Raw genomic sequence first — 72,089 nt, forward strand, 5'->3', positions numbered from 1 at the left:
GTGCATTTTGACATTGTAAACGATCTAACAAGAGTGAAAAGCAGTTTGCAGCAACGCTACTATTTATTGGCTAAATGTTGGTTCCTATTCATCTTCAGCTAACTCCAGACAGTAAAATAAACTCTCAGGCTTGCGGTTTTAGCTTTTGCGGCTTCTGTTACGTGACATCAGATCCCCACAAAGGTAAACACTAGTGCGTTAATATTTTGTAACGGATTATGTAGACTATTTCAAAATGAATCGCGGCGATTAACACGTTAATTTTGATGGCCCTAAAGACACCTGGACTCGGTCGAGACCAAAAGCCATATTTGGCAAGACCAGTGGCCGAGACCGAGACAAGACCAAGTCCAAATACTAGCGAGTCCGAGACAAGTCCGAGACCATAGAAAAACGGACTCGAGTACTACAGCCCTGCTTGAACTGAAACTCAAGATGATTCTGTCTGTGTTAACCATCTTCCTAATCACAGGTAAAATTCATGTTTTTTTCCATCTCTACAACAGTATTTTCATCCGAAGGAAATGGTTTCTGAGATATACTGTAGTCTACAATACTTTATATAGTACTTGTGGACACTGAGGGTCAAATTTACTAATACATTTTCCCTCACAACATGTGCCTAAAGACATGCCATGTTTTGCACAAACAGAGCAAACTCAGGTGAAGACGCATTCTTAGATTGAGAGTAATGTGTGAGTGTAAAAGGTGTTATGTGTTGGCAGGCTAATGTGTGTAGTGTTGTAAGATAGGAGCACTATGGTGTTTTAAGCCCCCAACGTCGTCTTCAAGGCAGCACTGCATGAAAGTTTGAATGTTTAAGGTTAGGATTAGGTGCCTTGAAGTCGACGATAGGGGCTTAAAACACCATCGAGCACAATAGGCTGTGTTACCAGGGCCAATGTAAGAGTGGCACCCCTTTTTGGGGATGTGGGTGTATTTTGGGAGGAGAGTCTAGGAGAATAGTGCCTGTGTTTAAAGTTTAAATTATTTAAATGTATTTAGTTTAAATTATTACTTGCGTGTGTTTTGTGTTTTGTGAAAGAGGTTGTGAGGTTTGGTTGTGGCCAACAACAACCGCAATAAAACTACAATAGTAGCTTTTCCCTGCATATAGCGGTGAATGTAAATGTAAATCAGGTTTCTCGGCCAACTATACTTGTGTATACAAGGAATTTGGTCTCTGCATTTATTCCATCTGTGAATTAGTGAACACGCAAAGCACACAGTGAACATACAGTGAGGTGAAGCACACACTAACCCGGAGCAGTGAGCTGCCTTGCTACAGCGGCGCTCAGGGAGCAGTGAGGGGTTGGGTGCCTTGCTCAATGGCACTTCAGCCTTTCCTACTGGTCGGGGACACTGATCTATAAAGAACACACTGTTCTTTATAGATCAGTGGTCAGGGGATCAAACCGGCAACCCTCTGGTTACAAGCCCGAAGCCCTGACCAGTATAAATAAACTGAACTTATCAATTATTTTTAAATTAGTGACTCCTAATGACCATTTTTTGTTACTTTATAGTAGGTTGGTGTGAAGCAGTGATAAGGACTGGCTATCTGGGAGAAAGAACAAACATTTCCTGTCACTACCAACCGCTAATTAGCAGGGACTTCAAACACTTCTGCAGGCACACTAGAGGTATTTTTTTTAATTATGTGGCTTCCACAAACACAAAAATCAATACTCTGGATGGATTTTTCATAAATGATGACAAACTACGCAGAGTTGCAACTGTTACCATCAGTAGTGTGTCTGACAGTGACAGTGGAAAGTACTGGTGTGCAGTTTCTTATTTAAATGGAACAGTGACGTTTTGGGGTGAGTGTGAAAAATCGCAATTTCCTTCCAATAATGAATATTCCAGCCAAATGTATTATGCAACACATTTTACAGTGTGAACTGATTTTCAAATTATCTGTTTATAAGCCATATACCATTCATTTTTCTTTTCATTTTTTTTGCAACCAGAAGCAATCAATGCCTTTTGCTATATAAAGTCAATGAATGATCTATTTTCTTCAAACCATTTCCTCTCTCTGCTACAGCCATACCACTAACTGGCTACACAGGAGGTGAAGTACAGATTAAATGTCCATATGGAAGCAGTTTTCAGAAAAATGCAAAATACCTTCAAAAACTAGGATCCCCCACCAGTCTGATTCAAACTGAACATGACCAAGTCAGGGCTGACAATGGAAAGTTTTTCCTCTACGACAACACAAGCAACAATGAGATTACGGTGACCATCAGAGGACTAGAGGCAGACGATTCTGGGAAATACCGCTGTGGAATAAAGGATAATGATCCTTATCGTGAATGGCCACTGGCAGTTAAAAGTTGTACGTTATCTTTACATAATGCCAAACAATGCATTTGTCCACGTTTTTCTGATAGTGATCTGTCCTAATTTTATCTTGTAACATTTGTAGATCTGACTGTGTAGCATCTCATGGTTTATGTTCTCTCATTGCCAGTGATTAGTGTAAGCGGCTTTGAGGGGCACACCCTTAACATACCCTGCAAGAATCAGAACACCGGTGGGGCATATCGTAAACATTTCTGCCGGGGAAAAGATCCAAGGAAGTGTTTGGAGGAGGGAGTTTTGAGTGAGGACAGAGTCTCTTTGCGGGACATTGCTGCTGATCAAGTCTTCACTGTTACCATCTCTAACCTCACAGCCGAGGATGCTGGGATATACTGGTGTGTGGTGATTATTGACACCAGTGGACCAGAGTTATTTTCTGCTGTTCAGCTAACTGTCAGGAAAGGTGAGTGTGTTAAAGCAGAACTATGCAAGTTGTTTACCTCTCTGGAGATTGTTGTCCTCTGTTGATAGTCCTTTGGCTCCGAAACAAGTGCAATACCTTTAAAGGGACACCAGGCAACGTTTTTGTGTTAATTACTCATCTTTGTAAGTCGGTATATGGTTAAATGACTCATTACAGAGCGAATGAAGACTTTCTCACCCGCCCCTACTGCCTGTAGGAAGAATATCCCGCTTGCAAGTTCAGTGTATCGTACCCGGTGACCGAAGCAGTTTCAGTTTCTATCCTGCATCCACAGCACAGAGGGAGGCTAACAAAACGCTAGCGATTGTTGCAAACGTGTGTATAATGGCAGAGCCGGCAAATAAGCAGCGAAAACCCTTGACGGAAGATGCAAAGAAAAGGAAAAGAGCTTTAGACCGAGCGAGGGGGAGTTTCGTAGAGAAAAAGCATCAGGCTTGCCTGGTGTCCCTTTAACTCTATGTGCATAAACTAAATGTCTGGAATGCAACCAACCAAGAAACAGACAGACAGAGACTGAAGTTCTGCACTCACGCGAAACCCATTGTGACACAAAAGAGTGCGGCGCGGGACATGAAAGCTTGAAAGCTCTATGTGGGAGCAAGGGGAATGAGTGAGGTGCATTTAGATAGATAGATAGATAGATACTTTATTGATCCCCAAGGGAAAATTCAAGAAAAGGTGCAGATTTGCGTGTAGGTCTACGGGAGAAATAGATGACTCACTGCACTCCCGCAAATTAAATATAGGCTATGTGTAAAATAACATACTAGTATAGAAATGATTAAAGTAGTGTATAGAAATATAGCTGGCAGCATTAAAATCGGGGTTTAAGCAGCCTAACTGTTGTTTAGGATTACGTGGGTTCAATTATTGCCTGCTGCTCGAAATCAAGAGCATGACCGAGTAAGAGGACACCACTAGGCTACTTCAGATGTTTGTGGCTTTTTAAAGTACGGATTCCAGCTAGCTGTGTTACAGTAGGCTACATTCAGAATCAAGAAACTTTAAATTAGACATCTGGCAGTCTTTTTCAGTGGTGTGTGTCAAGTGCTCCTTTTGTCAGACAGAAGGCAAAACTTAATATCCTTCCTGCATATCCTGCGGGCGGAGGCAGGACCTAACGTTACAGATGCGAGCGGGCAGGAGTGGGACTGAAGAATCTGTCCCGCGCAGACCTTTAACAGAGACATGCAGAAACATGAGCTTTAATTTAGGAATTTAAATCTTCAGATTGATGAGTGATCAGTAATGTCCCATGTCCTTCTGGTAAACACGGCCCTTTGACCATTTGCATGCAAATTGTTATAAATGACTACTTATATACATGCCAGTAAAAGTAAGCTATAGGTATTTTTTAAGTATAAAAATATGTACCGTCAGTCATATTTTCTGGGGCCGGCCTCAATGTGGGAATTATTTATATGAAAAAGAAAGCAAGTCGCTCCATGACCTCAGAGAGATATGCAGTCATATGCAGTTTGGTCTAATGTATCCATGTCTTAAATAATAACCTTACATCTCCTCTGGGGAAGTCTCAAAGTGTTGTCAGTGTTAAACATGACTAGCTATGCTTATTCTTATTCTTAAGTGTAAATCATAGTTTTACACAACCTTTCTCCCAACATGTGACTAATTCCCTAATGGAACCTCTGTGTTGTATTAACAGATTTTTCAAATATCATGGTGTCTGTCGCTATGTCATTGGCCACGATTACACTACTAGGAATAGTAATCCTCGTCGTCTGCAGAAAAAGAAGAAGCAGCAAGAAACAAGGTTGGTAATCACTGATGCATGTATTTCTTCAGAATAATACACATACACACACACACACACACCATCCCCTTTTTGAGTTCCTGAAACACTCTGTTTCACCAGACAGGCACATAATTGATTACATACTGTATCTAATAGCCCATAACTATATACTGGCATTTAACTGTGGGAGAACCCAGACAAACCTGCTAGCAAATTTGAATTTGCTCTGGAGGTCAGTCTTGCAAGGAGCCATTGACTATGGTTTCCAATGTCACCATAGCGCGCTTCGGTTGTTCACAACAAAACGTCTGGTGCTGGAAAGCTAGACATTTAGATGTCGATACATCTGTTGGACACAATATTGACAGCACAATAACTTTTAAAAAAATAATAATCTGAAAACAGTGAAGCAGAGCAGAAGGATGTTTTGATCGTTTTTTTTTTTTTCTACAGTATTCACAGTAGGCTATTTTAGTACTCTGATTGGTTAAAGGAGAGTTCCAGTGTGATATTTACCTAAAGTGTGTTGAAACATGATACCGAGTGTGAACGTATGTCTCAGCTCATCTGGGCTTGTCCCGTGCACTCAGAAATCTGGCGCTAGTTAGCCGATGCTAGAAACAGTTTTTTGATGGGGGTGCCTTGGGCATCGGCCTAGTCATGCCTGGATTCCATGCATTTCCACTGAATTATTTTTGGAATCTGATCCCTTATCAGGTCTGTTTATTCATACTCATCGCTGTGTGTGTGTGTGTGTGTGTGTTCTGCAATTTTGTTTAATACATCTAATGATTCTAAAACTGTTGTGATTTTTGTTTGTGTTCAATCTGAAAATGGGAAGGGTGACAGGGCTTAATTTTATTGACATGGCTGTTCACCACCATTGTAACTTGCATTTTTTTGTGTCAGATGCCACCGTGAAAACAACCTCTCACACACACACACACACACACACACACTCATACACATGTGTACACGCATACACACAGACTATAACTTGCATGCTCTCACACACACAAAACACTGAATGACTAAAAAACATTCCTTTTAAAACAGCTCTGTTGATTGTGTTTTTTCCCCCAGATCACAGCTATGTCAACGTAGCAGTCACCAACGTCTCTGCCCGTCCAGAGGATCAGGCCGATGTCTACCAAAGTCTCCAGGCAAACTGTCTTCAGGAGGCTGTTTATCAAACCCTTCATAGGACAGCTGATTAAAGGACAGTTGATTTAGTCAATAAATTGTGACACAATACATACACAAACAAAACTTAAGATTCATATTGTTTTTTTGTAAGCCCTTTTTGAAATGTATAGGTTTGTGTAATACCTGTATGTAAGTGTTCTCTTAATTGAGTGACTAGTGGGGCTCTTAGACCCAATCATACCAGTTGACATCACATGGTAGGTCAGCTGATTGTAAGGCCTTCATATATCCCTTCATCAAATGTGTCCACCATTTGCCTGAAGAAGACCCAGCAGGGTCGAAACGTTGCCTGTTGTGCATTAAATAATTGGGAGTCAAAAGCAGTGTTGCGGACATTAGCCTATATTTTTTCAATTGTGTAAATTGTAAAATAACACATGCTGCAGTAGATCAGATATCGCCCCCTTATAATTACAAGGTTCTATCTGACATTTTTGTCAAAATTAAGTTATTCACATATTCCTATTATATTATCCAAATTAACATTATCCAAAGTGTTTTCCAACATTTTGCGCTTTTGGTTGTTTTATCTACAAAATAAAAAGGTTCTATCTGCACAGTCAACCTCAAACTTGTTGTTATAAGATTTTAACTGTGCTCCAATCATCACTTGGAATGCATACAGTACAAGAGGACCAATCACGTTCTTTGATGTTATGTTGTTGTCATTCACGCCTGCATGTAGTGCTACTACTGTCAAAAGCTTTCTACAGCATAAAATTGTTTTTTGAAGAAATATCTTTGTAGCCAATTACTTGAGTAGCATAACATTAATGCTATTTTAACTAGATGTACCGCAGATCGGTACAAAATATGACCGCCGCCCAGTCCAGCACATTTTTTCCACAAAAAGAAATCACGCTGAAAGGCCTATATGATTCTAACTGTCTCACTAAATTGCATTATCCACACTCAATTCTCACTGGTATCTGCTAGACAACAAGTACCAAAACATGATTAGTTCATAGATTTCAAATGTAAAATTCATTTTATACAACCCCACCTCCATCTTGCCTGTTCATAATTCTGAGAAATTCTTGATTGTTTGTGTTATGTTTATGTTATGTGTGTGGGTGTGTGTGTGTGTGAGTGTGTGTGTGTGCGTGCTTGTGTGTGTGCCTGCGTATGTGTCTGTGCATGGAAGCGTACATATGTCTACTGTATGAGTATGTGTCATACGTATGATTACTGTGTGTGTGTGTGTGTGTATCTGTTTGTGCACATGTGTGCACATGAAATGGGTTAACATGACCCCTGGATGCAAATATACGGGAAAAAATGGTCATCCTAGGCCCTACAGTTCTCAAGATATTCACAGAGAACTGTGTCTGGCCTACCCTCCTTTCGGGGGGTCCAGTCCAGCGGGGGGGCTACAGATCAAAACAAAAAATGACGGTTCCATGCTATCCATGTGGGGGTACATGCCCACCAAGTTTTGTGTACCCCGGTCTTTCAGTGTCCCGGGAATCCTTGTTGGTGTACGTCACTAAATGTACACATAAATTGTTTTATTGTAAGGCCCCCCATGAACGAAAGTACACAAAACTTGGCATGCATTCGGAGGGTGTCATAATGATCCTACACTTTCAATTTCGTGCAGTTTTGACCATGTCAGCCAGAGATATTGTGATGAAAACACCTAATTTTTTGCTTTTTAATTTTTAACTAGGTGGCGCTATACATGAAATAAGTGGTAATGGGATGGGTTGACATGGCCCCTTGAGATCAACATACAAAAAAAAGGTGGACCTCCTACGCCCTACGGTTCTCGAGATATTCACAGAAAACTGTCTCCGGCCACCTACAGGCCAGTTGGTGTATAGTAACATAAATTAATTTATTGTGTGGCCCCCCATGAACGGAATTCCACGAAACTTGGCGTGCATTCAGAGGGTGTCATAATGATCCTACACTTCCAATTTCGTGCAGTTTTGACTAAGTTAGGTCACAGATACCTGCAATTACAACACCTCATTTTTACTTTTTTGTGTTTAACTAGGTGGCGCTATACATGAAATGAGTGGTTATGGAATGGGTTGACATGGCCCCTTGAGATCAACAAACAAAAAAAAATGGTCCTCCTAAACCCTACGGTTTTCGAGATATTCCCAGAAAACTGCGTCTGCCCTACCCTCCTTTCGGGGGTCCAGTCCAGCGGGGGGGCTACAGATCAAAACGAAAAACGATGGTTCCATGCTATCCATGTGGGGTTACATGCCCACCAAGTTTCGTGTACCCCGGTCTTTCAGTGTCCCGGGACTCATTGACGGAAATTTGGGCATGCGAAAAAAAAAAAAAAAAAAAAAAATCTGACTAAACCTATATGACCGCCGCTTCGCTGCGCGGCGGTCATAATAAGCCTTTTGTTATAAATTATTGTTGTATTTTATGTCGTATTGTATGGAAGTAAGCACACGGAGCTGCGCGGCGGTCATAATAATGGTATTTTTTATAACCTAATCTGTGTAGCCAGTCATTGATAGAAGGCCACTACTTTCTTGTCTGTTTTAATGGTACCAGTTGTCTATAAAACTAGAAAACAGCAAGAACATACCAACAGGAGGAATAAAAATAAGAGGGCATCAGATAAAAGCACAGAGGCAAATGTAATGTTAGTACTGTGGAACAGAGAAGAAAAAGCACAGTAGAAAATATAACATTCAGGAATGAGATGATGAGGAGGAAGTGAAGAGACTGTTACTACTGGCTCAAATAGTAACAAAAGAGCAGGAGAGAGGGCGACAAACAAATGTCCAAGGGGTTTATTGCATAACGCAAAGGTTTACATAAACGATATTCAACTTAGAGAAACAAATCGAACACAAAGCAAGCCGCTCTCTCCCGCTCGCCGCGTTCAATTCCCGGCTTCCACTGTTGTGTCCTTGAGCAAGACACCCCAAGTTGCTCTGGGGACAATGTGATCTCTTGTAATATAGCTGACATATGTAAGTCACTTTGGTCAAGAAGTGTCTGCTAAATGTAATGTAAATGTAATGGGCCTTCGGCCACAACGGACAGTGGAGGGGCAGGGGACTAGTGGAGGTGCTGGGGACTAGTGGAGGGGCAGGCATCTACAGCGGCGCAGAAAAGAAAGACAAGAAAAAAAACTTTCAAATCCATCAGCATGGAAAGCAACTAGCCGCAAGACACATTATTAGATGTTTGATACATTGATATATTGTAAAATACGACTTCACTTCAGATAAAAAATGTAGATCCTGGCAATAGGTCGTTGATATTTAATCTCAATGTCCAATCAAATTGCTTGCGTCACTTCTGTTGCATCTGGGTTCGTCAGCTCGGCCCACTATACGCTCTCTGTTTTGCCCACTCTGTCTAGCGCTCGCTCTTTATCCCTTGATCAGTGACGTGAGAGAAAAGGGAACCTGTGGGGTGGTGAGGTTTATTTTTTTTAACGAATACACGTCTGAAACCAAGCATCTGAAACTGTTCTAAATAGATCATAACTGTTGACGTGGCATAGACACTTTAAGTTAAAAGAAAAATATAATGTATGTTAGTAGCACAAAATTATATTTCATAATTCATAAAATCACACAGCAGTAGACATGTTAGAGGAAGTTGTTTGACCATTTTGAGGCTTCAACATACAAATGTTTGACCAGCAGAGGACACTTTATGTCATGGACATCAATTTTAGTAGCTTTAGGAATGACATTAAGTATCAAACATTATGTGTAGAAGAAGTTGAAGCGTTTGACCAAAAACAAAATCATATTTAATATCACTACAGTGCTTATATTATACATATCAACATACACAGTACACACAGTATATATTCCAGTTGCTAATGGCTACTGTAAAATAACACATGCTGCAGTACTGCACTATGTGTACTCCAAATGGAAGGCACTGAACCCTCAGTCATTCAAACCTATCATCAGGCGGTTGATATCGTTACACAATCTTTCTTTTGCTCCTTCTCTACCCCTGACCACACTTAGCTCTTCGTTTCTCTGGATGTGTGATGTCTGACGTACAGAGGATGTGGCTGAACCACAAATATTGTGTGTCTGTGTGTGTGTGTGTGTTGATAGGATTTCGCCTTAGCCAACATCCCTTCTTTAACGTGCTACCGGTCCCCATGCCACTTCTTCGCAATTCATAAACATAGGTGCAGGTAGTTTCCACTTGGACCATACCCACACTACTTTGGACTCACAATAAATTAGCGACAGGTTTCCTGAAAACCTAAAGGACTCTGTGAACTGGATTCCATATAAAGACGCATACACAGGCCTTTTTGAATTGTATAGTTTATACTGACCTCTAGTGGACAAAATGAGAGCCCACTAAACAATCTGAAACATTCCCCTTCATAACCATAACCAAAGTCCTTTTAGGCAAGTCCCTCCACTCGGCGGCCATTTGACAACGCTTTTTGGGCACTCGTAGGGCATCCATTTCGGCAGAAATGCGCGTGTGCAAGGCTTCAAGACACCAATCTTGCTCCAGCGGCGAGATCATAACACATGATTGGCACGATGTCTTCACAACACACCACATGATTGGCTCAATGTATTCACATGTCGACGGTTTGACCGAGGAAGGGGTGGGATATGTGTAGACAACGGCGTTACAAACTAACCCCATGCATTTCAATGAGGATTTTTTGAGTGCTGTGTCTCCACATTAGAAAGTCTCTGCCATAACCTTCTATTCATCCTTTTCATTCTCCTCCCTGCTGTAAACTGCCCCAGCCATATTGCAATACATAACTTGCCACTATTTCACTATAGAGATGTGTTCTCTGCTCAGAGAATGAATACTGGGTTTGTTGTTTTTTTCACTCTGGATTCACAGGTACAGTAGGCTGCTGGATGGATTTGTGTTCTGGTGTTTACTGTGACTGCTCAGTAATTTGAGATAGGTGGTGTGAAAATACCGTCTCAGTTTTGAGACTTGTCTTGTCAAGTCCAATATGCTGCAGTCAGTTACAGCGGGGAAAATAAGTATTGAACACGTCAACATTTTTTTTAGTATACTTCCAGTGAGGCTATTCGCATGAAATTTTCACTGGACATTAGTATTAATTTAGGTAATCCACACATATATAAAAATCCAAACATTAATGTCTAAAAGTAGAGTTATGAGTAAAAAAGTGGAATGGCACAGGGAAAAAGTATTGAACACGCTAAGAAAAATCAGTACACAATGGAAAGGAACAAACTGGAATCTATAAGTAGTTAGAAAAACTATCCCTCTCTGTGCAAATTGATATAAGCTGGCTTAGTACAAACTGGTGGGCTATAAAAAGGTTTTTTGTTATCAAGGTGTCACACAAGAAACATTTCATGATTGGTAAAAGCAAAGACCTCTCCAAAGACCTTTGCAACCTTATTGTTGCAAAATATATCAATGGAACTGGTTACAGATGCACTTCAAAACTTCAGAATCATCCAGCAAGCAGTATTGGAGCCATTATCTGCAAGTGGAAGGAACATCACTGCATCATCAACTGGCCATGCACAGGATCTCCTTGCAAGATTTCTGACCAGGAAGTCAGAAGGATAGTCAGAAGAGTAGCCTAAGAGCCAAGGACCACTCGGAGAAAGCTCCAGAAAGACTCGGAGGCAGCAGGTACAATAGAGAGTAAATCATAGGTAATGCACTCCACCGCCATGGCCTCTATGCACGCTCATCCCACATGACTCAAAGCTCGTTGAAGGTTTGCTACGCAACATTTGGACAGTCCTATGAAATACTGAGAGAATGTTTTCTGGTCAGGGGAGAGCAAAATTGAACTTTTCAGATGTCATACTACACATCATATTTGGAGGAGAAATGGCGCTGTGCATCACCCTAAAAATACCCTACCAACAGTGAGGTTTGGAGGTGGTGGCATCATGGTATGGGTTGTTTTTCATGTCATGGTACTGGCAGACTTCATACAGTTGAAGGAATGGTGAATCGAGTCATTTTGTTCCAGGAGAATCTTTACATCCACCAGGATGATGAGGATGAGACATGGCTAGACCTTCCAGCAGGACAATGATCCAAATCATTAAGCAAAGAAAACTCTCAATTGGTTTCAGAGAAAGGAAATCAAGGCCCTGACTTCAATCCAATTGAACAGTTATGGAAGTTAATTAAAGATCAGGATTCACAAAGGGGGACCCCTGGAATCTTCAATATTAAAGGACTATTTGTTTAAAATAATGGGCCAAAATCACCCCAGAATACTGTGACTGATTAGTTTCGTCATACAGGAAATGCCTTGAAGCTGTCATTACGAATAAAGGCTTTTCCACAAAGTATTTAAGAAATTTCAGCAGGCGTGTTCAATATTTTTTTCCTGTGTCATTCCACTTTATTACACATAACTCTACCTATGGACTTTAATGTTTGGATTTTTATATATATATGGGTGGATTATCTGAGTTAATATTAATGTCTGGTGAAAATTTCATGCAAGTAGCCTCATTGGAAGTATACTTACTGAAAAAAATGTTGACATGTTCAAAACTTATTTTCCCCGCTGTATGATACGGGTCTAACTCAATAGCTGCACCTTGAGGTTTTATCACTGATAGAGGAAGTTAGACAACATAGAGGAGTCTGGGCAACTCTGAAATGTGGAGGATAAAATGATTTATCAACAAGGATACAAGGAAATTTATTGTCACATGCATATAGTTACTGGAAGTAAGAAATGCAGTGAAATTATGTCTGGTGTCAGCCTATTTGTGCATTAATGGGGGGGGGGGTAAAAAGTGCAGTAGAAGAGGGGTTCAGTAGATTAAGTGGCAAGGGCTGCATAAGAAAGGTGGGGGAGGATTGGGATTGGGGGGGGGGGGGGGGGCACCAACAAGGAGCACCCAAGAGCAACAGGGGCAAGGAAAAACTCCCTTACCAGGGAAGAAACCTTGGGCAGATCCACGGCTCTAGGGGCTAACCCAACTGCCAGGGGTCTTGGTGTGTGTGTTGGGGGGATGACAGGGGAGATGGGATAGTGTGTTGTGTATGTGGGGAGAGGGCAGTGTGCAATATGTGTGTTGGAGAAGCTTCCTCATGAGATAATGTGCTGTGTATGGGGGGGGGGGGGGGGGGGGCAGTGTACTGCAAGTATGGTGAAGGGACTTACTATTGCAAGCAGAGTACTGTATGTATGATGTATGTGAGTGATGACAGTGAAGAAGTGTGTGTGGGCGGTAGGGGAGTGGAGCAGTGACTGTGTGTGTGTGTGTAGTGTGTGTGTGGGTAGGTGGGGGCAGTGTGCTGTAAGTATGTAGAGGATGTGTGTTGGAGAAGATCCTGAAGACAATGTGCTGTGTATGTAGGGAGGTGGGCAGTGTGCAGCAAGTATGTAGAGGAGGCTTACTGTAGCAAGCAGTGTGCTGTTACTGTATGTATGTGAGGTGATGACAGTGATGATGTAAGTGTGTGTGTTTTTTGTGTGTGTGTTGGGGGGGGGGGGGGGCAGAAAGGCTAGGCAATCAAGGACATGGGTAGATGGAGGAGAAATCAAAATAATAAATAAAAAGTTCTATGAAGATGTGCAAAAGTTGGAGAAAGTCAGATGTGTGTGTGTGTGTGTGTGTGTGTTTTGACGTGTGATGAAATAAGAAAATAAATAAAATATCAATCAATCAATCAATATATCTGTCTATCTATGTATCTGTACTATAGGATGTTGGTTCCAAAACATGATAGAAATCCTATAGGATTGTTTCCGTTGGAGTCCTGTACTGTAGGATAATCCTAGTACGGCTCCTATAGGATTGTGGTTCCCAAATATGATGGGGATCCGACAGGATTGTTTTCATTGGAACCCTATGTGATAATCCTAACAGTACTCCTGTAGGAGTACGCCTAAAGGATTTTGGTTCCAAAATATGATAGGGGTCATATGGGATTGTTTCTGTTGGAATCCTATATTAATCATATCCTCCTAATTTAAAACCAATAAAACAAATCCAATAGATTTGTTTAATAGGATTGTATTTCCTATTGAATTCATTCCCACTGCTATCCAAAAAAAGATGTGCAAAAAACATTTCACATTTTAATAGAGATATTCATGCAATGTAATCATGGGTTTCATTTGGAGCATTAGAAGCCCCCTTACGGTCACCCACGAGCCAATGTGACACCAAGTTGACCTTAATACTAACACTGCGCTTAGCAGTTATGCCCAAGGCAGTGAGATTAGGCATTGCATCCTACAGTCACTCTGTTTGGAACATTGCAGTTCGGGTTTCAAGATTGAAAATATTCAGTTAATGTGTAGAGTATGGATTGTCTCAAAGTTTGGGACAACCAAACAGCAGTGTAAGCAAATCCTTATTGTTAGGTTACTATAGATGTCTTTTCTCTAGGCCTAGGCCTATCGCAAATCGCGACATAAGCTCACTGGTTTCCTTTCCCTTGTTCGCGTGTTGGGTAGTGAAGCGATAATGCATTTAAAGCAATGTTCACGTCATGTGAGCCAGAGCCGATATGGCAAGAGCTGCTTGCTCTGTAAATGTATTTCTGTCCCACCCAAATTGCGTTAAAATGGTGTGTTTAACAGACAGAATTTTAAAAAAATTCCCGGGAGGGAAATCTCCCTCATCCTACAACTTTTAAAAAGCTTTTTAACACCTCTATGTGTAGCGTAGCCACCATAATTAGCACCCTGGGCCATCGTGCGTACTATGGAATACAACCCTAGCAGCGCCCCTTCTGTGACCTCTGATAGAAAGTTAATTTACAGCTAATTTGCCAAAAAAATTACATTAGCTACAATGCTAACGTTATCCTTGTTTGAGCAGAACTCTTTACCTACATGTCATACCCAGACGGCACACATAAATTTTACCGTGTCATCCATTATCCCTTACTTCACCTCTAAAACAGCTTTCTGTCTTTCAGACTTTCTCTCTCTGCACACATGCACGCACACACACTCAAACACACACTACCCTTCTCCCCCCCCCCCCATCTCTCTCTCTCTTGATTGTAGTTTCCTTGCTATCACATTTTCAATAGGCTACAACCGGTTAAACTATTTCTCTCTCTCTCTCTCTATCTCTCTTGGTAGACCATCATGGAGTTGCGAATGGGCGGGGAGTGAAAGGGGAAGGATGTTAGTCAGAGTTAGGGAACTTACGAGAGACGCCAGCCACATGGGTGCACACCCTTGACGGGACATTGAGATTTCCACGTCTTTGTCAACACTACTAAGTCTGTTGTATTAAAAGCTCAGACAGGCAAATACATACTATATACGCTTCTTTTGAAATGAAATGACTTGAACTGAAACTCAAGATGATTCTGTCTGTGTCAACCATCTTCCTAATCACAGGTAAAATTCATGTTTTTTTCCATCTCTACAACAGTATTTTCATCCGAAGGAAATGGTTTCTGAGATGTTGTTGTGACACCACAGGATATGTTTATATATTATTACTTGTGGACACTGAGGGTCAAATTTACTAACACATTTTCCCTCACAACATGTGCCTAAAGACATGGCATGTTTTGCATAAACAGAGCAAACTCAGGTGAAGAGAGTAATATGTGAGTGTAAAGGGTGTTATGTGTTGGCAGGCTAATGTGTGTAGTGTTGTAAGATAGGAGCACTATGGTGTTTTAAACCCCCAACGTCGTCTTCCAGGCAGTGCTGCATGAAAGTTAGGCAAGGGTTAGGTTTAAGGTTAGGATTAGGTGCTTTGAAGTCGATGATAGGGGCTTAAAACACCATTGAGTACGATAGGCTGTGTTACCAGGGCCAATGTAAGAGTGGGGTGTGTTTTGGGAGGAGAGTCTAGGAGAATAGAGCCTGTGTGAACCAAGATTAATACTTGCGTGTGTTTTGTGAAAGAGGTTGTGAGGTGTGGTTGTGGCCGACAACAACCGCAATAAAACTACAATGCAATAGTAGCTTTTTCCTGCATATAGCGGTAAAGGTTTCTCGGCCAACTATGCTTGTGTATACAAGGAATTTGCTCTCTGCATTTATCCCATCTGTGAATTAGTGAACACACAGAGCACACAGTGAGGTGAAGCACACACTAACCCGGAGCAGTGAGCTGCCTTGCTACAGCGGCGCTCAGGGAGCAGTGAGGGGTTGGGTGCCTTGCTCAAGGGTATTTTAGCCGTTTCCTACTGGTCGGGGATCAAACCGGCAACCCTCCGGTTACAAGCCCGAAGCCCTGACCAGTAGGCCACGATTGCCCACAATACAGTTCAGTTGTGGGCACTGCAAATTACGGTTAGAGGGTAGAGACATGCTGCTAGTATAATAGACAATGATTTTCTAAACTCTAAACGTAACTATTTTTAAAGTAGTTACTCCTAATGACCATTTTTTGTTACTTTATAGTTGGTTGGTGTGAAGCAGTGACAAGGACTGGCTATCTGGGAGAAAGAACAAACATTTACTGTCGCTACCAACCGATTATTAGGGGAGCCTTCAAACACGTCTGCAAGTACACTAGTGGTATAAACTGTAATTATGTGGCTTCCACAAACACAAAAATCAATAATCAGGATGGATTTTTCATAAATGATGACAAACTACGCAGAGTTGCAACTGTTACCATCAGTAGTGTGTCTGACAGTGACATTGGAGAGTACTGGTGTGCAGTTTCTAATTTAAATGGGAAGCTCATCACCTTTGAAACAGTGAAGTTTTGGGGTGAGTGTGAAAAATCTCAACTTCGTTCCAATAATGAATATTCCAGCCAAATATATTATGCAACCCGTTTACAGTGTGAACTGATTTTCAAATTATCTGTTTTATAAGCCATACAATTCATTTTTATTTTCATTTTTTTGCGACCAGAAGCAATGAATGCATTTTGTTATACTGTATAAAGTCAATGAATGATCTATTTTCTCCAAACCATTCTCTCTCTTACAGCCATACCACTAACGGGCTACACAGGAGGTGAAGTACAGATGAAATGTCCATATGGAAGCAGATTTGCGAAAAAAGCAAAATACCTCCAAAAACTAGGATCCCCCACCAGTCTGATTCAAACTGAACATGACCAAGTCAGGGCTGACAATGGAAAGTTTTTCCTCTACGACAACACAAGCGACAATGAGGTTACGGTGACCATCAGAGGACTAGAGGCTGACGATTCTGGGAAATACCGCTGTGGAATAAAGGATAATGATCCTTATCGTGAATGGCCACTGGCAGTTAAAAGTTGTACGTTATCTTAACATAATGCCAAACAATGCATTTGTCCATGTAATTTGTGATAGTAATCTGTCCTAATTTTATCTTGTAACATTTGTAGATCTGACAGTGTAGCATCTCATGGTTCATGTTCTCTCATTGCCAGTGATTAGTGTGAGCGGCTTTGAGGGGCACACCCTTAACATACCCTGCAAGAATCAGAACACCAGTGGGGCATATCGTAAACATTTCTGCCGGGGAGAAGATCCAAAGAAGTGTTTGGAGCAGGGGTTTTTGAGTAAGGACAGATTCTCTGTACGGGACATTGTTGCTGATCAAGTCTACACCGTGACCATCTCTAACTTCACAGCCGAGGATGCTGGGATATACTGGTGTGTGGTGATTATTGACACCAGTGGACCAGAGTTCACTTCAGCTGTTCAGCTAACTGTCAAGAAAGGTGAGTGTATTAAAGCATAACTATACAAGTTGTTTAACAATATATATAGATATAACCTTTGAAGCCGTGTGGGTCTCAAACTAAGACTCAGACAGATAGACAGGCAGACAGAAAGATGTCAAAATGTGAGCTTCAATTTAAAAAAGTCTTCAGATTAGTCAGTGGTCAGATCGTCAGTAAAGTGCCACACTTTTTGGTAAACAAAGTCCATTAACCGTTTGCCTGCATATCATTCCAAATGATTGTGCTTAAACACACACCAGCAAAAGCAAGCTAGGTATTTAAGGTCTTTAAAGTATAACATTTTGTATTATACTGCATAATGTTTGTATAATATTTCTACTGTCAGTCATATTTTCTGGCTGATCTGAATGTGGGAAGTATTCATATGAAAAAATAGGAATCAAGTCAACCCATGACCTCAGAGTGATCTGCAGTCATGCTTGGGTAATATGATAAAAGCAGAACATTGCACCAATTTTTCCATGTCTCAAATAACCCAAAACATCCCCTATGGGGAAGTCTCTCAGAGTGGTGTCAGTGTTAAAGATGGCTGGCTATGCTTGTACCACACATATGTAATGTGTCATAGCATTATTTGCAAACTTGAATATAATGAATTTGTGCTGAATAAGTGTTTTCCAAAGTCACTGTAAATCTTATTTTTTGTACACAGGCTGTCTCTCACACACTCTCACATGTTACTAATTCCCTATCGGAATTCTGTGATGTATTAACAGATCTTTCACATGTCATGGTGTCTGTTGCTGTGTCGTTGGCTGTGGTTGCACTGCTGATAGGGATGGTAATCTTTATCGTCTGCAGAAAAAGAAGAAGCAAGACAGGTGGTAGAGGTTGGTAAACACTGATGCACGCATTTCTTCAGAATTACAAACACATGCTTACGTATACACAGTCACGTATACAAACACACACATACGCACACACCATACTTCCTTACTTCCTCTTTTTGTCCCTATTTGACTTCCTGAAACATTATCTGACTCAGGCCGGCACAAAACTGAACATGTATTTAATGGCACATAACTGAACACCTCTCTAAAAGCATATAATTGAACACCTATCTAAGCACACATGATTATACGTGCAGCGATGCCTCGTATTTAAAAAAAAAGATAAAATAATAATAATAAAAAGATTTAAGTGGCACTGAAATAAGGCACCAAAATCCATGTAGTTATTCAATGTCGTAACTACATTTGCATCAGCACCGGTGCTTTTATTCCTGTAATCTAATGTAATCTGTAAGGTAGTGGGAGAGAGATAGATGTGTTAACGTCTTTTCAATACTGCAGCCTTGTGCGCAGCCCCCTGAATGCTCTTTATCATGGTTGTAGTTACTAGTTTGAAATTATTGATTTATTCACTCTCCAGGGACGAACATCGACCAGGACACATCAATAAGGACAATGGTACAAACCAAACAAGATGGCAAAGAGGTGAGTGAAACTGTGAAACTGTAAAGCCTTTGATGTCTGTTAAAACCCTATATACCCTTTCAATGCTATGCATCGTCATTGCACAACTGTGTGTGCAGTTTTACTCTTGGTAATGTTTTATCAGCCAGTGATATTAAAAATTGTATTGTGTGTGTGTGTGTGTGTGTGTGTGTGTGTGTGTGTGTGTGTGTGTGTGTGTGTGTGTGTGTGTGTGTTTGTCTTACTGCTGAAGGTTTTCATATGAGGTAAATGTCATTGCAAGTGAAAGGTAAAATAAATCTTCAGATTAAAAACTAAACGTGTGTCTGTTTCTCTTTCTCTCAGGTGGCTCAAACCACTAACAAATATGATGTAATTAAGAACACAACAGATGCGTCCACAAGCGACGAAAACCTAAAGACCCCCCTCAACACTGCGTCTGCCACTGCCTATCTGTCCACCAGCCCCTCGGACATGGTCACTTACTCCTCCGTCAGCTTCCAGAACAGCCCCACGGACACGGTCACTGACTCATCCGTCAGCTTCCAGAACAGCCCCTCGGAGACGGTCACTTACTCCTCCGTCAGCTTCCAGAAGAGTGCCGCTGGACGCAGTGTTGAGGGAGGTGATTATCTCAAAGCCATCGGAGACCCCGCGTGTGAATATGCCCACATCAAATATTCAGCCGATTTGAAATAGCTGTTTGTCTCAATGCAAAGAGATAGTCAGCCTTTTGTAGTCAGATTGACAGTCATGGATTAGGATTGCTGTTTTATTTATTTTGTGCTCATGTAAAGATTTTGACATTGGAGGTCTCTGATGGCAGCTCAGTGTTGACATTCTCAATGATGTTTCGTTGTGTTTCGTTATGTCACTGGATGTACTAATCACAATGCAGGTTAATGTTCAGAGCAATATAGGCGTGTTTCTATAGGTGTGTGTGTGTGTGTGTGTGTGTGTTTGTGTATGTGTGTGTAATCATGAGTGTGTGTAAATTTACTGAGCTGTTTTACATTTTGAGAAGTTCCTGCAGTATAGAAGTGTCCAGATTCAATATTGAGACCAAAGGTAATATATCCATGAAGGAAGATGTCTGTCCGGAGGTTACAGGATATAACACCTACATGTTAATGGTAGGGCAATCAAAATAACTGATTAATTTCGATTAATTAATTTGAGAAAAAAAAACTGATTAAAAAAAAATAACGCAGATTAATCGATTCTGTATGACCTTTGACCCCAAGCCGTTCTAGTTAGTAACCATTACTGTAAAATGAAGGAGAGAGAAGAAAATGCGCTGCCTAGATCATTGATTGGAACATTTACTTTTAAAAAACGGCCTGATGGTGTTGACAAAAATAAAGTGTTGATTAAAATAAAGTCCTCTGCAATGTCTGCAGCAAGGAATTTGCATATCACCGGAGTTTGTCAACTCTAAAGTCGCACACATCAATGGAAAGAAATAGTGTTGACATTGAGGGGAGTGTTTATTTATTTTCATTGTGTCCCCTAGGTTATATCTGTGGACTGAAATGCCTTGTATGTGAAAAAAACTTCTTCCCGAAGCACTTTTGAATTTATTTCCTCAGCATATTAGGTCATATCATAGATTATTATGGCCATTATTTGAACAGTGAAAATAATAATAAAAGAGTTTTTGAACTTTAATGTCACTAATGCTGATTATTCAATGATTCATTTGAATTTAAATATTTAAAATACTTTCTCAGCAAAAATTATATATGCGATTAATTTAGATTAATTAATCAGAGAGTATGTAATTAATTAGATAAAAAATTTTAATCGATTGACAGCCTTAGTAAATGGATGTATTTTAACAATGATGTATTTCGGCAAATGTGTGCTTTAAACATACCGTTATATCATATCCTATATATCTTCTATCTTCTTCAAGTATGTACACTTTAGTACCTAAACTGCTCTCTCATCCTCTGATCGTTGAAGAAAACCTCCAGAGTAAAAACAATCTTGGGTCTATTTTTGGTTGACAATGAGTTTTTAACTATTGTTTCGAACGCACCCACTGATTTGATGCTACGGGAAAAGAAGTAAGGCAGTGTGTACTGCCTTCAGAAACCCTCCTTGTTTTAGCCCATAGTTAGCAACTTTGGTTAATCTGTAGGATACCCAAGGACACTACAACTGAAGTGTAAGACTATTTTGAGTGGTTTAAAAAAAGCAATTTATTTTGACATGGATGTGTACCCGCTGCAACATGCTAAGCATTCTAATCGTCTTCTTCAAAATTGCTCCAATCCAATTTATGCAATTTTGCTCCCATTTGAACCCATTATCAACCATAAATAGACTTGTTTTTGTACTCCATTATTTTTATGTTGTTGTATTTGCTGTCACCTAATGAACTTTAAATGTTATTCCGCATTTTGTAAGTTACTTCGGATAAATGTACATATCAAAAAGTATTTCAATCCAAAAAATCATGCTTCCATAATGTCTGTAATTGCACGCTAATCTGGTTAATATGAAAATGCTAAGCATACATTCATTTACACCATGTCATGAGAATACCTACACCCTATTCCATGAGCTCTGAATGCACTTTTTTGGGCGAGACTGTCTACAAAGAAAAGCATTTACTTGCTTTGAACACTAGAGGGCAAATCAGGTGTGAATCTCATACGGCACAGTACAGTAGAGAAGGCAACACTAAATGTCAGATCTGCTCCAGAATATTATGGCTTCATCCATTCACACCTCACAAAATGTTGTGCTCTGCAAAACCAGCTTATCTCATTAATCTTTTATCTAGTTATTCAGACTTAGTTAGCACAGTGCTTTCTTGTAAAATCATAATCATTAATTCTTGTAAAATCATAATCATTAATTTACGACGTCTCACGGTAAAAAACAAAAAACAAATTTGACTGCGTGTGTAATTGTCAAACTCTTATAAAATTAAGTCAAAATTATCTTTTGAGAGAGAGAGTCTCTTTATACTAAAAACAATACCAAATAGATGTTTTGATCTTAATATTACATTAATAACACTTGGTTAAATTAATTTAAAGAGAGGAAGAGAGAGACACAAGGTTTTGTTACTCAGCCACAACCATTCCACATCTACACCACTAGTGCAGTGCAGTGCTAGATCAAAACATGCTCGTTCTACAGTTCCCAAAAAAAGAGAAGCCAAAACTAGACAAGACATATTTTAATGAGAATGAATTCCACTCTGGTAATAACAAAAGACATTTCTGATAATTAATTATTAGGTGTGAATGTCACATAACGCAACAGTAGTAAAGGCAAAACTAAATTGCAGTTGACGTGAGAGTCTAAATAATATGGTGTCATCCTTATATTATGCTAGACCCCTGACTAAGTTCTGAGGAAAATCACACCTGATGGTAATGATAACTAAATGGTATCCAATCATAACCGAAAAGCTCCCCAGCAATAAAAAAGCCGCCAAGACTAGACGACACATGAGATTCTGCTTATAACTCACAAAAGACTCTTATGATAACGAATGTACATTTTATACAATACAATATATATCTAGAGACAACACTATCAAATGAATTAATACTTGACATCAATAACCCCCAACTTCTGCTACACAGTGAAATAGTAGTATGTAATAATTCCTGAACAATAAACGTATAGCCCTAAAGATTTTTGCCCTCAAAATGTATTATTTCCTATCTCATTTTTATGGCACATAAACTCTTTGGCTCTTCTGCTGCACTTTGAGCAGGTTGAATCTCTTGCGAAATAGTCATTATGTGGCCTGTAATAAATCCTGTAATACTTCCTTAATTCATTCTTTCAAACCAGTTACTCCTGATCCCTAGGTACTCCCCCATCATGCCAATCACGCCTCCAGTTAAACCACCAACAACTCCTCCCGTCATGAAGCCAAAAAACGCCCCAATGTTCCCCCCTATAGCGCCACCTACTGCCCCTGCTGGCCGTTTGTCCGTTTGTCCGCGCCTGTCCAGGATGTCGGTGGTGAAGGCTTTGCCGATTGTCCAACCAACAATTGCCCCTAGTACACCGCCAACTGCCTGCCCGAAGATTGGATGTATCACTCTCAAGAATGTGAGTGCTGCCCCACCACTAGCTCCGCCCACAGCTCCACCTATTGCTCCGCCCATGGTGCAAGCATCTCCTTCATTCTCAGGGAACACTATTGCAGCTACTTTCTTTCCTACAATTTGCTTCAAAAGTCCAGCCAGTTTTCCACATCCTGTCACAACAGCTCCCACAATGCCCTTGGCTGCTGTTACGACTCCTGACAAACTCTTGGATTCATATCCCCCACTGAATAGTTCAAGCACCGCTGCGATCACTGCTAAGCTTCCGAGTGTTAACGCTGCCATTAGACCTGTTAACATTATTGTGGTAAGCCCCACAGCTGAAAGCATCAATTCAGAATATTGCCAAACAAATCTCTGGTTGTCTACGTGTATCCCCTTCTCATTCTCTTCTTGATTGCTGCCTTCTCCTTTTACGTCCTTATTGGTGTTGTCCTCTGCCTTTACTTCTTTCTTCTTGTTAAAGGTGTTTGTAGCTGCAATTACACAGAGGCAACACTTGCTAAAGTATGAAATGTAATGTACTGTATGTAATGTGTATGGGTATGCTAAACAGTTTAAGGTAGTTACTATAACGCAAAACATTTAGGATATGTAAAACTATCCAGAAGTATATAATTAATATTTTCAATTACTGACAAACCTTTGGTTTTATGTTGTTTGTTGGCTAGGGGCATGGCCAGGATTGCCGCCAAACTTCCAAGCAGGCCTATGACTCCAAATAGTGTGGTGATATGTCTTATGGATGTGATAAGACCTATGGCTACGCTTGAAAACACTGAAATTAAACGATGCATTCCTCCAAGGGATGTCTCCTTCAACCAAGTGCCTAAATATGTAACTCCCACATGCCCTAAAAGCGCACCCATGAAGCCTCCAATAATCCCTCCTGCCATGAAGCCAAACAATGCCCCGAAGCCGCCCGCTAAAGCTCCCCCTAGTGCTCCTGCAATCCCTTTGTCTGTTGCGTTCATTTTCAAGATTTCGTCGGTGAATGCCTGGCCGAATATCCTACCAAAAACTACACCCAGTGCGACCCCAACTGCCTGTCCGAAGACCGGGAGAACATCTCCCAAGACTGTGTGCACCGCCCCACCAACAGCTCCACCAACTGCTCCACCTAATGCTGCTCCTATGGCACCATACTCAGAGACCACCAGGGATGCAGGTGTCTTTCCTCCAACTGGATCCAAATGTCTGGCCAGATTTATACATCCTGTGACCACAGTCCTGACCATGGCTTGAGCAATATTTGGTCTGAAAATCTCTTTCACTATCCCTGTGACAATGACTAAGATCCCAAGTTGCCAGCTGAGCAAACCTTCAGCCATGATTGAGATGAGCCCCACAGCTGCAAGAATTATTTGGAAGCGCTGCCTCATCCCTCCAAGGAACCTCTTGTGGTTATCTGCTTTTACCATCTTCCCCTTCTCCTCTCCTGTGTTGAATGGAAATGGTGCATGGAAAGTGTCAGATGTGTCAAACACACTCACACACTCTCTCTTTCATACACACACAAAATACACACTTTAGAAGACAGCAATTTCTAACAAAGCAACCAACATGTTCAAGTATCTCCAATGCAATATTATCCTTGTCAACATTTAGTTTCACTTTGGATTCATTATTATTATTATTATTATTATTGTTGTTGTTGTTATTATTAAATAATAATAATAATACATTTTATTTGTTACACAGTGAATTTCAAAGCACCCATGGTCGATTTACAGAGTAAAACACAGTAAAAAACAAACAAAAACCAATACGTAATTATGTATGCTGATATGCTGATATATACTGTATATCAGTATACATAATTGTGGTATATCTTACCAACCTGTAGGGGTCGCTATGATATGGGGAAGGACAAGTGTGCAGGAGAGAGTGAGAAGAAGTGAAGTAAAGAATAATTTCATGTGTACAACTGCTCCGTGTGCTTACTTCCATACAATACGACATAAAATACAACAATAATTTATAACAAAAGGCTTATTAAATTGTTGTTAATTGTTGAATTTCAGATAATTGCTTGTCATCCATGTCTGTATGTCATGGAGAAAAGCAATGAGAATGGTGAAGGATGGTGCTTTCTGACCGGTGCTCCTGGATCTGGACAAAATATGTTCTGTCTGCTAAATAGTGAGCAAACCATGCATGCACTGAGCTACTCTATGTCCCAAATAGATTTGTTTTATCTTATATATCTTGGTTAGATTTTATTTTTTGCAGTGTATTTGAGGACATTGTGCACTATGGCTCCAGTCATCCCAGAGTATGTGGAGGAGAATGCTTGGCTTGCACTGCAAAAAAAAAAAAATCTAACCAAGTGTTATTAATCTCATATTATGATCAAAAAATCTATTGTCTTTAGTATGTAGAGACGTACGTAGTACTCTCTCGAAAGATCATTCTGACTTAATTTCAAAATACTTTAATTTAAGGAGACTTATCAAGACAAATTTACCTAACGCACTGGCAGATAAATTTGCTTGTTTTTAGGACAAATTTGCTTTACACTGGCAGTACAAATTTTGAATTCAAATGGTTTCTTCACAATTAATGTGTTGAAATCGCATCATTTTGTCATGTAAGGACCCTGTTCATGTTGCACAGAACTTTTAATGACATTTTGAGTCTGTTAAGATGCAAAAAGGTACCTTTAGATGATGCCCCCAGACCTAGCATTGTAGTTCACTGGGAGTACTGGCCATTAGCTGAAGCTACTCCAATTCAAGATTCATGTAAAAATCGGCCAGATTTCTCCTTTAATTATTATTATTATTTCTATTATATTTCTATAATGACTATTTATTAAACTACATTGTCACTTTGAAATGTGTCTAGATGACCCATCATTACATATATACACATACATATAACAATACTATGAAAGTGCTTTAGAAAATGTTTTAACATGGTCATCCAACCTTTCAAATGGTTGTCAATGTATTAAGAGAACAAATTCACTTAAAGACAAAAAGATTGATTACCTGCTGTACCAGTTTGTTCCACAAGTGTGAGGTGTGTGTGTTTGTGTGAGGTATAAGACTGATCACATGAGAGCTCTTCTGCATTCGTTTAGGGGGTGTGTCTGAGATTTAATTTTGCTTCAGGGGTTTAGGGGCTGTGTCTGAGATTTCATTTTGCTTCAGGATATGTGTTTGTGTGTGTTTGTCTGTGTATGTGTGTATGTGTGTGTGTGTGTTTTTTACACAATAATATAAGGATTAGAAGATGTATGAATGGACGGTCATGTATTAATGTAGGTGTGTGTCCATGCGCACACTGTTGTATACTGAATGCATGTGAGTAGCCTGTATGTACTTGACCAGGCCATTTTTGAAGCTCTCGGGGCCGAGAGGCTGGTTCTCATAGAAACAATAATTAAAAAAAACAAAAACAGGATACCTCAAGTTAATGTCTGACTGCTCTCAGTGTGATCATACAGTTACTGTAGAAAGGGGCTGGTGGCAGTAACCAGAAAAGTTGTGGGATCAATTCTTGGCTGCCACTGCTGTGCCACAGAGCAAGACACTTAACCCCAAGCTGTTCTGGGGAGACTGGCCCTTGTAAGATGTGTTGGATAAAACATATGAACACATAAACATATGTAAAACGTTGGATAAAACATATGTAAGTTGTGTTGGATAAAATAAATGCACCTCTGTAACAACCCTGATTGCAAGCTGCAAACACAAAAAAATCACACATTCGAAAATGTGTCTGGATGTGTATGTGTTTGATTAAGGTTTCATTGTGAACATTATCTGTGTGTGGGTGTGTGGACATGTTAAAGGTATATCGGTGAGAGAATTCCCTTTCACAGCTGGGCACCTGTAAGGTAAAATCTGGTTCCTCCTTCCTGGAGGATAGCTGATGCTGAATTTGAATAGTGCATTTTGTAAGTCTGTTGCATGTGTGTTTGTTTGAGTTAGTCTACATTGTGTACATTCTGTATGCATGTGTGTGTGTGTTTGTGTGAGAGAGACAGACAAAGAACGAGAGACAGAGGTCATGTTATGCAGCGCCTTTCTAGTTTCCTTGTTCCTGATGTGAGCTGAAGACTGACATATTTACTCTATATAATTTATTCATATAATTCTTCCACAAAAAAGTACGCACCCTTCTTGTTTTGCACAAACTGATTACGTCAGCAGGTGACTCCTGGATGGTCATGTGTTCATGTGTGTGTGTGTACAAACTACAGCGCACTGTGTGTGTGTGTGTGTGTGTGTGTGTGTGTGTGTGTGTGTCTGTAGAAGGTGTATCGTATTAGAATCAAAGAATTTGCCAAAATACTTTGCTAACCAAAAATTCCTTAAGACAGCTGATCACCTGTTGGCATGTCCCTCATCAAGCGCCCCAGGCATTACACAGTTCCTTGTTCCTGGAGGAGAGAGCTGAGGTTGAATTAGAGTATTGCATTTTTTTATGGGTAAGGCTATTTGCACCCCTGGTACAATTAGCAGTGTATGCTATTCGTACCCTGGTGCAATAAGAAGTGAATTCTATTCGTACCCCGGTGCACACAGCAATGTGTCCTATTAGTACCCTGTCTGGTACAAATATCAATGTATGCTATTCATACCCCGGTGCACACAGCAATGTGTTCTATTAGTACCTCGTCTGGTACAAATATCAGTGTATGCTATTCGTACCCCGGTGCACACAGCAAAGTGTTCTATTAGTACCTTGTCTGGTACAAATAGCAGTGTATGCTATTTGCACCCCTGTGCATTTAATCTGGCATATTGATCACACAATGTAATAATATTTTTTTTAATAAACAAGCAACATGTTTTTTTTTGTTGTTACATAACAGAGTGTGAATAGCTCAGCTGTGTAATAGGCACTCTGAATAAGGTATGCTGTTTGCATCAATGTACAGTTAGAAGTGGATGCTATTCGTACCCAGGTGTTTATAGTACTGCATGCTATTTACACCCTGGTGCATGAACTAGCTAATTGTTGCAATCAAAACTTCTGTTTGGGAACCAATTTCTTGTTCAAATTGCGCGCCTTCTCTCCAGAGACGTTGGTACACATACACACTCACTCCGCCAAAACGCATCACACGGGAATCGAACCTCGGTCTCCCACATGCCAGCCCTTGCCTGTGACCACTGCACTATCTGCTTTGACAAGAAGTTGAAGTTTGCAGGTAAACTTATAGTTTATAGGCCTGAACGTCATATTCACAAAATTTCTGTTAGCTAACAAACTGACGGTTGTATGTGTTCACTGAACAAAGATTATGAAAATAAAACACAACTTTTCCATCTAAACTTTAATTTGAACAGATATTAGTGCTGAAACCGTTCAGAATTCTTCACTTTCTGCTGACGAAAAAACGAATGTCGGCCATGTTTTTTGGGCACGCGAGCAACATGTTTTTGTTGTTATGTAACAGGGTGTGAATAGCCTAGTTGTGTGGCCAGGGGTACGAATAGACACTCCGTTTTTTTATCTGTTGATGTGGGTGTATGGTTGGTTTGTGTGTGTATGCAAATGTGTGTGTGTGTGAGAGAGAGGGAGAGAGCAAGCATCTGCCTAGTTTTATTGTTCCTTATATAAGCTTAAAATGGTTCTTCCCCCACCCCCACACACAAACAGAGAAATGCTTACACTTCTTGTTTTGTGCTACCGAATGACGTTAGCTGGTGACTGCATGACATCTAAAATTACACCATCTAAGTGTTTCTAATGGGATATCAAAGCAGAATTCATTAGTATTTATACCACTACTTGGTTGAATTTTGTATTGTGATGCACTGTTTAGAACATCAATCATTTTTCAGATAATGGCACACCCATGAAGCAGTTCCAGTTTTGTCATCCATATCACACTTCTATTTCCACCCACACAAGCAGCTGCACAGGGGCTTCATGTTTGGCAGTGTGCTTGGTATGACAGTCAGAGCGCATATACTCAACTGTAGTGATGGCACCACGTCACACTGCTCTTTCCATGTGCTACACACATACTAGCATCCCTCACACAGCCACCAGCCGTATTTCTACCATCTCAGAGCCAGCCTAGATGGTAAGGCAGTCAGAGCATACGCAACTGTAATGATCATTTACCCCAACCTGGTCTGTGAGTTCATACAGGCCTCTTCTAGTGCTTCCCTTTGGACTTACTAATGCACCCGCCATCTTCCAAGCCCATGTTAACAATGTCCTTAGGGATTTTATTAATCGGATTGCATTTGTTTTTGGATGATTTTCTGATTTCCTCTCCAACCTTGGACTAACTTCATTTTCATGTGAGGCGGGTGTTGCAGCGGCTAATCAGCTGATCAACAGCTGGCTGTTTGTCAAGGCTGAGAAGTGTGATTTCCATACAAAATATGTTTCTTTTTTGGGATTTGTGATCTCCCCTGGGGTTGTTCAGATGGACTTGGGCAAGATGTAAGCAGCGTCTATTTTTGATTACTGATTTTGCCTTTTTGAGGATTTCATTTGATATGACCATAAAACCATGCTGAGAATGATTATGATGACTTATTAGTTCTGGTAATATAATGGTATGGTAATGATAACATAAGGCCGTCGCCATAGAGTAATTTGTTAACCCAGACAGCAAAAAAGTGTCATATCGACGTTAATTGTTGGTCAGATTGATCAGTTTACGTCATATGCCAGAAATTCAACATTGACGGCATTAGGGTCAAAAGGGTTCTATCTCGGAAGGGTACCCTTGGTAAAGATGGGTCACAAGACTAGACTGACAGAAATGTAGGCTACAAATGTCAAGTCATATTCATGCACAAGGAAACTAAGCTATTATAACCTACACAATAGGCTACTGAAAGACATTAACAGGAATGAGTTAATGTAGCTGCACTGTTCTAAAATGTAGCTGCAATGTAAGTACACTATCATAGCCTACAGGAATAAAATATTTTTAGAGACATACAATAAAGCTGCCCTACTTATTTTGTGTTTCAGTTATCCTATAGCTAAAACTAAATTGCAGTTGACATGAGAGTCATATCTGCTCCAGAATATGATGACATCAGACAATGCTAGATCCCTCACTCAAGTTGTTCTGGAAATTTTGCTTTAGGGGGGTAGTAAGGATAATAAAGCAGTATGCAAAAAGAGCTCCTGACCCCAGCAATAAAAGAGACACAAAGACTAGACAACACACATTTTAATGATAATTAATTTCACTCTTCTTTTTCACATTTCACAATTCTTGGTTCAAGACGATCAAATGGATCAAAACTTAAAGGTACTCTAAGCAATGTTTTGAGTAACATCACTTCTGTTGATGTTCAAATAAAAAGAGAGCTAGCTCGCCCCTCCCTCCGGTGCAACTGAAACTTTCCTAAACGCGGACCTCGCCAGTGATTGGCTGGAACAGTTTATGTTTCATGGTTCTAAAATGTTTTAGAAATGTTTTAGAAACCACGTCTCACTGCTTAGAGCACCTTTAACAACATCAGTTACCCTCAACCCACTGCTACACTGTGAAATAGTCTGTGATCAGTAATAACTCCAGAACAGGAAACATCCATAATGTGTTCTTTCAAACCAATAAACTCCTGATCCCTAAGTACTTATCTTCCATCATGCCAGTCACGCCTCCAGCTAAACCTCCAACAACTCATTCCATCATGAAGTCAAAATAAACCCCAATGTCTATCCGCTTTCCACACTGCAAAAATAAAATTGAACCAAATGATATTAAGATAATAAAATCAATTTGCTATTGTTTTTAGTATGAAGAGACTTACATGGTGTTTTGTCGAAATATCATTTAATTGAAGAAGACTGGCTAATTTTAAAGAGTCTTATCGAGACAAATTTGGTCATTGCACTGGCATCTTCTGTCTCATCTTCAATTAAGTAAATTATTTTAGGAAAAAGTACTAAGTAATTCAGTTTATTCTGAAGACTAATAACACTTGGTTAGGTTTTCTTAGATAAGCAGTTTTTGCAGTGCAGGGTGTCGCCGGTGAACGCTTTGCCGATTGTCCAACCAACAATTGCCCCCAGTGCACCACCACCAGCCTGCCCGACGATTGGATGTATCACTCCCAAAAATGTGTGCGCTACCCCACCAATAGTTCCGCCAACTGCTCCACCTATTGCTCCTCCCATGGTGCAAGCATCTCGCCCATGCTTAGACACTAATGGTGCTATTTTCTGTCCTATGACTCTCTTCAAAAGTTCATCCAGTTTTCCATAACCTGAGACAACAGCTTCCACTACGCCCTTGGCTGTTCTTACGACTTCAGACGAACCCTTGGATCTGTGTACCCCACTGAGTAGTTCAAGCACCGCTGCGATCACTGCTAAGCTTCCGAGTGTGAAGGCCGGCATTTCCCCTGCAAATATTATTGTGATCAGCCCCACAGCTGAAAGTATCGATTCAAAATATTGCCTAATAAGTTTCTGGACGTCTACTTTCATCCACTTCTGGTTCTCTTCGTGATCGTCGTGTTCTTCTTTTACGTCCTTCTTATTGGTAGAGGTGTGCTGGTCGTCTTCTACTTCTTTCTTGTTGGTAGAGTTGTGTGTAGCTGCAATTACACAGGGGTAACACTTACCAGAGTATGCAATGTAATTGTTATTCAAAACAGTTTATGGGAGTTATTATAATGTAAACAAGTTTGTTAGTAGTTTTTGATCAGTTGTCTAGAACTGTATTTACTGACAAACCTTTGGATGTATGTTGCTTGTTGGATACTGTGAGCACCGGCAGGATTGCCACCAAGCTTCCAAGCAGGCCTATTACTCCAAATATTGTTGTGATATGTCCTATGGATGTGATAAGTCCTATGGCTATGGCTGAAAGCACTGACATGGAACATTGTTGTCCTCCAAGAAATGTCTTCTTCAACCAATTGCCTAAATATTTAACTCCCACGGCCCCCAACAGCGCACCCATAAAGCCTCCAACAATCCCTCCTATCATGAAGCCAAACAATGCCCCAAAGCCGCCCGCTAAAGCTCCCCCTAGTGCTCCTGCAATCCCTTTGTCTGTTATTGCGTTCCTTTTCAGGATTTCGTTGGTGAATGCCTCACCAAATGTCCTACCCAAAACTACACCCAGTGCGACCCCGATTGCCTGTCCGAAGACCGGGAGAACCTCTCCCAAGACTGTGTGCACCGCCCCACCAGCAGCTCCACCAACTGCTCCACCTAATGCTGCTCCTATGGCACCACACTCAGAGACCACCAGGGATGCAAGTCTCTTTTCTTTTTCTGGACCCAAATGTTTGACAAGATTTACACTTCCTGTGACCACAGTACTGGCCATGGTTTGAACAATACCTTGTCGGACAATTGCCCTGACTATCGCTTGAGCCATGACTATGATCACAAGTCTCAAGGTGAGCACCGTTAATCCTGCGGTCATGATTGAGATGAGTCCCACAGCTGCAAGCATGGTCTGGAAACGCTGCCTCATCCCTCCAAGGAACCTCTGGTGGTTATCTGCTTTCACCATCTTCCCTCCTGTGTTGTGCTCTGAATGGAAACGTGCATGGAAAGTGTCAGATGTCACACACACACACACACACACACACACACACACACAGGCTTGCATGTATTGATTGGTATGCACTGTAAAAAAAAATACCTGATTTATTTATTTATTTTCAGAAATGCCAACACCCAAAGCCATTTCTGTTTAGTTGTTAAGAGAAGTATTGAAAGACATAAAAAGTAAATGTACGAAATGTTTCAAGTTCAAACACAGCTGCAGGGGGTAAATAATGCAAAGTTTGGAATGTAGCGAGGCAACATATTTGGGGACATTGTGCTCCAGGCATCCCAGAGGACTTGTACAGGATCCCCTGTAGTTCTGCACAGGTCAGACAACAGGTTGGGATTAGGTGCCATTTTACTATGTAGTGAAGGTGTAGGTGTCGGGGACAGCACTGGCACTTAGTGTATCATATAGACGAGTTCAGTAAAATGGTCTCTGGGTAAAAAAAAACCTACTGCACAATCGGAAATGAAAAATTGGCTGCAATCTTTTTTTATTTTTTTTTTGTAAATGCTGAAGCCACAATACACTTATGAAAGAGGTTTTGTTAAGAAATATGAATATGTGAATGCAAGCACACTTACATATCATGACATGCATACAACTTCTTCTTTCTTAGTATTTTAGAATGTAGTTTTAACCACATGCATATAACAATGCTTTGTAAACGATTGCTTTAGAATTGCTCTTAACAGCTTTTCAAATGGTTGTCAATATATTAAGAGAATAAATCTACTTAAAGAGAATAAAAGCGATTTGTTGCTGTACCTGTTTGTTTCACAGGTGTGAACATCCTGACAAGTTGGTGCCCCATACTGTGTATGTGTGAGAGTGTGTTTGTGTGTGTGAGGTATAAGACTGACTGATCACATTTGTTGAGAGTTCTTCTGCATTCATTCCGAGGGTGTGTCTAATGAAATCATTTTGCTTCAGGTCGTGTATGTGTGGGAGTGTGTGTATGTCCCGTGTGTGTGTGTGTGTGTGTGTGTGTGTGTGTGTGTGTGTGTGTGTTGTGTGTTTGTGTCTACAATACAATGTGGATTAGAAGGACATGTATGGACGGTCATGTGTTAATGTGAGTGTGTGTTCATGTACACACTAACCGTATACTGAATACATGTGAGTAACTGTGCGTACACACTGGGACCAGTGGGGGCGTCTAAATGAGCTACCTTGCTTTAGATGCTTGACCCTAGCGGGCATTCCAGACACCCACTGGCACTAAGAGACACTGGTTCTCATAGAAATGGTTTCCTCAAGTTAATGTCTAACTGCTCTCAGTGTGAACATACAGTTAGAATGGGGCTGAGTCCACGTTGCTTGCTTTTTAGAAATCAGAGATGCACCTCTGTACCTACCCTAATTGCAAGACAGCAAACAGAAAAAAACAAGATAAAAACACAAATTCCAAAATGTATCTGGGTGTATATGTGTGTTTGTTAAGTGAACACTGTGTGCATTCTCTATGTGTGTGTGTGTTTGTGCACACATATCTTATATAAGTGAGAGAATGAAAGAATTTCATAAGGAAATGCCTTTGACAGCTGGGTATCTGTAAGGTAAAATATGATTCCTCCCTCCTGGAGGAGAGAGCTGAAGCTGAACTTGAATAGTGCATCGTTTTCATAACTGTTGGTGTGTGTATGAGTGAGACAGGGGTCATGTAATGCCTAATTTCCTTGTTCCTGATGTGAGATTAAGATTGACAGATTTACTTCAAGTGTGTAGTAAAGCACTATATGTAACGTGTTGTTGTTGGATCATCATTCACATTGGTCTTTCAGAATAACCTTCACCCACACCATCATCATCATCATCAACAACAACAACAACAACAACAACAGCCAGAATAACACAAAGCACATTCACTCCTCCATCCACTTCATCCGCCATTTTGACAGCATCATCAACATATCGCTCATCATGTTCTCCATCCCCCATATGGTATGGCTTATATAATAATATTATTGTAAAATATTATCAATTGATAATCATTCATATTATTAATATCACATATCAATCACCTGAGGGGTATTTCACAAAGGCAGAATTAAGACATCCAAGATAAGTGATAAAGCGAGGTTTGACATAGCGTTGTCTGGTCATCCTAGCTCAACTCACTTCACTAACGCCAATCCAGGATCAGTAGGAGCGACTATGTCAAGCCAGGTGTAAGTAAGGTGTAATGCCTATTTTTTGCCCATTGTTGCTGTTATCAGACTTGAATACTGGCTATTGCCAGTTTGTACATATTGGGGATGGGGTATGCACAGTATTGTCATTATTGTTGTCTCTTGTCATGTTTTCTGTTTTTCTATTTTTATTTTTTTTTTGGTTGTCTGTTGGGGTCCCTGAGTGTACAGTGTCACTTGTATATAGGGGGTGTCACTCTCAATGTTTTTTGTACTTAAGGTCATCAGCTTTGTAACTAATGACTATGGTCTGGGTTGTGAGCCCGATTATTGAGAACAACTGTTTACACCTGCAATGAGGGTCATGTGATCACCCGGAAATTGTATATATGGGGTGTGTTTTGTATGTGTTTTCACGTCTGAAGAAGGGTGATTACCCAAAACGTCACGGAAAAATAAAAACAAGTGGGAGCAGAAAACCCTGGTTGAAGCGGACTTTTTCTCTTTTTTGTCTGGTCGTTTGTTTGTCCTGCTCCCAGGTCAGACATTTGGATGTGCAAACTTAGTCTTTGAATAATTATAAGGCTATCACAATTAAAATAATAACCATATGGTAGTAGGCAGACAAACCGTTTTGTTTTGCGAGCAAATACATTTAGCAAATAGTATATAAATGGAATAAAGCTCCTTAAAAACTAGCACGGGGGTCTGATTTGAATGACAGCTAGCTGAACCAATAAGACATAATTATCATTTCAGTGCCCTAAGCGAGTTAAAAAATACCCCCAAAAAATAAAATAAAATGAAGTTAAGCGAAATAAAAGACCTATAATTTACAAACAATTACTCTGATTTTAAACATTAATTTCTAATAAAATTCTGTTTGACTTGGTGCATAGTCACTTTAAGAGCACTGAGTACGTTCTCATAATACCATTTTGCCAGCTCTTGTTTACAAGCCTTGTTTGAGCCATATTGATTGCATTATTTGAACAATAATATGCACAATATTAAGTTGTTATAAGCTTCCCTCATTGCTTTGGAAGTGGACGTACTGTATGTAATGGAAAGTTCCTTCACATTTATATTCGCAATTAAAAGTGAATTATGTGCCTGGTAGAACCTAGCTATCTAAATGAAATGTGTTTCAGTTCCAAATCACATTGAAGGCAGCCTATGTTTAGGAGCTCTTTCACCAATCGGAGTTTACAGTAAAAATGGGGGGACCTGGATAATCTCGCATGTCACACCTTTAGCTCCTGTAGCTTTGTCTTTGTTGACTTCATGATTTCCTTTTAAATGTTATATTAAAAATGAGATACACAATGACAAGCCAGCTGGAATCTGCCACTCTGTTAGTCTCTCTACTGCGCGTGCAAGATACACTCCCAATTTAGTAGAGTAAAAAAGGTGGAGATTGAGAGGACTCAAAAAAGTATAATCTTTGCTGTGTTGGTGCATTTTGACATTGTAAACGTTCTCGAGGAAGAGTGAAATACAGTTTGCAGTAAAGCTACTATTTATTGGCTACATTTGGATGCCCCCTCTGTACTTTGGTGCCCTACACACAGTGTATGATGATGTGTGTGATGGGAGCGGCAGCACTGTGCCTTCATGCCTGTGCTGCTGTCACTGAATCACCAGGAATCACCGTGACGCTGGGAGCCGTGCTCCTCTTTATTTACTTTTGCCATAAGAGGAAGAGACAGACACAAGGTCTTGTTACTCAGCCACAATCCACATCTACACCACTAGTGCAGTGCAGTGCTAGATCAAAACATGCTCGTTCTACAGTTCCAAAATAAAAGAGAAGCCAAAACTAGACAACACATATTTTAACTCATTGAATGCCAAGCTGTTTTCGGGAGCTTTGTCCTAGAGTGCAAGCAATCTAGACCATTGTTGATGATTTTTGTACAGCCACAGCATATTCTCTGTTATAGCTATGAACACATACAATAGCTCGATTAAAAGGTGAGACTTTAAGCTCTCGGTGGGTGCAAACCGTGTATTTCTACACGCCTCTGTTCCTGAGACATCCCAAGCTAAACAGTGGTTAGTTTTCATCAAAATCGCTGTTTTTTTCTAGAAATGGAGATATAACGTCTTTCATGAAATATGAAGTGTTGCTTATGTAAACTTTCCGGGAAGTGATCAGCGAGACCTGGCGAGACTGCCACCTAGTGATAGACCCACGGAAATGGCCTGGTTTTGACCTGACGTGCATGCGTCACTGATTCGACCCAAAGCGGCAACCGAGTTATGATAAAATGTCCAGATAAAATGTCCAGATTGTGCGTTTTCATGAGTTTCACGATCGTCATATATTTCATTTCCATTCATCACAGAGTTCCCAAAATCACATATAAGGTGTGTTAGAGTATCTAGTTTCGGAATTAAAAAAAAAGCTAAAAACGTAATATTACATTTTTGGCACTCAACGCATGGGAAGGAAAAACGTAATATTACGTTTTTGGCACTCAATGAGTTAATGACAATGAATTCCACTCTGGTAATAACTAACAAAAGACATTTATGATAAAGAATTTACATTTTATAATACACAATTATTGGATGTGAATGTCATATACCGCAACAATAGTAAAGGCAAAACTAAACTGCACTTGAGACCTGCACGTGAGAGTCTGAATATTATGGCTTCAACCTTACACCATGCTAGACCCCTGATCAATATTTGTGGAAAATCACACCTGGTGGTAATGATAACAAAACGGTGTCCAAACATAACCAAAAAGCTCCTGACCCCAGCAATAGAGCCGCCAAGACTAGACGACACACATTTTAATGAGATTCTGCTAATAACTCACAAAAGACACTTAATGAATGTACATTTTATAACAAGCAATTATAGATAGGGTCAAGACCATCAAATGGATTACAATTTAACATCAACATTCAGGGGAGAAGGCTTAAACCATGTGTTTTCCCTTCTTTATCAACTATTGCCATGAGTAGACAAAGCTAGTAAACTAGAATTAGTCTGCAGATGTTAATGCTAATTTACACCTCCTGTTCATGCATCATTCTCCCGTTCATGCATCATTCTCCCGTTCATGCATTTCATTAATTTTTGTTTCGCATGCAACACCCATTGTTGATGACACACCCTTTGGTTCGGGTTCTAAACTGGTGGAAATGCAGGATGGTTCACTAGATAGTACCAAGGCTCAAAAATTCTGAACGGAACCGGTTCAAGAATGGGTTCCCTGTCGGTGGAAAAACGCATACTGTGAAATAGTATGTACTCTGTGTAATAAATCCTGTACGGGAAACATCCTTAAAACGAATAAACTTAAAACTTATTTTCAAACCAATTAACTCCTGATCCCTAGGTACTTATCTCCCATCATGCCAATCACGCCTCCAGTTAAACCGCCAACAACTCCTCCCGTCATGAAGCCAAAAAATGCCCCAATGTTCCCCCCTATAGCGCCACCTACTGCCCCTGCAGCACGTTTGTCCGTTTGACCGTTCCTGTTCAGGATGTCGGTAGTGAAGGCTTTGGCGATTGTCCAACCAACAATTAACCCCAGTGCAGCGCCAACTGCCTGCCCGAAGATTGGATGTATCACCACCTTCAAGAATGTGAGTGCTGTCCCACCAATAGTTCCACCAACTGCTCCACCGATTCCTCCCCCGATGGTGCAAGCATCTGGCCCATGCTTAGAGAACACTACTGGCGTTACTTTCTGTCTTACGACTTGCTTCAAAAGTTCGTCTAGTTTTCCACAGCCTGTGACAGCAGGTCCTACAATGCCCTTGGCTGCTGTTACGACTCCGGATGAACCATTGGATTCATGTCCGCCACTGAATAGTTCGAGCACCACTGCAATAACTGCTAAGCTTACTAAAGTTAAGGCCGCCGTTACACCTGTAAAGATTATTGTGATAAGCCCCACAACTGAAAGCATCAAGGCAAAATATTGCCAAACAAGTTTCTGATCGTCTACTTTTCTCCCATTCTTGTTCTTTTCTTGATTGCCATCTTCTCCTTTCACATCTTCCTTGTTGGTAGAGGTGTGAATAGCTGCAATTGCACAGAGGTAACACTTATCACAGTATGGAATGTAAATGGGTATACAAAACAGAAGTTATTATAATGTAAACAAGTTTGGTAGTGTTGACCAATGGTCTAGAACTGTATAATTAATGTTTTAATCTACTGACAAACCTTTGGATGTGTGTTGTTTGTTGGATGCTATGAGCACAACCAGGATTGCCACCAAGCTTGCAAGCAGGCCTATGACTCCAAATATTGTTGTGATATGTCCTATGGATGTGATAAGTCCAATGGCTATGGCTGAAAGCACTGAAATGAAACATTGCATTCCTCCAAGAAATGTCTCCTTCAACCAATTGCGTAAATATTTAGATCCCACGGCCCCCAACAGTGCACCCATAAAGCCTCCAACAATCCCTCCTATCATGAAGCCAAACAATGCCCCGAAGCCGCCTGCTAAAGCTCCCCCTAGTGCTCCTGCAATCCCTTTGTCTGTTATTGTGTTCCTTTTCAGGATTTCGTCTGTGAATGCCTGGCCAAATATCCTACCAAAAACTACACCCAGTGCGACCCCAACTGCCTGTCCGAAGACCGGGAGAACCTCTCCCAAGACTGTGTGCACCGCCCCACCAACAGCTCCACCAACTGCTCCACCTAATGCTGCTCCTATGGCACCATACTCAGAGACCACCAGGGATGCAAGTCTCTTTTCTTTTTCTGGACCCAAATGTTTGACAAGATTTACACATCCTGTGACCACAGTACTGGCCATAGTTTGAAGAATACCTTCAGCTAGTCTAGTATTCACCCTGACTATCGCTGTGACTATGTCCAAGATCACAATTCTCCAGGTGAGCACTGTTAAAGCTGCGGCCACGATTGAGATGGGCCCCACAGCTGACAGAATGGTCTGGAAATGTTCCATCTTCCCTCGAAGGAACCTCTTGAAGGGCTGGTTATTTCCTCTCCTGTGTTGTGCTCTGAATGAAAATTGTGCCAGAAAGTGTCAGATGTGACACACACACACACACACACACACAAAATACATACTTTAGAAGATAGTTACTGGAATGTTTGAAGATCTCTTGGAAATGACAATGCAATATATTCCTTGCCAAAATGTAGCTTATCTTTGGACTTATTTAGCCCCCTTCCCAACAGGCTTGCATGCATTGGATGGTATGCACTGTAAACAAATATCTGATTTATTTTCTTCTAGAAATGCCAACAACACCCAAGGCCAACCGTAAATGTATGTGCGTCTGTGTGTGTGTAAGTGTGTTTTTTAAGGTTATACATTGAAACAAGCTCAACTTCTGTTGTAGCTTTTTTACATTTGTTAAAGCTGATATTGTTTGATAAACATAAACGTCTGTAAAAAATAGTGTTGCAAATAAAAGACACATTTATAAATTGTAGTTTTTAATATACTTGTAACCACATTCATATAACAATGCTATGGAAATGTTTAAGATCATGTTTTAACATGAACATCCAGCCTTTTAAATGATTGACAATGTATTACCGATATCTACTATAGAATAAAAAAGTGATTACCTGCTGTATCAGTTTGTTCCACAGGTGTGGATGTCCTGACTGGTTGATGCCTCGTACTGTATATGTGTGAGAGAGTGTTTGTCTGAGGTACAGGACTGACAGATCACATTTGTTGAGAGCTCTTCTGCATTCGTTCAGAGGGTGTGTCTGATAACATCATATTGCTTCAGGTTGTGTATGTGAGTGAGTGTGTTTATGTCCCATGTGAGTGTGTGTGTGTGTGTGCCTGCATATTTGTGTTCACAATACAATGTGGATTAGAAGGACATGAATGGACGGTCATGTGTTCATGTACACACTACTTTATACTGAATGCGTGTGAGTACCTGTGCGTACACACTGGTTCCAGTGGGGGCGTCTAAATGAACCCTGCTTTAGATGCTTGACCCTAGCGGCCATTCCAGACACCCATTTAATCTAATAGAATTAAAAAAAACAGGATACCTCAAGTTAATGTCTGACTGCTCTCAGTGTGAACATACAGTTAGAAAGGGGCTGGTGGTAGCAAGGAGCTGGTGGTAGCAAGTTGTGTGGTCAATTCTTGGCTGCCACTGCTATGTCACAGAGCAAGACACTTGACCCCAAGCTGTTCTGGGGAGTCTGACCCTTGTGATAATTGACATATGTAAGTAGTGTTGGATAAAAGCTTCGGCAAATGAGTGAGTAAGGGGAAAAAAATCAGAAATACTCCTCTGTACAACCCTGATCGCAAGACAGCAAACACAAAAAAAAACTAATAAGATAAAGTCACACATTCCAAAATGTTTCTGAGTGAGAGGGGTGTGTGTTTGTTTGATTAAGTGAACACAGTGAACATCTTGTATGTGTGTGTGTCTGTCTGTTTGTTTGAGTTAGTGTACGTTGTGTACATTCTGTGTGTGGGTGTGTTTGTTGTGCACATGTTAAAGTTGTATGTGAGAAAATGAAAGAATTTCATCAGGAAATTCCTTTGACAGCTGGGTACCTGTACGGTAAAATATGATTCCTCCCTCCTGGAGGAGATAGTTGAAGTTGAATTTGAATACGTGCATAGTTTTCATAACTATTGGTGTGTGTGTGTGTGTGTGTGATTGTGTGTGTGTGTGTGAGACAGCCGCTGCCTAGTTTCCTTGTTCCTGATGTGAGCTCAAGACTGACAAATGTACTTCCTCCACTCACCCTTCTTGTTTTGTTCTGCTCAGCTTCAGTATGTCACAGCATGTTGCCATTCATGGTATGTTGGCATTCATTGGCCTGAAGAAGACCCAGCAGGGTCCAGACGTTGCCTGTTGTGCATTAAATTCATGGGAGTCAAAAGCAGTGTTGTCGACATTATATATTTTTTTTATTTGAGTAAGTTTTGTTTTTGTCCTGCACCTGCCAGAAGGAGGGGTGTACACACAATAACTTTTTGCTGAACATTCATGGTTCCCCCAATGACCTGTAGCTCCCCAGTGCCGCCAGCACTCATGCAGCACCAGACCATGACACTCCTACCACCATGCTCGACTGTAGGCACGACACACTTGTCTTTGTGCTCCTCACCTGGTTGCCGCCACACACACTTGACACCATCCGAACCAAATAAATTTATCATGGTTTCATCAGACCACAGGACATGGTTCCAGTAATCAATGACCTTAATCTGCTTGTCTTTAGCAAACTGTTTGCGGGCTTTCTTGTGCATCATCTAGAAAAGGCTTCTTTCTGGGACGAAAGCTATGCAGACCAATTTGATGCAGTTTTAGGCATACAGTATGGTCTGATCACTGACAGGCTGACCCCCCACCCCTTCAACCTCTGCAGCAATGCTGGCAGCACTCATATGTCTATTTTCCAAAAACATCCTCTGGATATGACGCTGAGCATGTGCACTCATCTTTTTTGGTCTTAGGCCTGTTCTGAGTAAAACCTGTCCTGTTAAAACCGCTGTACGGTGGATAGATAGATAGATAGATAGATAGATAGATACTTTATTGATCCCCAGGGGAAATTCAAGGTCTCAGCAGCATACAGACAACACAAACACATTCTTTAACAGCAGAAAGAGTAATTAAAGTATATAATATAAAAACACAACTAAGCAATAAGGACAGTAGAAGATAAAGAATATGCTAAATATACTAAAATACAAATTTTACTAACTAACACTTAATCTAAATCAATTCTAAAAACAGTATCCACATAGTGGTGATTAATCAATCAGAGGCGCTTGCAATGACTGAGGCAGGGACTGAGCCTGTGATTCTCTGTGTATGGTCTTGGCTACCGTGCTGCAGCTCAGTTTCAGGGTGTTGGCAATCTTTTTATGGCATCTTTATGTAGAGCAATATTTCTTTTTTTCAGATCCTCAGAGAGCTCTTTGCCATGAGGTGCCATATTGAACTTCCAGTGACCAGTATGAGAAAGTGCAATAACACCAAATGCAACACACTTGCTCCCCATTCACACCTGAGACCTTGTAACACATGAGAGTTACATGACACCAGGGAGGAAAAATGGCTATTTTGGCCCAATTTGGACATTTTCACTTTGAGGTGTACTCACTTTTGTTTCCAGCGGTTTAGACATTAATGGCTGTGTGTTGAAGTTGTTTGTGAGGGATGTACTCACTTTTGTGAGATACTGTACAAATCCGACATATGTATATAAAATATGTCAACCATCAGGAAAAAGGATAATGACAGCTGAGCGCCTTTGGGGTGAAATGTGACAAGATGAGAGAAATCACAGCATGTCCCTCATCAAGCTCCCCAGGCATCATACACAGTTCCTTCTTCCTGGAGGAGAGAGCTGAGGTAAACTAGAATATTGCAGTTTGTATATCTGTTGATGGTGTGTTTGTGTGTGTGTGTGTGTGTGTGTGTGTGTGTGTGTGTGTGTGTGTGTGAATGTGGGAAAGAGAGCTAGAGAGACTGTATGCCGCATCTGCCTAGTTTCCTTGTTCCTTATGTGAGCTTAAGACTGTTCTTTCTCCCCCATAGAGAATTACTCTTTTTGTTTTGTGCTAACAAATGAAGTCAGCTGGTGACTGCATGACATATTTCTGAATGAATACTGTTAACACTGATTATATAATAGCTAAGGAATGTTGATGCAGCAACGAGAAATATAAAGTTTCATAGATCCGCCAATAAATATATTTCCTCTATCAAAATGGTTTCCAAGCAACATTGAGACACAGCAACTCAAATTTTTGAAGCAAGTTGTGTTAGCACAGTAATATAGAATGAAATGCAGTCTTGTACACCATGGCGACCAATCTCATAGCCACACCCACTTTCACAGTTCTCAGTGCCCCAACCAAGCAATCATTACCCATAACCACCATAACCAGTCAAGTTGCATTTTAAAATTGAAATTGTATTATACTGATAATTTCGATATTCTTAATCTAAAACACTTAAGGTCAGAGCAGACCATGTGGCAGTATGCACAACATGAAAGTAGTCATGGAACCACAGCCTTCCTATCTATGTGTGTGTGTGTGAAAGAGACTGTATGGTACATCTTGCTCCTCTAAAATACTTGCACACTGTAGACAAAAATCAAGCAACTTAAAACACATCTTCATCAAATTGACAACACATGCGCACCATTTAAAAAATGTACTGCAAATTCAATTACACATTACACAAACCACATAGAGACAACACAATGCAAGTGTTTTTGAAGAGTACTTAAAAGTGATGATGTCAGGAGACTATAAATAACTTTTTTTCCTGACAGTTTCCCTTCAACCCCCCATTTCACACATTGTTTTACTATAATCTGATTGTCTGCCTTTGTATAAATATTTTTTGCTGTCTCTGTATCATCAAAAATTTACACTTACAGTTTTTTTCCCACTGCTAACACACTAAAATGACAAGCACAGAGAGCAAAACATCTTCTCAAGTCTCCAAAACTCTAAACACAATTTCTGCTTTACACACATTTCAAAACTCTAAACACAATTTCTGCTTTACACACATTATGCATTTCAAAATGGCACTTTTAAAATGCACTGAACACGGTTCTCTGCATAAGACACAATGTTTGACATTTCAAAACACTGCCATTCAAATGACACTACATGAGCTAATTGGCCAATATATGTACTGACCTGTTTGGTGAAAAATGAAAAATTAAATGTTTTAACAGCATGTGTGTATCTGCAAATATTTCTGTGCATATGTGAAGAATTTTCTACAATTTGAACTATTTTAGTATTATGGCAAAGCATACTAAAGATGAAAGTGCTTTTAGGCCCAATAGTGTGTAGTTGGTGGGACAAAAATCTGGTTATAAGAATGAAAGTGTGTGCCATGTGGTGCAAAAGTTTGATTTTGATAATGCTATATGTAGTTTTGGTTGCAGTGCTTCATTTTGCAGGATATATGAGGTGTTTTGCAGTTTGGGTGTTGTGAATCGTGTGTGAATTCTGATAACTGATAACGTTAACTGTATCTGTATTGTTCCTGATAGGCCCCCAATATGCCAAGGTACTGTAGCTACTACCATATGAGGGCAAACCAGACATGGATGTCATATGGTCCTACAGTAGTGAAGGCAAAACTAAATTGCCGTTACTATGCCTTTCCTATATGTTGAGCACCAAAACATTTTTTAAAATAAATTGCAGTTGACATGAGTCAGATCTGCTGCAGACCATTAATGGCATCATCTTCTGACCATGCTAGACCCATGTTTTGTGGAAATAGCATCTGGTGGAGGTAGTAATGATAACAAAACAGTATACTATAACAGTGTTTCTTAACTGGTGGGTCGGGACCCAAAAGTGGGTCGCGGAACCGTTCTGGGTGGGTCGCAGCTTGTGATTAAAAATAAATTTAAAAATCAGCAATTTAAAATGTTACCTTATCAGATCTAATCTTTATTCATAGCCTACATATCAGTCATTGCCATGGACATAGACAATGTTAGACATCATTTTAGTGGTAAACGCAAGTAGGCTGCTATTCTGTATATTTGAAGTAGCCTACAGTAGGCTTGGATATGGATTCATTTAAACTGAGGAAAAAATAGGACAGAAACCCCATTGTGTGGTGTGCAGTAGATGGCTGGCACATGAGAGCATGAAACCATCAAAACTAAAATGCCACATGGAAACAAGGCACCCCTGTCAAAGTCATACCTGTCGAGTACTTTGAAAGGTGACATCAAGAGTTGAAGACTTCACAAATGTAGGCTAATGCCAAACAAGTAGGCCTACAGGCACTTTGCTTGTCTTACCATGTAGCTCACCATATCCATTGGCTTGAACGCTAAAATATATATATATGGGTCGCAACTTTATGAACATGGGAAATTGTGGGTCCCAAAGTCAGACCACTTAAGAACCACTGTACTATAATATACAAAGAGCTCCTGAGTTTAGCAATAAAAGAGACGCCAAAACTAGACACACATTTTAATGAGAATTATTTTCACTCTGCTGATAACTAACAAAAGACACTCATAATAATAAATGTGCATTTTATAATATACAAGCAAGACGACCAAATGGAATAAAACTTAACTTTAATAACCCCCAACCCACTGCTTCTGCTACACTGTGAAACAGTCTGTATAACTCCTGAACAGAAAACATCCTTAAAGCTGCAGTTGGCAAGATTTGTTTTTGATCATATTCATTGAAACTGACACTATGCTTCGACAGAACAACATAAATCAGCCGTTTTTAGAAAAAAAAACCCTGCACTTCTACCTCCACCTAGAGCTTGTTATTTGCTTTGCAAAAATCCACAGCTCCCGGTTCTTCTGGTCTAATCAGAGCAGGGCTGTGTGAGATCTGACTATGAATCACAGTCTGGTGCACACTGTTGAGCACAAACGTGATGAGAGGGTGCTTGGTGGTAGTGGGGGAGGGCCATGACAGTTGTAAACATTAAAAATGTTGGCTAAGTCCCCTCGATCTATCAGACTTGCCAACTGCAGATTTAATGCATACTTTTAAACCAGTTAACTCCTAATGTTTGTATCTCCCATCATGCCAATCACACCTCCAGCTAAACCTCCAACAACACCTCCCTTCAAGAAGCCAAAAAATGCCCCAATGCTCCCTCCTAAAGCACCAGCTACTGCTCCTTCATGATGTCTGTCTTTGTCTGTTGTCATGTGTTTCTTCAGAATGTCGGCGGTGAATGTTTTGCCGATTGTCCAACCAAGAGTAGCCCCTAGTGCACTGCCAACTGCCTGTCCGAAGTATGGATGTATCACTCTCAATAACGTGTATGCTAAACCACCAAGAGTTCCGCCCACAGCTCCATCTACTGCTCCCCCCATGGTGCAACCAAACTGAGTCTCCACCTTTGCTGCTACATCTTCTCCTGTAATTCTAGTCAACAGGTTGAGTACACAATTACATCCTGTCTGAAATGCATCGACTATTTCTTTAAATCCTGCCAAACGCTTGGATTCATTTCCCCTACTGAGTAGTTTAAGCACCACTGGGATTACTGTTAAACTTATGAGTGTGAAGGCATGCACCATTACACTTGTAAACATTACTGTGCTAAACCCCACAACCAAAAACATTGCGGCAAAATATTGCTTTATTCCACAAAGTTTCTGATTCCGTTTCAAAGTTTTGGTTAATATTGACCACCTTCGTAGTTCTTCTGCCTTTTCTTCTTCCTCCTTATTGTGATGGTCTTCTGCCTTTCCTTCTTTCTCGTTGGTAGAGGTGTGTGCAGCTGCAATTACACAGAGGTATATGAGGTATATACATCAGAATAATGTATGTAACTGCTTTCTTATCTCGGCAGGCAACGTCATTTAGAAAGTGTATGCCACTGCAAAGTCACATATAGTAGGCTATGACTATATATGCCTTTATATTGTCATCATACCCAAATTCAAATTTTAAAAACATCTTTGAAAAATGCCCTCAATTTCCAATCAACTTTCAAATTCAAAAGTCTATCAACAAAAGAAGCAAACAGCGACTATAGTATGTTGATAATTATAAGGTTATCTCAATTAAAATGATAACCGTATAAGGCAGACAATCTGTTGTGTTTTGCCAGCAAATACATTTAGCAAATAGTATAATGGAATTAAGTATGAATTGTTCAAAAGTAATGACCCAAGGAACTTAGTAATTTAAAAAAACGGCATTTTTATCACTTATGACCCTGTTTTTAAGCCTCCATATCTCAAAAAAAGTAAATACAAGCTTAAACTTTTGCACAGTAGTTGTTGGGTATAATGGCATTATTGACCCAAAGAATGAAACAAATCCAAGATGGTCAGGTGGGAGGCATCTGTTGATTTGACACGGAATTACCCTTTTACAGCATAGGCAGCAATAGTGCACGTGATTTTACCTAACAAATGGTGTAAATAATAATAATAAGCAATTCCACTGTGTCATTTCTTACAGTGTGGATATACACTCTTAAAACAAACGTGTTGAAAACAACACAAACTGCGTTGTCCCTATCTGGACACAGAGATGTGTTAAACAACGCAAGCTGTGTTGTTTTCAATACATTTGTTTTAAGAGTGCATTAGGTGACATATATATCATACTCTTAAAGGAACTGTATGTAGGATTTTGGCCAAAACTGGTACTACAATCTATTTCAAAATACTGTAGAGCGGTGTACACTGCAGATGTGGTAACTAGAGCAGAGCTGGCAACCCAGATGCCGAAACACTACTGGCTTTGTGATTACTAGATAGGTGGAGGGTGGCGGATCAGGCCAAAACACAAATATGTAAACATCAACATCAGTTGAGGGCTGCAACTTCACTTTTTTAAATGACATTATCCTGGCCGGACTACTGTTGTCAGTGATATAAGTATTTGAAATTAGCATGATTTCCTAATGTCTAGTGATAAATCAGGGCCATTTTATGATTAATTGAATTACATTTCTTACATACGGTTCCTTTAAGCTAAACAAACAACAACCTCTAAAAGACATTGAGCCAAAGTCATGGCTGCACTCGTTATTCTTTTTTTTACATGATACATGAAATGTGTCTAGATGACCCATCATTGCTGAATACTATAAACAATATGCAATACTATAAACATGCTTTCGAAAATGTTTGAACATGATCATCCAGCCTTTCAAATGGTTGCCATTGTATTATAAGAATAAATCTACTTAAAGAGAATGAAAGTGATTAGCTGCAGTACCTGTTTCTTTCATAGTTGTGTCCATCCTGACAAGTTGGTTCCCCGTAAAGTGTACTGTATGTGTGAGTGTGTTTGTGTGTGTGATGTATAAGACTGACTGATCACATTTGTTGAGAGCTCTTATGCATTCGTTCAGAGGGTGTGTCTAATGAAATAATTTTGCTTCAAGTTGTGTATGTGTTTGTATGTCCCGTGTGTGTGTGTGTGTGTGTGTGTGTGTGTGTGTGTGTGTGTGTGTGTGTTTGTGTCCACAAAATGAGGATTAGAAGGACATGTATGGATGGTCATGTCATAATATAAGTGTGTGTCCATCAGAGGTGGACAAAGTACACAATTCCTTTACATAAGTGAAAGTACAGATACACCTTGACACAGCTGATCAGTTTGCTGTGGAAAAAGTAAATTTGTCAGTTTTCAGCTCACACCAGGAACAAGGAAAACTAGGCAGAAGCTTCATTACACAACATGCGTCTCTCACTCACTCACTCGCACGCACACACACACACACACACACCAGAGATGGACAAAGTACACAATTCCTTTACTTAAATGAAAGTACAGTTACTCCTTGTCAAAGTTCCAAAGTCAAAATGTTACTTCAGTTTAAATACAAAATAACTTGCGTATTCAAAGTATTCAAAACTACAAACTATTTTTATGTAATGGTCTTTTACACAACTAGATGTACCACAGAGCGGTACAAAATATGACCGCCACCCAGTCCAGCACATTTTTTCCTACTTTGTTCCTTTTTTGTGTGTTTGTAATTGAGTGTGTGGTTGTTTTTGTGTATATGTGTTTTGTGTGTGAGTGTGTGTGTGCGTTTGTTTGTGTATGTAGAGTGTGTGCATGTGTAGTGTGTGTGTGTGTGTGTGTGTGTGTGTGTGTGTTTGTGTGTGCACATGTGTGTGTGTGTGTGTCTTTATGTATGTGTACATAAATAAAGCAAATCAGGGAACCATCTACTCTTTGCGATAAGTGCCATGGGATCTTTAACAACCATGGTGAGTCAGGACCTCAATTTAACATTCATGCAAAGGAAAACATCTCCTGCAGTACAGTGTCCCTGTCACTGCAATAGGACATTGGGATTGATATTTGTTTGGTGGCTTTTGGCCACAGGGAAGAGTGCCACCTACTGGCCAGCCACCAACACCACTTCCAGCAGGAACCTACTCTTCCAAGGAGGTTTCTTATCCAAGTACTAACCAAAACATGATTAGTTCATAGATTTCATATGTAAAATACATTTTATACAACCCCACCCCCATCTTGCCTGTTCATAATTCTGAGAAATTCTTAAATTGTGTGAGTGTACGTGTTTATGTGTGTGTGTGTGTGTGTGTGTGTGTATGTGCCTGTATGTGGGTGTGGGTGTGCCTGTGTATGTGCATGTGCTTGTGTGTTTGCCTGTTTATGTGCCTGTGTGTATGCATGTGCATGCATGCATACATATGTCTACTGTGTGTGTATGTGTCATACGTATGATTACTGTGAATGTGTGTGTGAATATCTGTTTGTGCATATGGAATGGGTTAACATGACCCCTGAAGGCAAACATACACAAAAAAATGGTCATCCTAGGCCCTACGGTTCTCAAGATATTCACAGAAAACTCTGTTGGTGTATGATCATTAAATGTACACATCAATTAATTTATTGTATGGCCCCCCCATGAACGAAAGTTGGCATGCATTCGGAGGGTGTCATAATGATCCTACACTTTCAATTTCGTGCAGTTTTGACCATGTCAGCCAGAGATATTGTGATTACAACTTTTTTGCTTTTTAATTTTTAACTAGGTGGCGCTATGCATGAATTGAGTGGTAATGGGATGGGTTGAAATGGCCCCTTATGACCAACAGCACTTACTTAAAGTAGGTGGTTCCCTGATTTGCTTTATTTATGTACACATACATAAAGACACACACATTTAAAGTAGGAAATGAACTCAATTTGACAAGCGTGACTTATTTTAGTGGAACAAATGTGCTGGACTGGGCGGCGGTCATATTTTGTACTGCTTTGCGGTACATGTAGTTATAGTACTGGTATTGGTATAACAAATGAACACCTGTACATTTTTATCTGTCTATCTATCATTTTTGTTCAGTTGTGAAGACATACCATACATAACATATTGAATGACTAAACAGCTTTGGGGTGCATAATGGCTTAGAATGCAGTGCAGCCAGCAACATATAGTATTTGGGGACATTGTGCACTATTGCTCCAGGCATCACAAATTGTTTGGAGGAGAATGCACCGTAGTTATGCACTTGTCAGATTTGTAAAATGGGGGTTAGGTGATCTTTTACCATGTGCTAAAGATTAAAGGTTAATTTTCCAACGAATTTGCACAATTTGCTTGTTGGTAATAAACATTTAATCTGTTATCCATTGTATTTAATGTTGTTGGGTATCAAAACACTGAATATAATACGAAAAAGTAGGTACTATTTTACTATTTATTCTCCTTTCCCCAACAATGCATTGCATTACTTCACCTTGGGGAGACAACAGACCAAAGCCCTCCTTGAGACCCTGTAGTAGATAGCGCAGATTATAGATAGATAGATAGACAAATAGATGAATAGATAGACAGCATATATATATATATATATATATATATATTAGGGCTGTCAAAATAACTGATTCATTTCGATTAATTCATTTGAGAAAAAAATAACTGATTAAAAAAATAGTGCAGATTAATCGATTCCGTATGTCCTTTGACCCCGAGCCGTTCTAGTCAGTAACCATTAGACTGTAAAATGAAGGAGAGAGAAGAAAATGTACTGCCTAGATCATTGATTGGAACATTTACTTTTAAAAAACGGCCTGATGGTGTTGATAACAATAACGTATTGATTAAAATAAAGTCCTCTGCAATGTCTGCAGCAAGGAATTTGCATATCACCGGAGTTCGTCAACTCTGAAGTCGCACATCAATGCAAAGAAATAGTGTTGACATTGATCGGAGTGTTAATTTATTTTCATATATATATATATATATATATTGTAGCGTCGGCGCAGAAAGACTGTGTTAGCGTTCTCCTGCGAAAAGCATGCTGGGATACGAGAGCGAACAATCGGGGGGTTTATGTCGTTATTCTCCTAAGTTATAAGTGTAAAGTTGGTGTCTTTATCGTAACATGTTTCCCTTTTAGTTTTCCCTCATGTGTGGACCTCCCCTGTTAGTGTAGTGTGTGTGATTTCTTGACCTGCCCTGTGTGCATTGTGATCTGGGTCTGTGTCCCTGCCCTCGTTCTCAAGCCAATAAAGCTGACATTGAACGCTTGGTGTCGTGTGCATTAAACGTTACACTGGGTCAGAAGTGAACAATGGAAACCTCCAATGCCGGAACGCGTGGCGGAGCTGCCCCTGCCCCGGGAGTTTTCGTGAGGGCAGGCGACCGACCAGGTGGGGGCCGTTGGAGCTCCCGCCAGCCCTTATAAGGGCTCCCAAGGCTCGGCGACGGAGGGAGAGGAGAAGAGGCGCCATCATCAAAGCCTGGCTCCGCGCTGCAGACGAAGCGCCGGGGGACCTCTGCTCGGGAGAAGAGGGGGGCCGACTACTCGAGCTGCGAAGAGAGGAGGAGGAGGACGAGAGCAAGTTCCTGGGGAGATGCTCGGGCCTGCTGGCGGCGGAGTTCGCGCCAGGGGAGAGCGAGGAACGGAGCGGCGGCGAGAGCGGAAACGAGAGCGCGAGCAGCGGGGAAGACGGGCCACCTGCAATGTCGGTCGAGGTGGGCCCGGAACGGCTGCCCCCGCCGGGGGAGAGACGGCGCGAGCTGGCGGCTCACTTCCGGCCCTCCTCGACGGGCCGACGGTTGGCCTGGGAGAGAAGGAGCCCGTTCGTCGCGGGGGAGTTGGAGGCGGCGAGGAGAATTGGGAGCCTGGGCGACCGCGCCTGCTTCGCGCCATTTTGGAGCCACGAGGGGTGCGGGGACTTTTGGGTAGGGGAGAGGGTGGGGGCCCTCTAGTGTGTGACTGTTTTTGTGTGTGGGTTGTGACTTTTGGGTGCGTGTGAGGGGCACCGTGCTGTGCTAGGCGCTAGTTCTAGTTGGCCTGTTGGCCGGCGCCTTTAAAAAAAAAAAAAAAAAAAAGTTCGTTGTGTGGAGTTCGATAGCATGACCATCTCGGGGGTCGTGCCTTCGCCGAGGCCGCAAAGGAGTGGAACGGGCTGGGAGCAGAGCAGGACGGCTCTGCGAGATGGCAACACGAGGAGGGACGCCGAAGACGGTAGCTGCAGCGGGAGAGCTCAGCGCGGTCCGGTTGCTGCGGAGTCGGTGCCTGTCTGTCCTGGTCAGCGACTCGACGGAGCGGAGTGCCATTGGCGCAGTTTCATCTGGCCCCCCCGAACCCCGGTGCTTGGTACAGTGTCGACGGTTGAAAAGGCCACCTAGGGCCCCGCCAGGAGAGGAGGAGTGCCGTGGTGACACGCCGCGGAAAGTGCTGAGAGGGAGCTGGTGACGAGCGGGGTCGGCCACGTGGCTGCTAGCACGTCCGAACTGGATTGCTAGCAGCGTGGCGCCCCGTTGAGTGAGCTCCTGCGGCGTGCACCCCACGTGATTTGGCGGTACTGTCGCACTGGACTGAGTGGCGGGCGACGCGCGCCGACGCTAGCATGTGGCTACCTCGTGGTCGTTGCCGGGGACGGCAACGGCTTGTTGGGGGAGCTATGTAGCGTCGGCGCAGAAAGACTGTGTTAGCGTTCTCCTGCGAAAAGCATGCTGGGATACGAGAGCGAACAATCGGGGTTATAAAGTGTATAGTTATAGTGTAAAGTTGGTGTCTTTATCGTAACATGTTTCCCTTTTAGTTATCCCTCATGTGTGTTCCTTTTTCGTGCGGGGGGCTGGACCTCCCCTGTTAGTGTAGTGTGTGTGATTTCTTGACCTGCCCTGTGTGCATTGTGATCTGGGTCTGTGTCCCTGCCCTCGTTCTCGAGCCAATAAAGCTGACATTGAACAACGCTTGGTGTCGTGTGCATTAAATGTTACAATATATATATATATATATATATATATATATATAGAGAGAGAGAGAGAGAGAGAGAGAGAGAGAATAGATAGGTAGACAGCCAGATAGCATAATGTTAGCATAGATAGCTAGATACAGTGAGGAAAATAAGTATTTGAAGCCATGCTAAAGTTGACTAAAAAGAGGAATATAAAATCATCTGTTAGAAATTGATCTTGCCTTAATTAAATAAAATGAGTAAAACTCCAACCTTTAAGAACACCAACTGTAATAGTGAATGAAGAATGTATCATAAATAAATAAATGGATTGTTTATTTACACCCCTGGTACGAATAGCCTTGGCCACACAGCTGAGCTATTCATACCCTGTGACATAACAACAAAAAGACGTTGCTCACGTGCACATGGCGGACATTCGTTTTTCGTCAGGAGAAAGTGAAGAATTCTGAAAGGTTTCGGCACTATGTCTGTTCAGATTAAGTTTTAGATTGAAAAGTTGTGTTTTATTTTCATAAACTTGGTTCAGTGAACACATACAACTGTCAGTTTGTTAGTTAATAGAAATTTCGTGAATATGACGTTCAGGCCTATAAACTATAAGTTTACCTGCAAACACCATGTACTTGTGGAAGCAGATAGTGCAGACAAGGGCTGACACGCGGGAGACCGGTGTTTGATTCCCGTGTGATGCGTTTTGACAGAGTGAGTGTGCATGTGTACCAACGTCTCTGGAGAGAAGGCGCGCAATTTGAACAAGAAATCGGTTCTCAAACGGAAGTTTTGATTGCAACAATTAGCTAGTTCATGCACCAGGGTGTAAATAGCATGCAGTACTTTAAAGTAACCAGGGTACGAATTAACCTGGCCCTAGCCAGATTAATGTCGTTCCGCTTAGCTCCGCCTAGCTTCACTCACATCCATCTGGAACCTCTTCCATTGAGAGTGATTTCTCCAACCAACTTTATGGTTTAGCGAATCAGGACGCAGGGCGGGAGTTTCATAGATGTGACATAGCGTAGAAGCGACTGTGAGAATGTTATTAGCGTCACGGGTTGGCTTCGATGAGAGTGGTTGAAGTAGCACGTCAATAGATGACGGACAAGTGGCTTATTCAATCATATGCAAGCATTTTTTGATTAGGTCCAGCCTTCTGAAGCAACATTTCAATGGATCGGTTCCAGATGGATGAGTGGAGCTAGGCGGAGCGAAATTCATCTGGCTAGGGTCAGGTAAGGTACGAATAGCATCCACTTCTAACCTTACATTGATGCAAACAGCATACCTTATTCAGAGTGTCTATTACACAACTGAGCTATTCACAAAAAAAAAACATGTTGCTTGTTTTTAAAAAAATATATATTATTACATTGTGTGATCAATATGCCAGAATAAAGGGTGCAGGGGGTGCAAATAGCATACATTGATATTTGTACCAGACGGGGTACTAATAGAACACATTGCTGTGTGCCTTACCCATAAATAAATGTTCTTTCTTAAATTACAGGGGCAATACGTATTTGACCCCTATGTTAAATTCCCATAGAGACAGGCAGATTTTTTTATTTTTAAAGGCCACTTATTTCATGGATCCAGGATACTATACATCCTACTTGGCTTTTGGAATTAAAATACCCCCACATCATCACATACCCTTCACCATACCTAGAGATTGGTATGGTGTGTTTTTCAGTTAACCTACTCAAGCCATTTCGAGATTAAAGTCGACATGATATTTCAACTAGGGATCGACCGATATGGTTTTTTCAGGGCCGATACCGATATCAATTATTACCAAAACAGGAGGCCGATAACCGATAAGTAAAACTGATATGTCAGTTGTCAAAAAGGGGGGTAGATAGTAAAGGCTATATGCTGCAAAAATGTTATTAAAAATCATTTAATTATGCAAACTTTTCTTTCTTCTTTTGATACACAATTGTCTATCAACTTGCATCACTTGCAAGTGTAAATCCTGTGTATCATGTTAATCCAAGAGCTGAGTGATAGCAATTATTTTTATAGAGTAGGCCTGCACAATGGGCTATGCGCTTAAGGGACCTGTCACAAAGAGGATGCTTTGCCATCGTGTGTGTGAGTGCAAGAGAGAGGGAGAGGAAGAGGTGCATGCGTGATGGCAAGTGTTATGGTTGAATAGTTTAACAAAACAGTTTTAAAATAGTTCTTAGGCTATTTAAGCATGCAATTTGTGAATTTGTGTCCATGTGTAGGCTATAAGCTATACTAAAAGGCAGTGTTGGGCACGTTACTTTGAAAAAGTAATTAGTTATAGTTACTAGTTACTTCTCCCAAAAAGTAACTGAGTTACTAACTGAGTTACTCCACTATAAAAGTAACTAGTTACCAGTAAAAGTAGCTATTGCATTACTTTTTTGTTTCTCGCCCCCGTAACCCCCCCGGCCCCCACCTTCTCAAAGCGTGTTTCATAAGCCAGATGAATAGAGTGTACGACAACAAAGACAAGTACCTGCACAGAGGTTTGCATTTATTGCAACTCAACGTAAACGACAGCGGATGGACATACACTTCTCAAAATATTTTTTCAAAAAGAGAAATACACAATCTAACAGAGGCTTTAAACTGAACTGAAAATGTATATGGATTTCTTCAATAAAACTTAAAGTGCATAAATGCATCCGTTCATTTTGCATTTGTGCAATCATTTATCCACCCAGCCAACCCAGTTGTCTCACCAACAGCAAAGACAGTTACCTGCACAAATTTTCACTTAATGCAACTCTAACTTAACAGAACTAGTACACAATGGATGGACATAAAGTGCTCCAATTTTGTTTCTTAAAGAAAGTAAATAGCTTACAGGAGTGCAAATTGAACTGGAAATGTTCATGGGTTTGTTAAATCCAACTCTAAACATGTATGCATTCCTCTCCCATCCACCCACCCAGCCCAGTCATGTCAACATTTTAGCTCTGAAACCAGTGGTTGTATCGCAAGAGAAGCAGCTTCTCAAACTTGTGGTCAGAGAGTCTGTTCCTTTTTGGTGTGAAAACCAGCTTCCCCAGGCTAAATAGTCTCTCCACCGGAGCACTGGATGGAGTGGCAGCATTATACTTCAGGGAAATTCTCTTTATAAGGGGAAATCCATGAAGTGAGTCAATCCCTTGGGCTCCTGATTTCAAATAATCTGCCACTTGACTTTCCGCAGTAGCAGAAGTGTCGTCCTCTTCATCAAAGGAGAAGAATGCATCCTCAACAGTTGAGCTGGTACATGTGGGTGTGGTGGTGCTTGTACCTTTATGCTGGTCTTCACTTCTTACACTTGCACGACATACCGCCAGCAGCTCTGCTTTGGCCTTGTCCTTTCTTTCTTGGGTTCGCAGCCAACGTAACTTAAACCTGGACAGAGTCACAGCAGCCAGGAGAGCGCTGTCACTGTCCAGCACCTCTGCAAATCTTGTTTTTATTGCCTGAAATGACATAAAGCAAATAACACATTACTGACTGTCTCTATACAAATACAAACTCTCTCTCTCTCACTCACTCTCACTCTCTCTCTCTCACACACACACGCACACACACTTTGAGTACAATATATAATACACTATAGACAATTATACACATTTATTATAATTTTACACATCTACACAATTATACACATTATACACAATTTTAAAAAATGAAAAACTACAGATATGTAGTTCTTACCTCCACAATTGCCTCTGGAAGGTCCACAAGTATTTGAAGCACACTCTTCAGCTCAAGGGTTTTCATCATCAAGGTCTCCAGGGTAGGTAGCAGTGTGCCGAGGTAGCAGTTGTCCTCTCCCTGGAGGATATCTAGGGCGACTGTCAGTGGCTTCATTGCAATGCAATATTCCTTCAGGAGCTGATGCTCTTTTTCTGTGATTGCTTTCGAGCCAAACTTGGATGAGATGGTAATGAGGTCCACTATGGGAATCTTGCAAATCCTAGCTAGAGCATCATAGAAAGAATTCCATCTGGTACTGCAAGGCACTATCAGCTTCTTTGCAACCACATCCTCTACTGTCTCTGCGGCCACTGTGGAACGACTGGCCTTATTCCACAAGGCTGTGCATTTTGCAGTTGCACTTCTGTAAAGTGCCTTCTCTGGTCTGGAGAGAATCCACTTTTCAATGTCAGAACATGACACAAGGTTCAGTGTGTGTGATGCACACCTGTAGTGTGGTGGTAAATTAATCACATCATCATCCTCAACACGGGCTTGCAAGACATCATTTATGTCAACAAAAGTAACCTCGTCATCTTCCTCAGAGTCATCCTCCTCAACTGACTGATATTTCTTAAACGCCTTAACGAAATTCGAGCCATTGTCAGTGACAGTTGCCGTTATTTTGTGCGAAATGCCATAAGACGAGTGGATGTTGTCAAGTTCTGTGACAATACTATCGTGGGTATGACGGCCCTTGAACCGTCGGCATGCCAGGGCAGCTTTTTTTCGTTGCATGTTTACTGGATGCATCCAGTGTGCAGTTACGCCTAGGTAGCTTTTGTTATGTGCTGTCCATATATCTGCAGTTGTAGCCAAGTATTCCAGTTGCTCGAATTCTTTTTTTAGCTCAGCATTCATGTTAACATATTCGGTATCAATGTAATTCGAAAACGTCTTTCTACAGGGCGGACCGACGCCTCCTTTTCTTGGGATTTTGCCTATCAACGCCCTGAAAGAGTCTGACTCCACTGTTGATATAGGAAGCATGTTTTCCACAACGTATCTCCCTATCAAGCCATAGAGCTCTGTCTGAGATAGTTTCTGGGGAGCAGAGGCACTAAAGTCAAGTTTTTGTTGCTTGCATGGGGAGGGTCCTTCCTTGTTAGCGGATCCTTTGTCAACACTAGCCCCCCTACTACCTGTGTATTCTTGGGCCACTAATTTGGTTGAAGCGTGAGCCGTCGACAGGTGCTTCATTAAGTTGGAGTTGCTAACACAAGACGTGGACAAATGTTTCGTTCTGGAACATAATGTGCACTCGACGTGCACATTTTTACCTTTAACCTCAGTGAGTTTGAAATAGTGCAAATATTTCCATCTGGAAAAGGCTGTTTTGCTGCTGGAGTCCTCCTCACTCTCCATCTCTCTGTGTGTCCTGTAAGCACTAAACACCCGCCACTGTGAATGCGGAAACACCCACCTACCCAATTTCTCTGATTGGCTGAAGACGTAATCTTACTATACATCAGCCAATAATTGCTGAGAGGTTATCTCATCCTCCCTTCTCTCATGACAACACGCGCACGAGTCCTATCATGAAGTTTAAAAAAAAAGTTCATTGTGCGACTAGAGTAACGTGCAGTAACGGGGTGTCGGCAATGATAACGGCGTTATAGTGACAGTCAAAGTAATTAGTTAGATTACTCGTTACTGAAAAAAGTAACGGCGTTAGTAACGCCCTTTATTTCAACGCCGTTATTCCCATCACTGCTAAAAGGCACGTTAATAGCCAGCTCATGACGCGGTTTTGTTCAGGTCGGATTAAATTAAGGTTGGCCCTGGGTGCATGTAGTCTTTTCTGACAGTCCGTTTCAAAAAGGAGCAATTAGACTTTTTGACGTTCGCTATCGCATAATTTAGGACTTGTCTGTACTATGTCCGCCGAGGTGTCCCGTTATTCACAATTAAAGAACGAGGCGGAGGCAGAGAACTCCCAACGCGCAGCATCCGAGTTTGTGGGCTAACTAGTAAACAGCAGTAACGTGCATCAATCGGGAATTCGCTAAATGAAGGAAGTGGTTGCTTTACTTATTGATCCAGATCAAAGAGACAATAGCTTACAAAGTGGTGTTTTTGTAACTTCAGTGTAGATGATTGTGAGTCAATGCAACTTCAGCAATGTAGACTACCTCCCTCGAAAAATAGCTCTGTAGGCTATAGCTGAAGCCCAGTCTGCCTCAGGAAGAATCCTAAACTTTGTCTGTGTTCAGTCTTCGATCCTGATTGGCTGCATTCGTGCTAACTAACAAATCAGACGGTGTACTGGGCAGGACAATGCTCTTGACCACAGAGTAGCAAATGCAGGGAGTGAGAGACGCTTTACAGACAAAATAGCGCGTTTCATTCTTTATCCATTTCAATATCGGCTTATCGGTGGAAAAAATGACCGATACCGATTATTATAAAAATGTTAAATATCGGCCCTAATAATCGGCTAGGCCGATAATTGGTCGATCCCTAATTAGGGCCCGAGCACCGAAGGGCGCAAGGCCCTATTGTTTTTGTAAGGATTAATTGGGCCCGAGCACCGACGGTGCGCGAGGCCGGGACGGCCTTGCGCACCGAGAGGTGCGAAGCCCTATTGTTTTTGAAAGGATTATTATTATTAGGGGTCCGAGCAGCGTAGCTGCAGGAACCCTATTGTTTCTGTACCGTTCATTTTTTGGCCAAAATTCTGTAAAAGTCATACTGCAGCCTATACCGTAACTCCAAAACTCTTGAAATTTTCAGGTATGGTTACCAGTACCCCCCTCTACCCATAACCCAAAATTTGGGGTACTGCACCCAAAGGTGGCGCTATTGAAAAAAAAAGTTAATTATGCTTATTTCTCCTTACCAGATTCACCTAGACTCAAAATTCTTTCAGAATATTAATCTCTAAACTCAGATGCATCTTTTTGGCCCTGGTCTTATGGTCTACAAAAGTTTACTTTTTCCACAATTTCATGGAAAAGCCAAACATTATAAAAAGTTTCACACTCTCCAAAAATAATCGAATCTTCACCAAAATTCTCACAGACAATGTTTAGACCAAGCCTCACAAAAGTTATCGCTCAGAATTTTGATATTTTGTTCCATTTCAGAGATATAGGCCAATAAAGTTAGACCACTTAGGCCTTTTTTCCTAGATCACCTATATTCCTATAAACCGTAAGTCCTAGAAACTTGACATTTTCAAGTATTGTTACCAGTACCCCCCACTACCCATAACCCAAATTTGGGGTACTGCACCCAAAGGTGGCGCTCTTGTCAAAAACGCTTATTTCTCCTTACCAGATTCACCTAGACTCAAAATTCTTTCATCATATTAATCTCTACATTCAGATGCATCTTTTTCACCCTGGTCTTATGCTCTAAAAATGTTTACTTTTGCCACAATTTCAGAGAAAAGCCAAACATCATAAAAAGTTTCACAGGCTTCAAAAATTATCAAATCTTCACCAAAATTCTCACAGACAATGTTTAGACAAAGCCTCACAAAAGTTATCAAAAGAATTTGGATACGTTGTTCCATTTCAGAGATATAGGCCAATAAAGTTCGACCACTCAGCCCATTTCTCCTATATCACCTATATTCCTATATGAGTAATTTTTTTTTCTTGGATAACAACCATACAACCATCATTAGGTGGATACCATTAACAGTGCACATTTTCAGATGTGTACTCTTTTTTATAAAGCCCTTAATTCTATTGTCAAATGTATGCTAGGAATTTTCTTGATGTTGTGTGTTTGCCAACACACATTTTCACCATTTGAATGTGACTGCTCAATGTGTATGATTGTCAGTGGCTGAGTGGGATAATGCCTCGTGCTGGTGTTTGTTAGGTTGAGAGTTCGAATCCTGCTAGAGCTTTAGGCTCAAGATGCACATGCTATTGGTTATTGAAGATTCACACTATTGAACAGCACCTGAATGACATCAGACAATTAACATTCACACTCATTAGTTGCCAAGAATCAGAATGCCGACACACTCTATGACATATAGGGGAACTTCTTTGTTTACTATTTTTCCTTCATCATTAAGTCTATCATATTTATATTTCATCCATTACTGTTCTTCTCTATACATGTCTAATTGCCCCAGAATATCCAAAAGTTTTCAGGTGTATTTTTTCAGGAAAGCCCTTCATTTTATTGTCAAATGTATACTTGGAGTTTTTCTTGTGTTTACCAACACACATTTTCACCATTTGAATGTGACTGCTGAATGTGTATGATTGTCAGTGGCTGAGTGGGATAATGCCTAGTGCTGGTGTTTGTTAGGTTGAGAGTTCGAATCCTGCTAGAGCTTTAGGCTCAAGATGCACATGCTATTGGTTATTGAAGATTCACACTATTGAACAGCACCTGAATGACATCAGACAATTAACATTCACACTCATTAGTTGCCAAGAATCAGAATGCCGACACACTCTATGACATATAGGGGAACTTCTTTGTTTACTATTTTTCCTTCATCATTAAGTCTATCATATTTATATTTCATCCATTACTGTTCTTCTCTATAAATGTCTAATTGCCCCAGAATATCCAAAAGTTTTCAGGTGTACTCTTTCAGGAAAGCCCTTCATTTTATTGTCAAATGTAAACTTGGAGTTTTTCTTGTGTGTTTACCAACACACATTTTCACCATTTGAATGTGACTGCTGAATGTGTATGATTGTCAGTGGCAGAGTGGGATAATGTCTAGTGCTGGTGTTTGTTAGGTTGAGAGTTCGAATCCTGCTAGAGCTTTAGGCTCAAGATGCACATGCTATTGGTTATTGAAGACTCACACTATTGAACAGCACCTGAATGACATCAGACAATTAACATTCACACTCATTAGTTGCCAAGAATCAGAATGCCGACACACTCTATGACATATAGGGGAACTTCTTTGTTTACTATTTTTCCTTCATCATTAAGTCTATCATATTTATATTTCATCCATTACTGTTCTTCTCTATAAATGTCTAATTGCCCCAGAATATCCAAAAGTTTTCAGGTGTATTTTTTCAGGAAAGCCCTTCATTTTATTGTCAGATATATACTTGGAGTTTTTCTTGTGTGTTTACCAACACACATTTTCACCATGTGAATGTGACTACCCAATATGTAGGATTGTCAGTGGCTCAGTGGGATAATGCCTAGTGCTGGTGTTTGTTAGGTTGAGGGTTCGAATCCCCGGTAGTGCTTTAGGATCTAGCTCGAATACTATTGGTTATTGAAGATTCACACCATTGAACAGCACCTGAATGACATCAGGCAATCAACATTCACACTCATCAGTTGCCAAGAATCAGAATGCCGAGACACTCTATGACATTCAGGGGAACTTCTTTGTTTACTATTTTTCCTTCATCATTAAGTCTATCATATTTATATTTAATCTATTAGTGTTCATCTCTACAAATGTCTAATCGCCCCTCCATGCTTGGAGTTTTTCTTGTGTGTTTACCAATACACATTTTCACCATGTGAAAGTGACTGGTCAACATGTAGGATTGACAGTGGCTCAGTGGGATAATGCCTTGTACTGGTGATCCTTAGGTTGAGAGTTCAAATCCCACTTGAAGCATTAGTGGGTTGTGGATGTTAGCATACTACAATAGAATGCTGTTGGGTTGTGGAGGATAACACACTATAACATTACAGCTACTTGTCAATATGGACTTGTAGTGCAAGGCAAGTATTACTGTAATTATAAGCTGTAGCCTATAATTATTTGTTATTCTTATAATATTTGTCATTTCTTATACATATTTAGTCGGCTCTTCCACTTGACAGAACAACTCTATATCGGTTAAGGATGTCACGCATGAAACAATGCTGCAGAAACATGAAAATACGACTTTGAGTTTAGTAGGCTATAATTTTCAGTTCCTGTTTATCTATTGCACAATGGGTAATAATTTAAAGGAATCATGTTGCAGTCTTGTAAATAGTGACCCTGCAAGATCCCTAGTCATTGCAAAATCATAGTCTGTGACTTAAAACTCTACTACTTGTCTTTAGATGTGAGAGGGTCTGAGACTGTAGTCTTTCAAAAATCTTTTCCAAATCTTTGCAAATCTTTCCAAAGTTTACCCGCTGGGAAACCCTGTAGCTCCGGAGCAGGGGCTCAGACCAGGATAAATTGTTTGCTCGCCCTCAGTTCGCTCTTTTGTTCATCTCAACCCAGCACTCCAGTGTGTCCTGCTCTGTGTGCGTCTTTAAGTTAACGTAAGTCATCACTTTAATCACCCTCACTATGACTTTTGTGATGTTTATCAGTTTGTAGAGTAGCTCTGCCATCATGTGTAAAGTTAAGGTCTTTGTTTGTTGGTTTGGTGTGTTGGAGTCCCATGTGAGAGATGATTAGGTGATGTTGGTTGACTTGGGATGTCAAGTATTGTTTAGTTGTACCTTATATAGCCATATGATTTCAGTTTATTGTTCAAATGTCAATTGGTTTGTTTGTGAGTTGGGATCTGTACTGATTTACCCCATTTCACTGATTACTCCATTTTCTGTTTGTTTCCTCTTTGATGCAGCACACATACAAGTAAAGAACAAAAGAACAGATGAATTGAAACTCAAATAAAGTTAACTTGTGTTGCACCGAAACCTGCCATCTCCGTGTCATCACTCCATACCATTGAGCCTTCTGAGTCACACCATTGAACAGCACCTGAATGACATCAGGCAATTAACATTCACACTCATTACACACTGCTGGTGTTTGTTAGGTTGAGAGTTCGAATCCTGCTAGAGCTTGAAGCTCAAGATGCACATGCTATTGGTTATTGAAGATTGACACCATTGAACAGCACCTGAATGACATCAGGCAATTAACATTCACACTCATTAGTTGCCAAAAATCAGAATGCCGACACACTCTATGACATATAGGGGAACTTCTTTGTTTACTATTTTTCATTCATCATTAAGTCTATCATATTTATATTTCATCCATTACTGTTCTTCTCTATAAATGTCTAATTGCCCCAGAATATCCAAAAGTTTTCAGGTGTACTCTTTCAGGAAAGCCCTTCATTTTATTGTCAAATGTATACTTGGAGTTTTTCTTGTGTGTTTACCAACACACATTTTCACCATTTGAATGTGACTGCCTAATATGTCGGATTGTTAGTGGCTCAGAGGGATAATGCCTAGTGCTGGTGTTTGTTAGGTTGAGAGTTCGAATCCTGCTAGAGCTTTAGGCTCAAGATGCACATGCTATTGGTTATTGAAGAGTCACACCATTGAACAGCACCTGAATGACATCAGGCAATCAACATTCACACTCATTAGTTGCCAAGAATCAGAATGCCGACACACTCGAAGACATATAGAGGAACTTCTTTGTTTACTATTTTTCCTTCATCATTAAGTCTATCATATTTATATTTCATCCATTACTGTTCTTCTCTACAAATGTCTAATTGTCCCAGAATTTCCAAACGTTTTCAGGTGTTCTCTTTCAGGAAAGCCCTTCATTTTATTGTCAAATGTATACTTGGAGTTTTTCTTGTGTGTTTACCAATACACATTTTCACCATGTGAATGTGACTGGCAAAGATGTAGGATTATCAGTGGCTTAGTGGGATAATGCCTTGTACTGGTCATCCTTATGTTGAGTGTTCAAATCCCACCTGAAGCATTAGTGTTAAAATACTGTTGGGTTGTGGAGGTTAGCATACTAGAATAGAATGCTGTTGGGTTGTGGAGGTTAGCACACTATAACATTACAGCATTACAGCTACTTGTCAATATGGACTTGTAGTGCAAGGCAAGTATAACTGTATAATTATACGCTGTTTATCTTATTGACTCCGACACAGAACCCACCACCACAAATACAATTCAATTCTGTGGGAAACACTGCCTTCCATTATCAAACCCTTCATCTTATCCACAACAAATAAATAGTCCTGTAGAATCAAGTATTGTTAGAATACTGTTGGGTTGTGGAGGTTAGCACACTATAATGTTACAGCACAGGGTAATCCTAATTTTATGCATCAAATTTATTCCAATCCAACTCAAAAGTGTTGAACGACACAAAGTGAAGGTTTTATCCAGATCAAAACCAAGAGTAGATTGTGATCTAATCCAATTTCAGGATCCTTGTTTCCCTTTGAACAACCCATTTTCAAGATTTGATCCAATCCGATAGCTGAAATCCGGTAACTGAAATCCGATAACCGAAATCCGATCACGTTTCTTTTGAACAATTGTGCCCAAACAATCAAAGCATATGTAAAACTAAAAAGCTATGCCATCATGTTCGTTTTGCTCGGACCCCGTAAATCACCGCTTGCGGTTATATTTATTATTATTATTATTATTTGTTCACCTTTTTGCTATTTTTGAGGTGGTTAGCATAGATGAAAAGTCTTGGAATTTGGCACACACATCTGGTATTACAATGGCTACACAGGCATAAAGGCTTGGCCCCGGGCGTGGCCCAGGGACTCAGTAGCGCCCCCTTAGGTGATTGATGCAGTGGTTGGCACATACTTTCAGCTAGACACACCAAATTGGGCAAGTGTGTGTATCTCCCCAAGATGAACAACTTTCGTATGTACAATGCATTAGCCACGCCCAACAGGAAGTGAGGTATTTGGGATTTTGTGCGGACTAAAATGTGATGAATTGTGATGCCAAAAGAGGTGCTTCCCATCGCTGAAAACACATGAAATTTGGCACACACATCAAGAGGTACCGTGAATACACAGGGGAAAAGCCTTGGCACCAGGCGTTGCCCAGAAACTCCATAGCGCCCCCTTATGTCACTGTGACTTGTGGTTGGCATATAGTTTTAGATACACACACCAAATTTGGTGGGTGTATGTAACTCCCAAAAACAATCCACTTTTGTATTAACATGCCATTAGCCACGCCCACAGGAAGTGAGGTAATTGAGATTTTGTGCGTTGTGGACATGATCAATTTTAACGTACTCCTCCTAGACGGTTGATCCGATTCATGTCAAAGTTGGTATACATGACGCTGAGATGTTCCTGATTATAAATTGTGAAGCTTTTTTTTTATATGTTGTAATTTGACGAAATAGCGAAACTATTAATTTTAATACCCTTCCACATAAACAATAAATGTGTCATAATTCACCATGCATGGCTTGAAATGTTTTACATTTCACAGGTCTTTGAATACCATGGGAGTGATGATATTCACATGCCGATAATGCATATTTTGCATAGCGCCACCACCTGGCAACAGAAAGAATGGCAATTACACTGATGTCACATGGTCAATTTTAACATACTCCTCCTAGACAATTTGTCAGATTCATGTGAAATTTGGCAAATATGATGCCAAGATGTCGCTGATGTTAAATTGTGAAGGGATTTTTGATATGTTATATATTTGATATGATTTTAATATCTCACCACATAAAGAGGAAATGTGTCATAAATCACAGTGCATTGAATGAATGGTCTGAAACTTCTCAGGTTAATAGATATCATGATTATGATGATATCCAGACACCCAATGGGCCTGCCTGGCATAGCGCCACCACCTGGCCAAGCAGGAAATGTGCCAGAAATGGACAATGCCTTAAGTGATTGATCTGAAACTTTATAAAATATTGGATATCATTATTGTGATGATATTCACATGCATAATTCACAGGCCTAGCATAGCGCCACCATCTGGCCAAGCAGGAAATGTGCCACAAATGCTCTATGCTTTGAATAAATGGTCTGAAACTTCTCAGGTTAATAGATATTATGATTATGATGATATCCAGACACCCAATGGGCCTGTCTGGCATAGCGCCACCACCTGGTCAAGCAGGAAATGTGCCAGAAATGGACAATGCCTTAAGTCATTGATCTGAAAGTGTACAAACATTTTGGATATCATTATTGTGATGATATTCACATGTGTAATTTCAATGCCTAACATAGCGCCACCATCTGGCCAACCAAAAAGTGTATCAGAAATGTTCTTTGCTTAAAATGAATGGTCTGAAATTTCTCAGGTTAATATATATTATGATTATGATGACACCCAATGGGCCTGCCTTGCATTACTCCCCCACCTGGCCAAGCGAGTAAATGTGGCAGAAAATAAAATACAAAAGCAAATAGCCCACGCATCAAATATGTACATTTCACACACGCACCACGTCGGTGCTTTGTTGGATTCCGACATGTCACGGGTTGCGGCCCGCAGGTGCTCGGGCCCGCCATTGCCGCTTGCGGCTATATTTAGGGCCCGAGCACCGACGGTGCGCGAGGCCGTCGGCCTTGCGCACCGAGAGGTGCGAAGCCCTATTGTTTTTGAAAGGATTATTATTATTATTATTATTATTATTATTTGTTCACCTTTTTGCTATTTTTGAGGTGGTTAGCATAGATGAAAAGTCTTGGAATTTGGCACACACATCTGGTATTACAATGGCTACACAGGCATAAAGGCTTGGCCCCGGGTGTGGCCCAGGGACTCAGTAGTGCCCCCTTAGGTGATTGATGCAGTGGTTGGCACATACTTTCAGCTAGACACACCAAATTTGGCAAGTGTGTGTATCTCCCCAAGATGAACAACTTTCGTATGTACAATGCATTAGCCACGCCCAACAGGAAGTGAGGTATTTGGGATTTTGTGCGGACTAAAATGTGATGAATTGTGATGCCAAAAGAGGTGCTTCCCATCGCTGAAAACACATGAAATTTGGCACACACATCAAGAGGTACCGTGAATACACAGGGGAAAAGCCTTGGCACCAGGCGTTGCCCAGAAACTCCATAGCGCCCCCTTATGTCACTGTGACTTGTGGTTGGCATATAGTTTTAGATACACACACCAAATTTGGTGGGTGTATGTAACTCCCAAAAACAATCAACTTTTGTATTAACATGCCATTAGCCACGCCCACAGGAAGTGAGGTAATTGAGATTTTGTGCGTTGTGGACATGATCAATTTTAACGTACTCCTCCTAGACGGTTGATCCGATTCATGTCAAAGTTGGTATACATGACGCTGAGATGTTCCTGATTATAAATTGTGAAGCTTTTTTTTTATATGTTGTAATTTGACGAAATAGCGAAACTATTAATTTTAATACCCTTCCACATAAACAATAAATGTGTCATAATTCACCATGCATGGCTTGAAATGTTTTACATTTCACAGGTCTTTGAATACCATGGGAGTGATGATATTCACATGCCGATAATGCATATTTTGCATAGCGCCACCACCTGGCAACAGAAAGAATGGCAATTACACTGATGTCACATGGTCAATTTTAACATACTCCTCCTAGACAATTTGTCAGATTCATGTGAAATTTGGCAAATATGATGCCAAGATGTCGCTGATGTTAAATTGTGAAGGGATTTTTGATATGTTATATATTTGATATGATTTTAATATCTCACCACATAAAGAGGAAATGTGTCATAAATCACAGTGCATTGAATGAATGGTCTGAAACTTCTCAGGTTAATAGATATCATGATTATGATGATATCCAGACACCCAATGGGCCTGCCTGGCATAGCGCCACCACCTGGCCAAGCAGGAAATGTGCCAGAAATGGACAATGCCTTAAGTGATTGATCTGAAACTTTATAAAATATTGGATATCATTATTGTGATGATATTCACATGCATAATTCACAGGCCTAGCATAGCGCCACCATCTGGCCAAGCAGGAAATGTGCCACAAATGCTCTATGCTTTGAATAAATGGTCTGAAACTTCTCAGGTTAATAGATATTATGATTATGATGATATCCAGACACCCAATGGGCCTGTCTGGCATAGCGCCACCACCTGGTCAAGCAGGAAATGTGCCAGAAATGGAAAAATGCCTTAAGTCATTGATCTGAAAGTGTACAAACATTTTGGATATCATTATTGTGATGATATTCACATGTGTAATTTCAATGCCTAACATAGCGCCACCATCTGGCCAACCAAAAAGTGTATCAGAAATGTTCTTTGCTTAAAATGAATGGTCTGAAATTTCTCAGGTTAATATATATTATGATTATGATGACACCCAATGGGCCTGCCTTGCATTACTCCCCCACCTGGCCAAGCGAGTAAATGTGGCAGAAAATAAAATACAAAAGCAAATAGCCCACGCATCAAATATGTACATTTCACACACGCACCACGTCGGTGCTTTGTTGGATTCCGACATGTCACGGGTTGCGGCCCGCAGGTGCTCGGGCCCGCCATTGCCGCTTGCGGCTATATTTAGGGCCCGAGCACCGACGGTGCGCGAGGCCGTCGGCCTTGCGCACCGAGAGGTGCGAAGCCCTATTGTTTTTGAAAGGATTATTATTATTAGGGGTCCGAGCAGCGTAGCTGCAGGAACCCTATTGTTTCTGTACCGTTCATTTTTTGGCCAAAATTCTGTAAAAGTCATACTGCAGCCTAAACCGTAACTCCAAAACTCTTGAAATTTTCAGGTATGGTTACCAGTACCCCCCTCTACCCATAACCCAAAATTTGGGGTACTGCACCCAAAGGTGGCGCTATTGAAAAAAAAAGTTAATTATGCTTATTTCTCCTTACCAGATTCACCTAGACTCAAAATTCTTTCAGAATATTAATCTCTAAACTCAGATGCATCTTTTTGGCCCTGGTCTTATGGTCTACAAATGTTTACTTTTTCCACAATTTCATGGAAAAGCCAAACATTATAAAAAGTTTCACACTCTTCAAAAATAATCGAATCTTCACCAAAATTCTCACAGACAATGTTTAGACCAAGCCTCACAAAAGTTATCGCTCAGAATTTTGATATTTTGTTCCATTTCAGAGATATAGGCCAATAAAGTTAGACCACTTAGGCCTTTTTTCCTAGATCACCTATATTCCTATAAACCTAAGTCCTAGAAACTTGACATTTTCAAGTATTGTTACCAGTACCCCCCACTACCCATAACCCAAATTTGGGGTACTGCACCCAAAGGTGGCGCTCTTGTCAAAAACGCTTATTTCTCCTTACCAGATTCACCTAGACTCAAAATTATTTCATCATATTAATCTCTACATTCAGATGCATCTTTTTCACCCTGGTCTTATGCTCTAAAAATGTTTACTTTTGCCACAATTTCAGAGAAAAGCCAAACATCATAAAAAGTTTCACAGGCTTCAAAAATTATCAAATCTTCACCAAAATTCTCACAGACAATGTTTAGACAAAGCCTCACAAAAGTTATCAAAATAATTTGGATACGTTGTTCCATTTCAGAGATATAGGCCAATAAAGTTCGACCACTCAGCCCATTTCTCCTATATCACCTATATTCCTATATGAGTAATTTTTTTTTCTTGGATAACAACCATACAACCATCATTAGGTGGATACCATTAACAGTGCACATTTTCAGATATGTACTCTTTTTTATAAAGCCCTTAATTCTATTGTCAAATGTATGCTAGGAATTTTTTTGATGTTGTGTGTTTGCCAACACACATTTTCACCATTTGAATGTGACTGCTCAATGTGTATGATTGTCAGTGGCTGAGTGGGATAATGCCTAGTGCTGGTGTTTGTTAGGTTGAGAGTTCGAATCCTGCTAGAGCTTTAGGCTCAAGATGCACATGCTATTGGTTATTGAAGATTCACACTATTGAACAGCACCTGAATGACATCAGACAATTAACATTCACACTCATTAGTTGCCAAGAATCAGAATGCCGACACACTCTATGACATATAGGGGAACTTCTTTGTTTACTATTTTTCCTTCATCATTAAGTCTATCATATTTATATTTCATCCATTACTGTTCTTCTCTATAAATGTCTAATTGCCCCAGAATATCCAAAAGTCTTCAGGTGTACTCTTTCAGGAAAGCCCTTCATTTTATTGTCAAATGTATACTTGGAGTTTTTCTTGTGTGTTTACCAACACACATTTTCACCATTTGAATGTGACTGCTGAATGTGTATGATTGTCAGTGGCAGAGTGGGATAATGCCTAGTGCTGGTGTTTGTTAGGTTGAGAGTTCGAATCCTGCTAGAGCTTTAGGCTCAAGATGCACATGCTATTGGTTATTGAAGATTCACACTATTGAAACAGCACCTGAATGACATCAGGCAATCAACATTCACACTCATCAGTTGCCAAGAATCAGAATGCCGAGACACTCTATGACATTCAGGGGAACTTCTTTGTTTACTATTTTTCCTTCATCATTAAGTCTATCATATTTATATTTAATCTATTAGTGTTCATCTCTACAAATGTCTAATCGCCCCTCCATGCTTGGAGTTTTTCTTGTGTGTTTACCAATACACATTTTCACCATGTGAATGTGACTGGCCAACATGTAGGATTGACAGTGGCTCAGTGGGATAATGCCTTGTACTGGTGATCCTTAGGTTGAGAGTTCAAATCCCACTTGAAGCATTAGTGGGTTGTGGATGTTAGCATACTACAATAGAATGCTGTTGGGTTGTGGAGGATAACACACTATAACATTACAGCTACTTGTCAATATGGACTTGTAGTGCAAGGCAAGTATTACTGTATAATTATAAGCTGTAGCCTATAATTATTTGTTATTCTTATAATATTTGTCATTTCTTATACATATTTAGTCGGCTCTTCCACTTGACAGAACAACTCTATATCGGTTAAGGATGTCACGCATGAAACAATGCTGCAGAAACATGAAAATACGACTTTGAGTTTAGTAGGCTAAAATTTTCAGTTCCTGTTTATCTATTGCACAATGGGTAATAATTTAAAGGAATCATGTTGCAGTCTTGTAAATAGTGACCCTGCAAGATCCCTAGTCATTGCAAAATCATAGTCTGTGACTTAAAACTCTACTACTTGTCTTTAGATGTGAGAGGGTCTGAGACTGTAGTCTTTCAAAAATCTTTTCCAAATCTTTGCAAATCTTTCCAAAGTTTACCCGCTGGGAAACCCTGTAGCTCCGGAGCAGGGGCTCAGACCAGCATAAATTGTTTGCTCGCCCTCAGTTCGCTCTTTTGTTCATCTCAACCCAGCACTCCAGTGTGTCCTGCTCTGTGTGCGTCTTTGAGTTAACGTAAGTCATCACTTTAATCACCCTCACTATGACTTTTGTGATGTTTATCAGTTTGTAGAGTAGCTCTGCCATCATGTGTAAAGTTAAGGTCTTTGTTTGTTGGTTTGGTGTGTTGGAGTCCCATGTGAGAGATGATTAGGTG

At 40.6% G+C, this 72,089-nt stretch overlaps 4 protein-coding genes across 4 annotated transcripts; 1 reads left to right on the top strand and 3 right to left on the bottom strand.

The window, feature by feature from the left end:
* Positions 1-14,907: 14,907 nt before the first annotated feature.
* On the top strand, positions 14,908-20,515 carry LOC143124741 (polymeric immunoglobulin receptor-like). The gene is made up of 7 exons (XM_076286453.1): positions 14,908-15,063; positions 16,084-16,398; positions 16,624-16,917; positions 17,054-17,347; positions 18,088-18,201; positions 18,743-18,807; positions 19,132-20,515. Exons 1-7 carry the CDS (start codon positions 15,027-15,029, stop codon positions 19,483-19,485), a joined length of 1,473 nt encoding a protein of 490 aa, XP_076142568.1. The 5' UTR covers positions 14,908-15,026; the 3' UTR covers positions 19,486-20,515.
* A 1,499-nt stretch (positions 20,516-22,014) lies between these two features.
* LOC143132341 (uncharacterized) lies at positions 22,015-25,900 on the bottom strand. Its single transcript, XM_076291825.1, has 3 exons — positions 25,859-25,900; positions 23,509-24,303; positions 22,015-23,341 (listed from the first exon to the last, which is right to left on the bottom strand). The coding sequence occupies exons 2-3, from the start codon at positions 24,284-24,286 to the stop codon at positions 22,584-22,586; spliced, it is 1,536 nt and encodes a 511-aa protein (XP_076147940.1). The 5' UTR covers positions 24,287-24,303; positions 25,859-25,900; the 3' UTR covers positions 22,015-22,583.
* Positions 25,901-30,251: 4,351 nt separating this feature from the next.
* LOC143132409 (uncharacterized) lies at positions 30,252-33,214 on the bottom strand. Its single transcript, XM_076291951.1, has 3 exons — positions 33,139-33,214; positions 31,539-32,348; positions 30,252-31,399 (listed from the first exon to the last, which is right to left on the bottom strand). The coding sequence occupies exons 1-3, from the start codon at positions 33,182-33,184 to the stop codon at positions 30,786-30,788; spliced, it is 1,470 nt and encodes a 489-aa protein (XP_076148066.1). The 5' UTR covers positions 33,185-33,214; the 3' UTR covers positions 30,252-30,785.
* Positions 33,215-37,380: 4,166 nt separating this feature from the next.
* On the bottom strand, positions 37,381-40,225 carry LOC143132476 (uncharacterized). The gene is made up of 3 exons (XM_076292067.1): positions 40,081-40,225; positions 38,695-39,503; positions 37,381-38,550 (listed from the first exon to the last, which is right to left on the bottom strand). The coding sequence occupies exons 2-3, from the start codon at positions 39,446-39,448 to the stop codon at positions 37,838-37,840; spliced, it is 1,467 nt and encodes a 488-aa protein (XP_076148182.1). The 5' UTR covers positions 39,449-39,503; positions 40,081-40,225; the 3' UTR covers positions 37,381-37,837.
* Positions 40,226-72,089: the final 31,864 nt, after the last annotated feature.

Source organism: Alosa pseudoharengus, unplaced genomic scaffold, assembly GCF_046254945.1.
Source record: "Alosa pseudoharengus isolate Yale_2024_CS ecotype anadromous, Long Island Sound unplaced genomic scaffold, YU_APseudo_1.1 YU_APseudo_1.1_scf_1, whole genome shotgun sequence".
NCBI classification, from domain to species: Eukaryota; Metazoa; Chordata; class Actinopteri; order Clupeiformes; family Clupeidae; genus Alosa; species Alosa pseudoharengus.

Bases quoted from the DNA above. Each gene is read 5' to 3' on its own strand.
- LOC143132341 (XM_076291825.1), bottom strand. From the start codon at position 24,286: ATGGTAAAAGCAGATAACCACAAGAGGTTCCTTGGAGGGATGAGGCAG. The intron at 23,342-23,508 runs GTTTGTCAGTAA...GTGTAATTGCAG, and splicing joins CAAACAACATAAAACCAAAG to CTACAAACACCTTTAACAAG.
- LOC143124741 (XM_076286453.1), top strand. From the start codon at position 15,027: ATGATTCTGTCTGTGTCAACCATCTTCCTAATCACAG. The intron at 15,064-16,083 runs GTAAAATTCATG...GTTACTTTATAG, and splicing joins AACCATCTTCCTAATCACAG to TTGGTTGGTGTGAAGCAGTG. The intron at 18,808-19,131 runs GTGAGTGAAACT...TCTTTCTCTCAG, and splicing joins CCAAACAAGATGGCAAAGAG to GTGGCTCAAACCACTAACAA.
- LOC143132476 (XM_076292067.1), bottom strand. From the start codon at position 39,448: ATGGAACATTTCCAGACCATTCTGTCAGCTGTGGGGCCCATCTCAATC. The intron at 38,551-38,694 runs GTTTGTCAGTAG...GTGCAATTGCAG, and splicing joins CAAACAACACACATCCAAAG to CTATTCACACCTCTACCAAC.
- LOC143132409 (XM_076291951.1), bottom strand. From the start codon at position 33,184: ATGGGGCACCAACTTGTCAGGATGTTCACACCTGTGAAACAAACAG. The intron at 32,349-33,138 runs GTACAGCAACAA...GTTTCCATTCAG, and splicing joins CACACCTGTGAAACAAACAG to AGCACAACACAGGAGGGAAG. The intron at 31,400-31,538 runs GTTTGTCAGTAA...GTGTAATTGCAG, and splicing joins CAAGCAACATACATCCAAAG to CTACACACAACTCTACCAAC.